General features: G+C 36.4%; 2 protein-coding genes across 4 annotated transcripts in view; one reads left to right on the forward strand and one right to left on the reverse strand.

The window, feature by feature from the left end:
• Nucleotides 1–1693, forward strand: part of Ddx60 (DExD/H-box helicase 60) — a 126604-nt gene extending 124911 nt beyond the window's left edge. For 2 of the 3 annotated variants that reach the window (XM_027394067.2, XM_027394068.2), the window contains one exon: nucleotides 160–1693. In XM_027394067.2, coding sequence (XP_027249868.1) covers nucleotides 160–259 — 100 coding nt within the window. In that variant the 3' untranslated portion in view covers nucleotides 260–1693. The remainder of the gene's footprint in view (nucleotides 1–159) is intronic. The other variant, XM_035451032.1, reaches the window with a different exon arrangement.
• Nucleotides 1694–9488: 7795 nt separating this feature from the next.
• On the reverse strand, nucleotides 9489–54350 carry Anxa10 (annexin A10). Its single transcript, XM_027394107.2, has 12 exons — nucleotides 54336–54350; nucleotides 50419–50500; nucleotides 45958–46052; nucleotides 33758–33871; nucleotides 32223–32313; nucleotides 30475–30554; nucleotides 18074–18127; nucleotides 17888–17981; nucleotides 16618–16713; nucleotides 14660–14718; nucleotides 12255–12377; nucleotides 9489–9736 (listed from the first exon to the last, which is right to left on the reverse strand). The coding sequence occupies exons 1-12, from the start codon at nucleotides 54348–54350 to the stop codon at nucleotides 9668–9670; spliced, it is 972 nt and encodes a 323-aa protein (XP_027249908.1). The 3' UTR covers nucleotides 9489–9667.
• Nucleotides 54351–72089: the final 17739 nt, after the last annotated feature.

Below are 72089 nucleotides of genomic sequence, written 5' to 3' on the forward strand. Positions count from 1 at the left end.
TTTTTGTATATACATAATTTGGTTAATAAACTTGTTTCTTATTAATATTTCTTATAATTTGATAGTACTATTTCATCTTTTCAGGACAGTATTTTTAAACAATACTCAATGCCATTTAGTTGACTAATAATATATATATGTGTATACTTCTATTTGTAGTGTCTCCTTGCGTGAACTGTGCGAAAATGAAGAGGACAACGTTGTTTTAGCATTTGAACAATTGGTTGAGTCCTTCAAAGAAAAGTTTGAAAAAGTGTGAAAAGAAAAACCATGCAAACCACTTGAAGTATCAAAGACGCTTTGCAAGTTACATATTTTTTATTCTTATATCTTGTTCAGAAAATCCTACACAATGGAATGGAATGAGCAAGCAGTTTGGAGTTAAAGAATTGACATAGAATTTGCTGTGATTGACTCTGAGCACCCTTGACCACACTCCTTGGTGTGGCTAAGTCTTGGTTTCTTTAAATGATCAACTAAAATGTCTATGTCTCTAAATTATTGAGTATTGAATGAGAAAATGCAGGATTTTGCATATACATGTTTGCAGACATTTTACACTCTGTGAGACCCAAACAAATATTGCATTTAAATGTTTTCACTGTTAATATATGTAAAAAGTTTATTGAAACTAGGAAACAAATGATTGCAGCATTTTGAAAGTATAATATATTCTTCCCAATCAACATAAAGGGATTGTGCTGCTTAGATGATAGCTACTGAAATAGTACAACTTAGTAAATAAGCTACTTGTAAAAAATTGAATGTTTTTATTTAATTTGTGTGGTGCTTTAAAAGAAAACATGTAGTTAGTGTTCTGCTTCATTTTAATTGTATATACATGACTGTTGAAATAATGACTTCATTGGCTTCATTTCCGTGAAATATATTCATGTATCACTTGCACACTACCATTCATTCTGTATAATTATTTACATAGAATCATTCTATAATTGATGCCTTAGTCTCACTTCTCAACTCCAGTATCTGTTTAAAATACTCAACTTGAACTACAACACTGAATCCGCAAAACAAAGATGAGTCCAATGCTCTTTTTGGTGTCACGATAAGCAGATTGTAGTGGCTCTAAATAACAAACAAACAAAAAATAAACCAGTTATGGTTCATTTATTCCTGAAGCAGAAACATTCTGATTATTGGAAGTTATGTACCATTTCATGAGTGTTGTTAGAAATCTCTTCCTTGGTGGTAGTAGTGGGGGGGGGATGCAATTTAAACTGTTTTCATTCTTTAAATGCTACAACAGTACAGTAAAGCAAGGCACTTAGTAAAGCAGGGTCCTGCCTAGCACCTCCCAATTGCCACCCACTGGAATGTTACACAATGTGAAATTTATTGTCATGTTAATTTTATCTTAATGCTGTACTTAGGAATCCAGATTAGAAGTGAAGATACCTTGCTCCCCTGTGTGTATAAACTAATTTGGCTTCTAGATTTTTAGAAGAGTGAGGTCATTTTTGCTGTCTGGAATCTTCTTAAAAGTGCAAAATTATATGTAACATCTTTGAGGTGAGTCCCCCGAAAGTGGGAGAGGGCTGCTTCTTTAGTCTTTAGCTAAATCTAAAGAGTAAGTAGGAACAATTTCTCAAGAGTGGGTTTAAGAGAATTACATCAGCAAATGTTGGAGCCCAGAAAATGTAAAAAAAAAAAAAAAAAAAAAAAAAAAAAAAAACCTACAAACCTGTATGATACTTTTCTAGAATACTTCAGAACTAGGTAGAGGTTATGATGATTCCCTGGACCCCAGAGAGGAGAAAAACAGAAGATAAGAGAAATGATATATTGGACCATGATGCTCTTCGCTCCAAGTTGACAGGTTTCATACATGGAAAATGCCCCAGACTTAAGCAGGTTCTACACTGGAGAAAGTGAGTTCAAGGTAGACAAGCTTTAGCATGTCTCCTAGGTCTCTATACATGGAGTTCACTCCCATGACTGTCTACAGAAGAAGAACAGCATTGTTCTAGGCAAATAAAGTTCAGGATATGACTCTAATAGCAACAAGACCTGAAGTCGACAAGATTGTATCAAGCTTTAAATTTCTGCATAGCAAACAACCAACAGAAACAGAGAAAACACCTATAAACTATTTATCTGAAAGGGGGGTTAAATAAAGAATATACAAGGAACTTGAAAAACCTCAATCATAAAATACCCCAGTCACAGAAAGTGAAAAAATGACATAAAAAAACATCTATCAAATGTGCATGGATACATGAAAAATACTCGTGTAATAACTAAGGAAATGCAAATTAGAACTACATTGAAATATATAAACCCAATTGACTGTGTCAAAAAAGGCAGAAATAAGATGAAATTCTGCAGACATTTTGGAGAAAAAGGAACTCATGCACTTTTTTGGATGGGAATATAAATTAGTACAACTATTTTGAAAAACAATGTGGATGTTCCTCAAATATATAACACACACACACACACACACACACACACACACACACACACACACACACACACAGGTTTATATAAAGAGACTCATTATGTCATCTCCAGATCCACTGCTAGAAAGTCAGATATTTGTATATGTAGGCTACTTGTTGCATTCCTCACAATAAGACAGATGTATAGCATAATAAATATGTGAAGTTACATCAACAACAAAAATATGATTGGAACTGGAGGATAGTATGTTAAATGAAATAAGCCATGCATGGAAAGACAATGCACACAGAAGTTGAGAGAGTTGGGGAAGCAAAGTAAAATATTGGTTATTAGAGGCTGGCAAGGGTCTGGAAAGTAGAGTAGAAAAAGATGGGACAAGTAGAAGGGAGCATTCGTTTGGAGAAATACCTTCTAATTCTCTATTGCACAATAGGAGTCAACTAATTACATGTTTCAAAATAGAAAATAGAATGTTTATTTCCGACCACAAAGCAATGATAAATATTTGATGATAGACATGCCAATTCCCCCAATCTGATTGTGATACATTGCAGTGAAATGTCACTTTGTATTCCTTATATAACTTCATTCTGTTAAAATAAAAAATATACTGAAAACATCAGTGGCCTTCCTTTTTTCCCCCCGAGACAGGGTTTCTCTGTGGCTTTTGAGGCTGTCCTGGAACTAGCTCTTGTAGACCAGGCTGGTCTCAAACTCACAGAGATCCACCTGCCTCTGCCTCCTGAGTGATGGCGTGTGCCACCATTGCCCATCTCAGTGGCCCTTCTTTTTGTTTGGTACAAGAGACCGCTTCCTGAACATTACACCAGTAGCACAGACATTGAGGTCAACAATTGATAAATGGGACCTCCTGAAACTGAGAAGCTTCTGTAAGGCAAAGGAGACAGTCAGCAAGACAAAACGGCAGCCCACAGACTGGGAAAAGATATCCACCAACCCCACATATGACAGAGGGCTGATCTCCAAAATATACAAAGAACTCAAGAAGCTAGTCTCCAAAACACCAAAAAATCCAATTAAAAAGTGGGGTACAGAACTAAACAGACAATTCTCAATAGAGGAATCTAAAATGGCTGAAAGGCACATAAGAACATGTTCAACATCCTCAGCCATCAGGGAAATGCAAATCAAAACAACTCTGAGATACCATCTTACTCCTGTCAGAATGGCCAAAATCAAAAACACCAATGACAGTTTATGTTGGAGAGGATGTGGAGAATGGGGAACACTCCTCCACTGCTGGTGGGAGTGTCAACTTGTACAGCCACTTTAGAAATCAGTATGGCGACTCCTCAGGAAAATGGGAATCAGTCTACCCCAAGATCCAGCAATTCCACCCTTAGGCATATACCCAAAAGAAGCACATTCATATAACAAGGACATCTATATTTTATATATATGATTGTTTGTCTGCCTGAATGTTTGTATGTGCACCACACCCATGCCTAGTGCCTGTAGAGCCAGGAACAGGTGATCTCCTGTGATTGGAGTTATAGTTGTGAACCACCATGAAGATTTTGGGATCCAGTTCCAGCTTTTCTGCTAGGGCAGCAAGTACTTTTAACCACTGAGCTATTGCTCCAGCCCTATTCAAGGGCATTTCTTCATGTTAAGGATACACTAGAAAAATCTGCAAAATTCTATTCACATTAACTTCAAAAACTAAAATAATTAGCAGTAAATTCAATGAAGGAAGGGATAAATCTCTATGATGAGAAACATAAACTATAAAAGAGACTGAAACAGAGATAAATGAATAGAAAGGTATCCCACACTGATAGATTAGAATAAATATTTCTAGACGTTAAAGATATGCAAGTTGATCTACAGAGTACAGTAATACTTATCAATCAAAACTCTAAAAATTATTCTTAAAATTTATATGGAACTTCAAATTATTAATTAGCCAAGTCAATTTTAAGCTTAAGGAGAAAAGCCTGGACTTTGGGAAATTGTTCAGTTGGTAAAGTGCTTACAGTTCAATCATGAGAACCTGAGGTTATCTTCCAGAACCAACATCAAAAAGTCCAACATGGAGGCCCTCACTTGTACACACAGTGCTGAGGAGGTGGAGGCAAGAAGATGGCTGGTGTTTGCAAGTCAGACAGCTTAGCTAGGTTAGAGTTTCTGCATCAGTGACTGATCTTGTTGTCAAATAATGTGGAAAGCAACTGAGAAAGAAACAACTGGTATTGGCTTCTGGCTTTCATATGCATGCATGCTTCCATGCATCTGTAAACACAAATTCATGCACATACACATACACACATAAGAAGAAACCAGAGGCATCTTATCTCTTGATCTTAATATATTCTACAAAGCTGTAGCAAGGAGAACAGAATGGCACAGACCTAGGTGAATCTACTAAAGGAACAGAACAGAAATTCCAGAAAATAAACCCACATATAGTTAACTGATTCTCAACAAAGAGCTAAAAATATGCTTCGTGCAAAAGACAGTGGCTTCATTAGAACATATTGGTGAAACAGGACTCATGCACAAAAGCTGGAAATTGTACCAGCGTATCTCACAAAGTCAAAAATTAACTCAGTGTGGATTAAAACACGAACCTAGGAGGTCACTAATCACCATGGAAATTTCATTCAAACCACAAGGGCTTAGTTCACCTCACAAATCAAGAGATAGTAGGGATCTGGTAGGGAAAAGACCTTCTGTAAATATGTTTTTCATATTAGTTGATGAATAAAACACTGTTGGCCAATAAGGAAGGGACTAGGAGAGAGGAGGATTCTGGGAAAGACAGAGAAAGCCAGGCAGCAGAGTCGCCATGCTGCTGAAGGAGTTAACAACCTGCTAGGGCATTACTGGGTAAGCCACAGCCTCATGGCAATACATAGATTGATAGAAATAGGTTAATAAGACAGAGCTAGCCAATAAGAAGCCCTAGCCACTTGCCAACAATTATATAACTAATATAGAATCCTGTGTTTATTTTGGGCTCTCAAGGGTGACGGGACTCAGTGACCTATGTCTATGTATCTATGAAGATGCTGTGATGAAAACCTTCACTTTGCATCCTAAGTTAAAATTTTAATTTAAAAAGTGGGAAATAGGGATATTCTATTATTGATTTTAAAAATGAATTTTTTCTTTTCCTTGTTGAACTCCAACTTTTTCTCATTCTAGAACTTGTTTTCCATTCTTAAAGGATAGAGCTAGAAAAAAGATCCTTTTTTTTCCTGCATTGGATGACATTTTTTTGGCTTTATCTTCACCGTTGAAGAGTACTTACCAACCAGTAAGTTGCCATAGCACTGAGAGATCTTGTGTCAAGGTGATGAGACAGACAATGATTGACATCCTAAAGATATCCTGTGACCTCTGCATGTGCTAGTATTCTTGAATACATGCAACATATATGCACACACTCTCTTACATTCACACATTCACTCACACTCTCCCCACTCTCACATACATATGCTCTCACATACACACACTCATTCTCTCTCACACACACTCTCACACACACACACTCATTCTCTCTCTCACACACACTCTCTCTCTCATACACTCTTTCTCCTACACATAGTCTCCCACACACTTTCTCCCACATTCTCTCACTGTTTGTCCTACACACACACACACACACACACACACACACACACACACACACACACACACACACACACACACATTCAGAAAAAGAAACTGAGAAAACTTTGAAGTCTTTGCTGCTGATCTTAAAGCATGAAGATAAACATCAATGAGAAATCCCTGTGCCAGTCACTGAAGTTCCCCTTTCCTCAAATATTCTCCAAAATTTGTTGTTTTTTGCTTTGTTGATCTTTTCCATTCTGTGGGATAAAAGAGAATCTCAAAATTGTTTTCATTTGTATTTCACTAATTGCTATTGATGATGAAGACAAATTAATTTACTTCTAGACTATATTTATTTCTTCTTTTGAGAATTCTCTGTTTAGAACCCAAGCCCAGTTTTTGACTACATTGCTTACTTTTTGTTTTGACTGTTTTTTGAAATTATTTCTATATTCTATGTATTAATCCTTTGTAAGAAGGACAGCTATCAAAGATTCTCTCTCCTTCTGTGACTTTTTCATGCAATGATTGTTCATTTAGCTATATAGAAGCTTTATAGTTTTATGGCCTCAATTCCTGGGTAAATGGGGTCCTATTCAGAAAGTCCATTCCTACACCTACATTATGTAGAGTACTGCCTATATTTTCTTCCAGGTTCAGGTTTCACATTTGAGTCTTTGATCCACTTGAAATTAGGTTTTGTGCAAGGTGATGAATACAGGTTTAATTTCGTTCTTCCACACGTGGACATCCACTTTCCCAGAACCATTTGTTGAAGATGCTATCTTGTGTTCAGTGTATGTTTTCGGAGTCTTTGTTGAATGTTAGATGGCTACAGTTATGTGTACTCATGTTTGGGTCTTTCATTTTATTCCATTGAACTTCATGTCTGTTTCTGTGTCTGCACCATATTTGCTTTTATTACTATGGTTCTACAATGTCTCAAAGTCTAGAATGTTAGTTCTTCCAACCTTATACTTTTTCTTAAGGTATGCTTGTAAATAATGAGCTTGAGATTTCCACTGGATTTGCATTGGATCTGCAAAGGGCTTTTGGTAGAATGGTCATTTCCATATTATTAAATCTGCTGATCAATAAGCATGGAATATCTTTTCATTTTCTAGTGTACTTTCCATATTCCTTAGAAATTTACAGTGTTTAATGTAGAAATCTTTCACCTATTTGGTTAGGTTTGTTACTAGACTTTTCTTTTTTGAGGCTATTTCAAATGGAGGGGTATCCATGATCCCTTTCTCTGTATGTCTGTTGTATGTATATAAAAAATCTATGTATAAGCATAAAAACTGCTAGAATAAAATAGGAAGTACCATATAGAATATGGGTGTAGGAAAGAATTTTCTGAATAGGACTCCATATGTCCAGCAATTGAGGCCAACAATCAACAGGTAGAACTTCATAGACTAAAAGGCTTCTGCACTGCCAAAGAACACAATGGATTGAGTGAAGAGGAAGGCCAAGTTGATGGCAAACTGGTCCGGCCACCCTAGAAATCAGTATGAGGAACTCCAAGAGCTAAAAACAAATCTTCCATATGGCCTAATTTTACTACCTCTCAGTATATGCCCAAAGGACTAGGCAGCATGCTGCACAGTTACTTGCATGGCCATGTTTTTGCTGCACTCTTCATAATAGTTAGGAAATGGACACAACTGGAGTGCCTCTCAACTGATATATGGACAATGAAAATCTGGATGTATTTATTATGACATATTATTCAGCCTCACAAAATTGAAATTATGAAATCCAGACATTAAATAGAAGGAATCAGAAAAGATATTGAGTGAGATAACCCAGGCACAGATAGACAACAGTCTTCTGTTTGTTAGTACCTTCAAATCTTCATATGCAAGTGTGGGCCTCACCCTTACCAAGGAAATGTCTCTTTGCAACAGAGACAATTACTGAAAACTACAACCTATCAAAATGTAGGTAATAAGTGGTGCACAGCCCCAATGGCTGCATCTACAACATAACTACTGCATCTGAGGCTCTGGGATCATTACAGATGATGGGGAAACATCTTGTAAAAGCCAGAGGATCAGGAAGTTTTCTCTGAGATTGTGCCTTCTAGAAATGTCAGAAGCTATGCTCATGAAGTCCCATCAACATTCCTGCCTAACGAGATCTGAATGGACATACTAACATGTAAGGGGAAAACAATCTCATGAGGCCAAAGCCCTAGAAAAAAACTCTAAGCAATCAGTCAAAGAGAGTAGCAAAAATAGGTTTTCCCTGGAAAGGGTCCCCACAACTAACTATCCAATGCAAAGTGGTTAGCCTGCAACTCATATATCTACAAGTAGCATTATATGGACTGAGAAGATTTTATTCATATGTTTAGGAATACACACACACGCACACACACACACACACACACACACACACACACACACACACACACACACACCCTAAAAGTTAAAGAAAAAGAGGCCATGGGTTTGAGACAGAGCCAAGGTGAGCACATATGCCATGGTACATATGTGTCCATACTTTCTCCAAAATTTAAAACACTTCTAAAAAAAGTATCCTAACTATATATACTGGAATGACATTTACACAACCAAGGTATACATACAGATGCATGTGAACCCTTACTTTTCTATTGGGGCCCACATAATAATCCAGAAATATGCTCTAGCCAGCCACGAATTCTAAGAGTTCAGAACGTCTATTGTCTTTTAGATCCAGGCTAATTACCTCAGGATACCTGGCCTCTATTTTGTATAACTAAAGACCTGGACCAGGGTGAGTCCACACCCACCCTGAAGGCTAGTGAGAAGTGCTGATATAGAGTGTCCCAGGGCTTGAGTATGTGCTGCTTAGGAGTGTCTCTAGGGTTAAAGAAAATATTTCCAATCAGCCCTATATACATGATAACAGATGTCTTCTGCCATTGCCCCCACTTTTGGGTGGTTACTTAAGAGGATGCTTGAATAAACCGTAGTCTCCAGCATTGATTGGGAGCCCTCCTATTATGACCAGATGTCTCTGTCTCGTCATTAAAGTCATTGGCTAGCTAGACCTTCCCTCATCCACACTCCCCCACTCAGGGTCAGACCTAGGACTGTTCAGCTGGTTCTGATCACAGCCCCAAAGATAGCAGTCTAGAATAGGTGGCCCCTGAAGGGTGGGACTAATGCAGGCCAGACCCCAGCACTTTTCCACCCAACTAAATAATCCACTAAGTATAACTCTTGCTACACTTTACTTTTGACTATTTTAATTTAAAGACTATTCTAGTCTCACTTCAACTTTATTGCATTTGTTCAAGAGTCCAGGCAATTCCCATGAGGGTGGGCACACACTTCATTTTTATGGATTTCACACTGATACTGAAGACAGTCATGAGCAAACTTTCTTGTTGTAGGAACTTACAGTTCACATTTAAATAAAATATACTCCAATGCAATGCTTTTCTTACTCCATCATTATTTAATTCATTATTAATTGAGGAAGGGGTTCAAATCCAGGATTATATATTTGCAAAAGTAGATATTTTTGTCTCAGAATAATTTTAGAGATAGAAGAGTAATATGATTCTAGAGTTTTGTTTCAGTGTTGATAACAGCACAGATTCCACTGTCTATATCTGAGGTGTCTGTAAAGAGGGTTGCCAGACTTTTAAAGCTTCCCTCCTTCGCTAATTTTAATAGTCTTCCACATCACCAGCACAGATAGCAAGCAATGCTTTCTCATAGTGTCCGGAAGCAAAATTCTGAAAAGAAAAAAAAAATGCAGGCAATAGAAATCAACTCTCTCCATGTTTCAAAGAATCAACTGTAATTCTAATTGCAGTATGAGAGGTATGCGGACAGTAGTCTTCCCAAAATGATTAATGCTTTTGTCTAAAGATTTTCTGAGAATTGTTCAAAGTGAAACTTATTCAAAATAGTGTTGTGGTTATAGTCAATACAATATATTTTATATAAAGCTGATGGAGCTGTAATGTGTACTTGTGAACACAATAAGTAATGGTAAGATGAATCTTCTTTTCATCTTTAGGAGTTGGTACCCTAGCATTAATATAGTAATCTATGTAGTCTGGGCATTGTCAATGTGTTTCAAAAGTTCTGAAAATATTTACTGTTTAAGTCAGGCATCCAATAACAAGAACTGAATTTTAAAATTATTATCAATTATGAATGAGCACAGAGATTTATTCTAAGCACATATGCACCCTTATTGTTACATATCATTAAAATCTTACACATATCAATGAAACATATTATATATCAATGAAAAGTTGAAAAGCAGTGGATAATCATGTAAGAGTTTGTCTACTTCACAGTGTACTTCATACAAGAGAATTCCTGATTTAATAAAATCCTTCTTTTTGACAGCAAAATGTTATTATTTATGTGCTTTTGAAAAAGATCAACAGTGACTATCTTAGTTCCCTACAGCTTCCATAAATGAGGTGGCTTAAAATGTCAGAAATTTATGTCTGTTAGGCAGGATGGAAAATCAAGGTGACAACAGATTATTTTTGCTCACTGAGAGCATTCTTCTTCATAGACTCCAGCCTGACAGGGCAGAAGGGACAAAGTAGTATCCTGGAGATTTTTTTTTTAATTTATTTTATTTTATTTGTTTATTTTTTTGTGGTAATGAAACAACCTCATTGGCTCCACCTGCATGGCTGGTAGTCTCCTAACACTGTCTCCATAGGATTAGTGTTTCAGTGTAGGGATCTGGGGAAGCTTTTCTAGCCATAACAGGGCCTAGAAAAAAATCTCATTACCGGGTATCTACCCTAGAGAATTAGAACAATTTTGTTCTCTTTTTGTGTTCTTCCATCATTTCTAAATATTCCAGAACAGATGGCTTAATGAATGTCATTATAGAATCCATCTTCATAAAATCATTTAACATATTAATGATTTGTGTAATCAGTAAAATCAATTAACATATTGTTAATTATAATGCTGTGTAATTAAGACATGAATTTAAAAGTACTTGAATCATTCCAACTTGTCTTTGAGGCAGCTGGGAACAATGACAGGTAGTGTATGTGGGTTTGCTCATTCACTTAGAAACTGAGTTCTGACTATTTCTCAATGGTACATGTTGATCATCATTCAAAGTTCTGGGTTTTCAAGGTAGACATAATAAATATCTTATCAAATATTAAAAAACACGATTGATTTTAACTGATCTATCAATTTCTTAGAACACTTTGACTCCTACAAAGGGCTGGGAAACCTTCTGGATTTAATGTTTGAGATGTTGAGTCATATCTTGAATAACTCAAGAATCTAAAATGTTCTTTCTTGTGACTGGACATTTCATTTGAAAGCAATGTGGATGTACAAAGTATAAATTAATACAGTCTCAGGTACTATGTATGTTCTGATGCCCTATTCTCTCCATCCTGGAAACCTTTTTGATTTTATTTTGGAGGAATACTAAGTATTTTAATTTTACTTTCATATGGAGCCCTCAAATTATGTTGATGACCTATATATTTCAATTTTTGTCAAGTTTTAGAAAAACATTTAACTAAAGTTTAGAAAGATCAGAATAACACCCTGGCTTGCTTAGTTTTGAACTATTGTTTTCCAGGCTTTGCTTACTGAGGTGATTGGCCATGTAAAGTTTCCTACATTAATGACTTTCTCCAGATTAGCAGCTGATGGTGTTCTGCTGGTTGTATTGCCTTTTATGGTGCTATGAGGCATTCCCCAGTGAGCTAGGAATCCTTCCCACAGTTAATGCATCCTCACAGCTAAAGACAGTTTCCCGGATCCTCAGTGTTTTGTTTGTTTGCTTGTGTTCAGGGACAAGGTTTCAAGGAGTCTGCCCTAGTCTCTAGTTGCTTTTTAGCAGAGGGCTGACATTGTAGTCTTGATCTCTTGTGTCAGCCTCAATAGTTCTAGTGTGAAGGTTGCAGGTATAAGCACAGGTAACTGCCACACCCAGTTGGTTAGTCCTGTGTTTCTCATGTGAGAACTGAACCCTTGAAGTACAGTTATAGGGAGTGACAATTTTCTAGGATTATATCAAAGTGTTTTCTCAAAAGAAAAGAACAAAACATTTTATTTTCAGGGTGCACTGATTTCCCAGGATAACATTTGTTAATGCATCGAAAGCTGTCTGAATTCTTAAAGCTAATCGTCTTGGTCAGATATGTAGCTTTCGAGGTCCCAACATCAAGTTGCTTAAGTTAATGCTTTTTTTCATGGTCCAGAAAGAATAAAAAGTGAGTTAAATTAAATCATGACGAGAAGACTTACTTTGATATCATGAAACAGGGATTTTCCAAATCTCTCCTTGTAACGTTTCCTTATGGTCATCAGGTCGATTTCACTTCTGGCTATTAGAATCCTGATGACAGTTTTGTTATGAAAGCCAAAGTCCTAAATTGTGGAAAGGTGGGTAGAGAAAACAGTACTGTAAAGGGCTCTCCAACTTAGACTGATGTCCCTTTCAGAAACAATTTGATACCACTGCTGTGGGATGCCTGAAGCCTACCCCCAGGGATGTTCAAATATCCTTGAAATAGAGTAATGGTGACATCTGGTGGCCAGTCAGCATAACCTAACTTTTATTTCAGAACGTTTTGAGTGTCAATCTACTAACACACTGTATGATTTGGGGTGATTAAAACAAACCACCTAACGAAGTTCTTTTATTTTTAAAATGTAGGTCATTTGGAGTTTCTTTATGACAAACGAAGTTTTGGGGGGTAAAAACAGTTTTGTTCACAATACTTTGATATTCCAGCTCTTTATATATGAACTTTTGGATTACTTATATGTAATCTGCTTCAACTGCAAACCACTTGTCAATATAAGACCATTTTGCTTCCTAGAATACATAGAGTTATGATTTAATTTATGTGCTGTTAGAATGAGCTTTACTGAATCAGGGTATAGCTGGAATCAGAATAACTGGGATTATTTGCCCAGGGTAATTCACAGGGGATGCTTTAGTCTGCTGTTACAGTCATGGCTCATTGGGGAGAAATTGCTGAATTATCTTGCAGCATTGTTCAAGATGTTATTTTGCACAAAGCAAAGAGCTATGAACAATAGTATTTCTCTTGGGTGTTGAGACTGTGTACATGCTTATGTGTAAGTTAAGAAAACATCTATTTATAAGACTCATAATAAAAATGTTATTATTAGTAGTACACTTCCCCAACATGGTGGCAAATATCAAGAAGTTGGCCTGTAAAATGTCTTTGTTAATATTTTACTTACATATATGAAAATGTCATAATGATGCCTGTTATTCTGCATGAAATGTATGTATGTATGTATGTATGTATGTATGTATGTATGTATGTATATTGCATTAAGAATAGATGGCACTGGACATTGGTGGCACACACCTTTAATCCCAGCACTCAGGAGACAGAGGCAGGCAGATCTCTGTGAGTTTGAGGCCAGCCTGGTCTACAGATAGAGTTCCAGGACAGCCTCCAAAACAATACAGAGAAACTCTGTCTCAATAAAAAAAGAAAAAAGAATAACACATTCTGATCATTAAAATTTTATACTCTGCTCAAATCACTACACTATTGCATTTGGTAAAATTTTCCTTATTTTAAGGTTATGATATTTGTATAGTAACTTAATAAAAATTTCTTTAAATTTTTATTACATTTATTGTGTGTGTGTGTGTGTGTGTGTGCATGTGTTTCTGTATGTGTGTATGCATGTGTGTCCGCATTGTATCTGTGTATGTCTCTATGTGCATATTTGTGTGTGAGTGTGTGTGTTTGTGTGTGTATATGTGTGTATTTTTTGTGCATGTGTGAGTGTGTGTCTGTATGTGTTGTATGTGTTGGTTTGTTGATTTGTGTGTATATGTGTGTGTATGTATATGTGTATATGTATGTGTGTGTTTATGTGTGTTGTATGTGGATATGTGTTGGTTTGTGTGGATATGTGTATGTGTGTGCATGTATATGTGTATACACAGGGGTGTGTATATGTGTGTTGTGTGTACATGTTTTATGTGTGTATTTGCATGTGTGCATACATGAGTGTGTGTGCATGTGTGTGCGTTCTCTCTCTCTCTCTCTCTCTCTCTCTCTCTCTCTCTCTCTCTCTCTCTCTCTGTGTGTGTGTGTGTGTGTGTGTGTGTGTGTACCTGTGGAGGTCAGAGGGCAATTTGTTGCATTTGTTCTTTTAACCATATAGGTGCCAGTGATTGAAATCAGGTTGTGAGGCTTGGAGACAAGAGCCATTTCACTTGGAAACACTGAGCCATCTCACTAGTCCTATTTCTTCTTTAAGACAATTTCATAACATGATGGAGAAAGTGTGCATTATCTGATGAGCTTAAGTGTTCATGTTCTTAAAATGGACTGCTACAGGATGTGCAATAACACGTATCGAACTTTGCTATCAAACTTCAAAAAAACTTTGTTTTGCTAAGAGTTTACAATGTTTTGGCATTTCCTGTCATGTATCTTGTGCTTGCATATATGTGATGTAGAGTCTTTGAATATGTACAAACACATTTGGATTATGAGTTTATATAAATGGTCAGACTCTAATCTGTGTGAAGTCCCATATGCAGTATTGATAAATTTGCTTTGGCATTCATCTTGTTTCTTTTTACTTGAACATGATTTCTTTTAAATAAAAACAATTAATTTAGATGAATTCTAAACATGTGCTGTACTTACATGGATTGCTCTGTATAATTTATAAGCAAAATAGCTTGCTTTGTCTTGGACACAGCGAACTAGAGAGGCAGGAAGCAAGGAAGATATTTGAATGAAAAGATGTATTTCTTCATAAGTTAAGAAACAAATAGAACACTTTTACAGTCTGCCAGAATCATCACATTGCAGTGAAATTTCAATACTTAGAATAATGGTAGTATGAGCCATACTCTCTTGAAAAATATATTCTCTCAGCATTATATTTTAAAATGACAAATTATCATAACTGAACATGTGGCAATCATTATTTTTTAAATATGGTGCGAAATATAAAAGCTAACAGGTACAATCCATTCATTTTCCCAAGTGCCACCTATTCATATAGTCTTTAAAACTGGTCTAGACCAGTTGCTCTTTGGGAGCATCAGAACCCTTATAGATTTGTACCCAGACCAGAGGTCCTTTAAGGAGTAGCTGTAACCAATGTAAAGTGTTTTCCTCCAGTTTTAGATGTCATTTGGCTAAACTTGCCATGGCTTTAAACAGCCTGGAGCCTTCCCAGCAGGTGTCCTTGTTAATATAAGTTGAGACTATAGACCATCAAATAGTCACATTTGAAAAAGTAAATAGATTCATCACATGAATGGGTAACAATTGGGAAGCTATACCATTTCTTCTAAATAAAATCATTAGTTTCTCTTCAGTTCAAGTAATTATTTTCGGTCATGAGACCATATTTTCATCTTTATCTTATCTACATTGCAGAGAGAATTAAAGCTAATAACCTATCCCAAGTCACTTCTGGAAGGTCAACTCCCAGAGGGTGGCGCTTCTGTTGTTATTTTTGGTTTTGTTGCTTTGGTATTCGACCTGCAGTACCCAAATTAGAGACACAGTAGGTGCTCTATGACAGCATGAAGCAGATAAGTCTTTCCTGGTGTTCCTGATGTCCACTCTGTTCCCCCAGACCCACTGCTTGTTGGCAACAGTTGGGCTGTCTTGAGAATTCAGATGAGTTCTATTCTAACTCTGCTGCTAATCAGCTGACATGTGATGTATGCCCAGTAAATCTATTGGGACTTTGATGGAATGTATATGTATTTATTTTCTCAGAAGCATTCATCGACAAAAGCCACTTTATCACTTATCTTTAGGGGTTTCATAAAACCCACCATTTTTGTAGAATGCTTGCTTAATAGATATCTCATAAAAATGCTCTGACCCCTCAGCTTGATGTTAAGACATTCTTGGAATGGAAAAGAAGATTGTTTATTCAATGCATATCTGAGTTTTCATCTGATGAACCTATTATGGGACATTTCACAATGACTTTTCATGTCCCCTTCCTGAAGTATGTGCTACCAAGCCACAGAGCACACGGTAAACCATGGACACTGGGATAGTCTCAATTAATAAGAGCAATGGTCTTTTCTACTATTGGCATATTTCGGAGAATATTCAGGGGGCATGCCTGTAGAACTCACTACTAATTAACAATTTATGTTTTTGTTGATGATACAATTTAGCCATGAAAGCAAATTTATTAAAGACAGTAAAATTAAACATCAAAAGCAAAAATTTGAAAGCCCCTTTCTTCTTGGAGACAAAAACATAGCCACACTATTAGCATTTATCTGCTCCTGAAAAGGGGAGTTGACGTCAATGATCTCAACAGATTTAAAACTGTGCCAGGCTGATTCCTGCAGCAGGGCATTTGAGGCTTCTCTTTTCTCATATAAAACTTGAGCCTGTTCTTCAAAAATTATGTCACTTTATTAATGTCTCCAGTTTGCCAGTTAATTGCATCAAACCGCTAGCTGATGGGCTTTCCTGTAGTTTATGAATCATTCAAATAATTGCATTGAGAAAAAATTTTCAATTAAATCTTACTCATGCACATTTAATATACTCAGAATCAGTCAGTATTGACTGCAGAATGCAAGGAAGGTCTGTTGTTCATCACACAAAATGCAGCTTACCAATTGCAACCAGCAGCTCCTGAAAGTAGCCTTCATAACAGTCATTGATGGCATCTACCATGTCTTGGCCAGAGATGTTTTGAAATTCCTGAAAAACTTCAAGAAATTTATGCAATTCAAAGGAGATTTTTATAAATATCCATCATAAACTTAAAGTACAAACCCTGGCTATTTTACTATATATAGAGAGGTAATTCTCTTTTCTGAAGCATTTCCTAGTGATACTACCCATTTTGATGAAGGATCTACTCTTTGCAACAAGTATCGATCCTATGAGATGCTAAAACCTGCATGAATCCTAGATTCTAAGGGCCTGCTCTTGCTGCTCTGGGGAAAAAATGGTTACCCCAAATAGGACTCATTGACTCAAATGCTGATTTAGATGGAGGGAAGACACTGGGTAAGCTATTGTCTATGAAACATTTCCAGAGAACATACATAATAGTCTAAATTTATTTGTCAACAGGAAACTTTCTGCTAGGGCTTACATATAAAAGCTAAATACAAAAATTCTCTGAGTGATGGATAAGAATAGGGTTTGGAAGAGCAATTTTGAGAAATAGGAGATTCTTATTAGCAGTTTAACTTACTAACATAAAATAATGTTCCAGTAAGCTTCCACTTTAAAAACTTACCCCACTGGCTTTATCCTTGGTAATGCTTAGTTCTCAGCCCTTTCAACTTAGATGTGAAGAAGTATTGTGATGGTTAGGACTAATCTTAAACTGACATAAAGTAAAAGAGACATAGTTGAGTAAGAGTAAGCTGTTGTTTAAAAGACTGATAGGACTATGTTTCATTTGATTCATTTAATTTGCTTCTCTACTAAGGGAAATGAAAGGTGCAGAGTTTGGAGAAAGTCAAGTGTAGGTTAATGTGAACACATCTCAAAGACCAATAGGTAGTATGGATATCTCATAAATTGAAATGTCTATAACAAAGACCTTAACTTATTGGCTGGTCACACTAAGCTTATTGGAGATAATTCAAGACACAAGATAATGTATCTGGTAAGAGATAGATAATGTATCTAAATATGTAAATTTTAAGAGTTGGTATTTGAAAGCTATAGGATAACTGTTGGAAAAATTAAATAATGACAGAGTTTTATTCTTTAGCAGAGCTATTAAATGAGCCATAATGTGTAAAGACATAATTCAGGGCACTAACTGATTTTTCTCTATTTCTGGGTGACAGTCCCTCTTTTATCCTAGTTACTTGTACGTCACTCAATCAGTTCAAGAGCTGTAAAGTGCCAGTTTCTAGTTACCCAGCCAGAGCTGTGGGTAGCTCTTGTTGCACAGTATCATCTGCAACATGGTTTTATGCTCCCCTGTCTTCTGCTGGCAGGCTTCCCACAGGACCTGCAACATCATAGTGTAAGAAAGGCATATCAGAAGCAGCCCACTCACTCTGTCAAAGACTGGGTTAGTACAGGGAGAGGGAGCTTAGTTACCATCGCATCCTGAGCAGCCATCGCAGGATCTGCATATCCTTCCTCTCTGGTTCCCTGTAAAGTAAGCCGGGTTTCCTTTTAGATGGTCCCAATACACAGAACATATAGTGAATCATTTATCTAATTATTCTTTATCAATAAAAATCAGAAGTCAGATATCTGGGTAAGAATTTGAATGAGCAGAGAAACAGCAGAGAAGCCACCAGTGCCCTCCTATCTTTTTTGTTCCTCCATCTAAAAGGGACAAGATCCTCTCTAAGCCCCGCCCTACAACTTCCTGTCTCTATCTGTCCTCAGTCCTCTAAAACCTCTGCGATTAATTTTGGTCAAGGTAGTAGCTCACGCTGCCTTCTGATGGAAAAATAACTTTATTGCCAGTCTTGGGAGCATTGGAATACAATTAAAATATCACAGAACAATATAGGATTATTGGGACAAAAATCCCTGGTCCCCCAAACACTGGTGATTCCTTAGCAATCTGTTACTAATTTATCTACTTTGACACATGAGGAATTGATGTGTAATTTTATAAGGAGTTTCATTCTTAGCTTTGCTTTGCAATAGAGGAACTTTGTGAAAAATGTTGAGATGCTTTTTGCTTTTCATTTTTCTGTGAGGTGTTTTCTTCCATCAGGATGACCATCCTTCATCTTGTGCCAGAGGTGGTAGTGATGGAGCTTAACAGTTAGTTCCAGGGCATCCACATAGTAGTGTCTGGCTTGCGGAACACAATTTATGCAACAACCAAATAATGATAAAGTATAGGCTTTACAAATGAGAATTTTCTGTAAAATCTTTTAACCCCTGCTCCTTATCATATAGACAGTGGAGAGTTCATTTGAGCTTCCAAACAGAAGGAAGGAGGACTAAACAATGCAAGACCCAGTAGTCTCCAGGGTCAAGCAAGAGAGGGGAGAGATGGGAGAGATTTGTGACTAGAGTTTCTTTCTTTTTTTTTTAAGCTAAAATATGGTGAGGGAGATTAATAATTATGAGAGAACACAAAGGATACAGTGACTTTCCCTGTCATGAAATGGCTCATGCCAGTGAAGTCAGTGAGATTGGAAGATGGACAAGGGTGTAGGTGTGTGTGTGTGTGTGTGTGTGTGTGTGTGTGTGTGTGTGTGTCACACACATGTGCAATGGGGGATAATATTGGATTTAGTTTGAATTAGTTTCAAACTTCTAAATAACATGACTGGTACCTCAATTTTCTTATGTGCTTCTTGGTAGAGGAACTTACACTTTGGCTGAGGAGCTGGTGGCAAAGCTTGAATGATGGTTCTTATGATCATTACAAGGACCATAGCTCAAAGATTATACTGAGATAAGATTGACTAGAACTGGACAGGAGATAAGGCTAGACCTTAGAGGGACTCCACAGATGCTATGAAGGTAAAGGGGAAGTTTATTAATTTACCTTAGCTTTGACCAAGCAGAAACAACAACAACAAAAAAGCACCGTTTATTAACTATCTGTTCATTTGGAGAGTTAGTATTGAGAAACCTCCAATAATACATGGACATTAAAATCTTACATTATCTATTCAGGGCTACCCAGACCTGTTATTTCATAGTAACAATCAAAAAGGATGCAGAAAACATCTTTGTTATTTGAGGATACCATCCTTTGCCAATGCATCCTAAAAGCCATATACATAACTTTCTACCTACTAGCATCTTGGAAAGAAGTTATGGAGAGAACTTTGAGAGTTGAGTAGTCAACTCAATAAAATTATCAAAGAAATTAAATATTTACTGATACACTTTGACTGCTCAAAGTATTGAATGGATTACATTTACCATATTATATTAAACATTAAGCATTTTCCCATTTTTTGCTAACACAAATCTAGACACATCTAGGAAAGTTTAATTATTCATAGAGAAATAAATTTACATTTTAATGACTAAATTTGTAGTCCTAAATATTTAGGAAAAGCAGACAGCATCTAAATAATGAAAGTGATTTTACTAGCCAATGGGAAAAAGGGTGTTATTTTATCTTTAAGCTATGGATGTGTGGCAGTGCAAGATCCATAGAGGTCTTACATTTCTTCCTTATTTTGGAGATAAAAACTGAGTGGACTTGGAATTATTAAATCAATCACCTCAGGTCTGAGAGTTAGAGAAGGACAATTATTAGATAACAATGGCTTTTGCTTGCTCTGATTTAGTTATCTTATGGGAACTCATTCTTTTCAAACAATGTTTTTGGGTCAATTATGAATTTTTGCTAAAAATTTCAATTTACAAAAAGTGAAAAAAAGCATTGTATCTTCTGTGAATCTGTACTATTTATTTACAAGTTTGTCACAGTGATTGCTAGTTTTTATCTTATTTGATTTTTTGGCAGGCTTTGGTGTAATTTGTCTTTTTCTCTCTCTCAGTGCTTTCATGACTGGTCTTTTTGTAGTCTTTGTTTCCCTGCTTTGGTTTTCACTGAAACCTACTCTGATCAATCTATACAATTCACCTTATCCATTCCGCCCAGCCTTACAATTCTTGTCTCACACTTCCTGATTGAATAGAATTTTTCCATCACTTTTAAAAGTTTTTTTTATAATGTCTTTATTCATTATTGCATAACAGTTTAATTTGCTTTGATAGAGGTGAATTTCATAAGACCCAAAAGCTTTGTCTCCTTTGTTTACTGATAATTCCCAATTGTCAGAAATTGTATTTGACACATTGTAAGTAGCCAAAGGGAAGATAAAGAATACTTTTTGGATGGCAGACTTTTACATTTGCTTTCTGGATCTCTGAAGTATGATATTTAGTTATGCAGCTAAGTAATCTCCGTCACTTGGAAAGATTGGGACAACTACTTGGAGATTTTCTGCAGTTCTATGTGTCTGGGCTTTTATTTTACTTGTAGTTGTGTTCATCTGTATGTGAGTATATGATTTGAGAAAGGAGAAAGATAGAAAAGAAAGTAATTAAAGGCATGAAAATACATGAGCAGGAAAACTGACTACAGTGATGGGAGCAATGCCCTGGATGCCTTGCTGTACAGATTTCAGAGGGCCCTCAAGAGAATCCTGAGAGCCAAGAGGAAGAGTGAGGCGGCATATTTAATCAGGTTGCTTCCCTTTTCTTTGAGAAAGTACTTACCCACAATGTAATTTGCACATGTTGATTAATTAATCTCCAAGAGACTAATCCTTCTTTACTTGACAGATAATTAGACCCTCCATAAATCCTATGCAATAAAGAATGTCGGAAGTAGAAGTGTTGTGGGCCAGTTTAATTACTGGCATCAGTTTTTTTCAAGAGGAGCATGTTCCCCTTCAGTTGTTTCTTGACAGAAAATTCCGTGTAGACAGACTAAGTCCAAGATTTCCATCCCAGCAATCATAGCAGTGATTTCCAACCTTTGCAAGTCTCGAATACCTTCAAGTTCTGATGTTCTAATTCCATGACTTCATCATATGCTAAAAGGGGTGCACTGTATTGAATATGTAAGGTCTTTAAAAAAAAAGAAGGGATTTTGAGAGCCCATCCCATGTGAAGGGATGCTCTCTTGACCTGGACACATGGGGAAGGGCCTAGGCCTGGCCCAGGATGATGTGGTAAACTTTGGGGAGCCCCTTTTGAGGGCCTTACCCTGCCTGAGGAGTGGAGGGGGGATGGCTAGGGGCACATGGGATGTTGGGGGGTGCGGGGAGGGAGAGGGAGAAGGGATTGACATCTGAAGCAAGCTTGTTCCTAATTTGAAATAATAAAATAAAATAAAAAGGGGTGTATCTGGTTTTAATGTTTGAAGAATGAAATCTATGAATTAACTTTTCTTTGATTCTGAAAGTGAGGGTGCACATGGGATGAGATGCTGTGATTGCTACAAGTGAAGAATGATAGGTTATTTATTTGTATTGTGCAAGAATTGAAAGAATGAGCTCATAGTCATGAGTTTGGTGAGCAGTAGTCTGAATCTCAAAAATAAATCAAAGCGATAAACCCAAGGATATATAACTGAACTATAATAGAGCAAGAGGAAAAAATAACCTATCTGTCTGTCTGTCTGCCTGCCTGTCTATCTATCTATCTATCTATCTATCTATCTATCTATCTATCTATCTATCTTTTTCCTTTAGTGTGTGTGTGTGTGTGTGTGTGTGTGTGTGTGTGTGTGTGAAAAACAAAATTAATAGAAGTTTTCAAAATATTTAAAAGCCTAAGGAAAATCATATAGTAAACATTCTGAATCATCATAGAACTTCTATGATTCAAAAGCATAGAATAAATGATACTATTTAAAAGCATAGATAAATGAGACTATTTAAATTCTATATTAGTTTAATTTTATCTCAATTTTCTGAGTTCACTAATCCCCATGAAATATGTATTATTTTATTCTTATGTTTTACATTTTGAGAATAATGTACTATGTAACTATAAGAGCATATAATATTAAATAAACATTGTTTATATGTATAGACTGCTAAGGTAAAGACACAAGTAAAATGAAAAATAGAAAAAAGCAAGAACATTTTAGTAAAGGGGTAAATTAAGTAAAAATTTTCTTGCTGCCTGCAAAATCTAAGTTTCAATTCACCCCTATCATTTTCTTCTCTTGAAAGTTTTACTATACTTTATGCTGTCACAAGGGCATACAAACACACACACACACACACACACACACACACACACACATACACACACGCACAGAATATGTTTATGTCACAGTTATATCACAGTTAAAGGCCAGTGTTTTATCTTATCAATTTATAATCATATTAGGTGGAATCCAGTGACAAAGCAATCTTACACCTTACACATATACAAAACAAAGATTAGATAGATAGATAAGTGGATAGATCTTAGATAGATAGATGAAAGATAGATGATAAGATAAACTAGACAGACAGACCTATAGATTATCTTTTCCTCTTGCTCAACTATAATTCAGTTGTATAGACAAGTCTCTGATTGGAAACTGTTGGTTTGATTTACATTACATAGCATCATTAAAGTAAAAAAAAATGACCCTTCTTCTAAATTTAGAGAATGTTTTAATTAAAATTCTCCTATGAGGGTCAACAAGACAGTTCAAGAAGCTAAAGGTGTTTGCTCCTATGACTGATGACCCAACTTTGATCTCTTGAAACTACATGATAGAAGGAGAAAACCCACAATTAGCTCTCCTATTTCCCACATGTGTCTTCTGGCATGCAGGAATGAAATACATAAACAAAAAAATGTAGTAAACATTTACTTATGAAATGTAAAGTTTGAAAATAAGCTATTGACATAGTAGGGAGGAAACATCTTAAAGCACCAAATTATTTTCCAATGAAAGAGAAACTTCCATTTCAAATTAAAGTAATATTATTACCATATTGCTTTACTCAGAAATCTGAATTTTGAGGATGATAAACAGAGGTCCATGTTTTATTTTGTATGTTACTAGAACTTAAAATTCCCACTGCAGATGTTGTTTAATTAAGGTTGGTGATAGGGACAATACTAAGTACTCACACCAAAAACTCCAAACCAAATCTAGCCAAACAAATACTAAGCTTGATAAAATCAGTTTTGATTTTGGCTACAATGATTTCATGTAAAATCAAAAAAAATTAGTTTATATATGGCTCAATAGATTTGCTTGGCATTATGCCTCACGTTGTAAAACATTATTTTTTTTTAAATTTGAAAATAGATTCTTCTCCCATACAATAAATACATCCTGGCTACAGTTTCCCCTCCCTCCATTCCTCCCACCCCTTTTCCCCCAGATCCATTCCTCTTCCATTTCCTCTTTAGAAAAGAATAGGCCTCTAAGAGAAGACAGCCATACTGAATAAAACTAGATACAGTAAGACAAGGTAAAACTGTCATATTGAGGCTGGGCAACATGCCACACTTTTCTGAACTGAGAAATTTAAAAGAATCTGTTTGGAATTGCATTGAGTTTCTCAGGGAAATGCAAATCAAAACAACTCTGAGATACCATCTTACTCCTGTCAGAATGGCTAAAAGCAAAAACACCAATGATAGTTTATGCTGGAGAGGATGTGGAGAACACTCCTCCACTGCTGGTGGGAGTGCCAAGTAGTACAGCCACTTTGGAAATCAGTATGGCTACTCCTCAAGAAAATGGGAATCAGTCTACCACAAGATTCAGCAATTCCACTCGTAGGCATATACCCAAAAGAAGCACATTCATACAACAAGAACATCTGTTCAACGATGTTCATAGCAGCAATATTTGTAATAGCTAGAACCTGGAAGCAACCTAGATGACCCTCAACTAAAGAATGGATAGAGAAAATGTGGTACATTTACACAATGGTGTACTACTCAGTGGGAAAAAAAACCCAATGGAATCTTGAAATTTGCAAGAAAACGGATGGAACTAGAAGAAACCATTCTGAGCGAGGTAACCCAATTAAAAAAATACAAACATGGTTTGTACTCACTCATATGTGGATTTTAGACATAGTGTAAAGGATTACCAGCCTACAATACACACTGCCAGAGAAGCTGGTAAACAAGGAGGACCCTAAGAGAGACATATATGGTCCCCTGGAGAAGGGGAAAGGGACAAGATCTCCTGAGCAAATTGGGAGCAAGGGAAGAGGGGGGAGGGAGCTAGAAGAATGAGAAGGGGAGAAGAGGAGTGGTGAGGAGGACATGAGAGAGCAGAAAGATTGAGTCGGTGAAGAATAGAAGAAAACAAGAAAGGAGACATAATAGAGGGAGACATTTTGGTTTTACAGAGAACTCAGGCACTAGAGAAAGGTCTGGAGATCTACAAAGATGACACCAACTAACAATCTAAGCAACAGAGGAGATGTCCTCCCTGATAATGAGATTGATGACTATCTTATATGCTATCCTATAGCCTTCATCCAGCAGCTGGTGGAAGTAGAAGCAGACACCCACAATTAATCACTGAACTGAACTGGAATCCAGTTGCAGAGAAGAATGAGTGATGGTCAAAGGGGTCAAGACCAGGCTGGTGAAACCCACAGAAATAACTGACCTGAACAAGGGGGAGTTCTTGGCCCCAAGACTGATAGCTGAGATACCAGCATGGGACTGATCCAGAACCCAGGAATGTGGGTTTCAGTGAAGAGACCTCAGAAATCTACAGGACCTCCTGTAGTAGTTTAGTACTTATCCCTAGCCTAGGTATGGACTTTGGGAGCCCAATCCATACACAGGGATACTCCCTGACCCAAGACACGTGGGGTGGGCCTAGGCCCTATCTCAAAGGATATGATAGGCTCTGATGACCCCCTACTGAAGGCCTCACCTTCCCTGGGGAGCAGAAAGGATATGTGATAGGTAGGGTATTATTTGCTGGGGTAGGGGAGGAGGGGAGGGAGTGGGAACTGGGATTGACATGTAAAACAATCTTGTTTCTAATTCAAATAAAAAAAGAATCTGTTTGGTCACTAACAGTCTTCCTTAGTGTGAAGTCACTAACATTTAGGAGTCTACAAAAAATGTTTCTCTATTTTTATGCCTTTTTAAGTAGAAAATTTTATGATAGTATATGAAGTAATGAAATTATCAGGGCTTTGTTTTCATTAACTTCTTCTTTCATTAACTTCTTCTGTTGTCTGTTCTCAAACTCCCTTTATTTTTAACTGGAAATTGACAATAACTTAGAAGAAAATGTGTAAACAAAAAGGAGTATCAAAATCAAGATCTTTGACTGTAAATAAATGGAAATACTGATTTGTTCTTATATATGTATTCTATATTTATTCTTCCTTTAATTGAAAAATATAAAATCTGTAGGAAGTATACTATGAAATTTTAATTAAAATAAACACTCACTAAAGAAAACCACATCTGCTGTCTCGGGGCATTCTAGTTCATCCAAAATGAGTTGTATAGCTGAATAACAATGGAAGAGAAAGGAGAAGATGAACTTGTAGTTTACATACAGATCAGGTCATACATATATACATACACACTTATACATGTAACAACAACTAATGAAAAATAAGGTCACAAATTTAAAAGAGAGCAAGAAGTATATGGAAGGCTTTGGAGGGAGGAAAGGGAAGGCAAAAATGATGTAGTTATAATTTCAAAAGTAAAAGAAATAAAAAACAAAAAATATCATCAATAAAAACTTGCACATTGTCTTTGTTTCAAAGGAACAACAAAAAACCATTTTTTTTTCCATTTGGGCTATTTGTGACACATAGATCATTCTAGAAATAAATTTTTTCTTTTATTTTCAACCTTTTTTTATTTGAATTAGAAACAGGATTGTTTTACATGACAATCCCAGTTCCCTTCTCCCTCCTGTCCTCCCCTACCCCCCCCAACTAAAACCCTATCTATCACATATCCTTTCTGCTCCTCGTGGATGGTAAGGCCTTCCATAGAGTGTCACCAGAGTCTATTGTATCCTTTGGGATAGGGCCTAAGCCCACCCCTGTGTGTCTTGGCTCAGGGAGTATTCCTCTATGTGGAATGGGCTCCCAAAGTCCACACCCATGCTAGGAATAAGTACTGAACTACTATAGGAGGTCCTGTAGATTTCTGAGGTTTCCTCACAGAAACCCATGTTCCTGGGGTCTGAATCAGTCCCATGCTGGTATTCCAGCTATCAGTCTGGGGAGCAAGAGTTCCCCCGATGTTCAGGTCAGCTGTTTCTGTGGGTTTCACCAGCCTGGTCTGGACCCCTTTGCTTTTCACTCGTCCTCTGTGACTGGATTCCAATTCAATTCAGTGATTAGTTGTGGGTGTCTGCTTTGAATATTAACATTTTTGCTTGTAAAACAAAATAACCAGCAAAATTAATAAAGTCAGATGTGTGTTTGTGCATGTGCATATGTGTTGTGTGACAGAGAGAGAGAGAGAGAGAGAGAGAGAGAGAGAGAGAGAGAGAGAGAGAGAATGATGTGTGATATGAAGCCAGAAAGAAAAACATGAGCATAAAACCTGTTCCACAGGAATAGAGGGTGTGAAATCAAATAATGGAATACATTTGCCATGAAAGTGGTCAAGAGAGCTCCTGGGATTGCTCAGTGGGTAAAAGCACTTGTTCAGCAAGCCTGATGCCCTGAATTTAATCCTTAGAACACAAGTAAAGACGGAAAGAGGGAAATAACACAAAGTTGTTCTCTGACTTCCATATATGTGCCATGGTGCCTGTGCCGTACATCTCACATACAATAATAATAATAATAAACAGTAGTAGTAGTAATGGAAAATTAGATTTTTTTTTCAATTTTTATGCTTACTGTAAATGATCACCAAGACAGAACTAGGGTTGGTTTGACTTAGATTTAACTAATGCAATTTGAAAGAGAAAAGTATACCCAGTATAAGAGAGCTCCAAATTTCCCATGAACAACCCTCCACTGTGCTCTTGATTCTGGAGGTTGAAGTGGCTTAATGAATGTGTAGATAATAAGATGGAAGGAGACTGAGCCTGTAGGGGAGAAGCTCTCTCATCAGAAGCAGCTGATCTGGACTTTACTTCACATCCAAAAATGGATTTTGTTCTATGCTTTTAAGCATGCATTAGAAACAGGAATCAGACTCAGTAAGGACTTAGTTGTTTTGCAAACAGAAGTTAAAGAGGATAGACAAAGTTTAGAAATCTGATTCTTTTAAGTAATAGGAGGGCAGAGTCCTTGTAGGTGCCAAACTATGTGACTTGAGAGTAAAGGGTTCTTGAAAGGGAAAGACAGTGTAACTTTCTTTGTCTTGCAATAACAGGGCCATTTAATTGTTTGAGAGCCTTGCGGTTATGAAACAAAGAGACATAATGAGGATGCAAGGATACAAAAATAATTCATTTAAAACATACATCTCAAAATGTTTGGAGTGTGGGTTATTGTGCATGAATCTAACTCTGATCGGGTAGGAAGGTCACCCTTCTCCCAAGTTTTCAGGGTTGTTAATTTTAAAAGACTCCCAAAACCTATACTCAAGAAGAGCTGGCTTTGCAGTCTTTGAGTAAGCTATTGGCCCTTTTAATTATGCCAAAATAGAGCTCTTGATGAGGGTAGAGTCTATGCCAACTGTCGTGGCCAGGCATGTCTTAGCTTTAACCCATGACAACCATGAGGTTCTACTTGAGTGGGGGTGTGTGGACCTGGAAGCTCCTAGCAACCCAACGGCGATGAAATCCAAACACAGGCATCTTGTCATCTTCAGAGAGTTCTCAGTTCCATGTTGTAGAACTAGAGTCATTTCTTTATTTTTCTGGTGTTTCTTAACTGTCCTGCCATGACCTCCAGGGAACCATCTCTCTTTGTTCTCCTCTCTCCTCTGGTCATTTGCCCCTAACTCTTAACCTTCTGTCCTCATAAGTTACTCACATACCTCTGCTCTTCATGCCCAGGTGAGGGCCTATTTAGATGTTTAGATCCACAGAGATGCAAATAAGAGGCATATTACCCTGAGGCCAAGGTAAACAATAGTAGCCTTACTGGTATTAACAATACAATAGTGGGCTGGAGCTTTCCAGTGCTCCATGTTTAATGAGACCAAAGGCTGGATCTCAAAAATATTTCATAGCGGAAATATTTTGGTTCCCCACAGCCAACCCACAGGAAGACAAGAGTGATAAAGGACAAGGGGAAACAGCCACAGAAATGTACAGGTTAAAACAACTAAGGGAACTGGTGAAATGTCTCCAAGGGTATAGACAATTGTTGCTAAACCCGATGATCTGATTTTTATCCCTGGACCCATATGATGGAAGGAGATAACCAAATCCCACAAATTATACTATGATATTCACACTGGTAATATGGTATGTATGTGCTACCTTATAAATAAATTTCAATTAAAAAATCCAGGAAGGCACAGTAATCAGAAAAAGAGCTTTACAGAGAAGAGAAAGAATACATGAAGTATATCATACTGTATTTTCATCTGGCTATTCTACAGAAAGAATGTAGGTCTGGGTAGTCAACTGGTATGTTCCTCTCTATTTCTCCAGCTCCAGTCTGAGCTGGTATATTTTTACACACACACACACACACACACACACACACACACACACACACACACACACACACACACATGAGCATACACAGCATAGCATACATACCAAAGCATTCATACCATAACACACACTTCATAAAATGAAAGAAAAGCCCATGATTTCAAGCTGCTTCCTGAACCTCTGAAGTTTTGTACTTTCTTTTACTATTTAAGTGCTGAACACTGACCTGCTTGAGTTCCTGAATGTTTTTCCTCATTAGGATGACATGAACATTCAAAAGCAGACATAAACTAAAAGGTAATTATACTTTAAAATATCACTGTTATTACAATTAATATGTGGAGTGTTGTTGAGAAATGTTAATTGGGTAGAAGTAATTACATACCATTTAGTCATTATAGAAAATAAGATAAATGACAAAATATGCTTTTAATTAGAAGTGAGGTTCCTCTTTTGGTAATGTATAGCACAATGTAACTTATACAAGTTGCACTGAGATCATTTACTGGCAGAAAACTACAATAGGAGCAAATTCAAGTAAGCATTTCAATGTACTGCTTTCTTGTACAATCAGTGCACAGGCACACATGCACACGCATTGACATTCACATTTTTGTGGTGCTGGACATCAGGCCTAGGTGTTCACGAAGATAGGAAAGCACTTTGTTTATATCTATCTATCTATCTATCTATCTATCTATCTATCTATCTATCTATCTATCTATCTATCATCTCAACACCCGTACCAAATTCTTTGCTTTTTTCTTTTAGAATTACTCTAAGAATATCTGTATTATACTGTTTGGTTGCATTAGATGAGAAATCAATTTATTTACCACATAACACTAAGTACAGAGTATCAGTGCAGGAAATTTATATGTCTCCAACCCATCTACTAGTGTAAAACAATGGAACGCAGGGTTGTAGAGACAGTTCAGAAGTTAAGAGTACCAAATGTTCTTCTTGAGAACCTGGGTTCAATTCCCAGCATCCATATGGTGGCTGGAAACCACTGGAACCCCAGTGGAATCTTATGACTTTTTCTGCTAGCACCAAGCATGCATGTAGTGCACAGATACACAAGTAGACAAAGCACCCATATACATAATTTGTTTTAGTTACAAAAAAGATGGAGTAGATTTCTAATTTAAGTTATAAATTTAAAAGTAAAGTTATAAGTTCTCTAAATAATCATAAATTTATGCATGCATATGTGCTTATAATAATTTGGAATATAGTAGATTTACATTGTTTTGAGACAGAACTGGTGCACATTTGTATGCACCAGTGTGAATATATATCCGTATATATAACATGTGTAAGTCAAGTGACTCTAACTTGGCTAATAGTAAATGTTATTATGTAAAATGTATGCATTAGCTGTACTATACTGGACTTTATGCTATATTTAGTGAGCATGAAATGTGTTTGTTCTTTAAATAGTATAAGATGTTTTGATTTCACAATGTCATACCTGAACCAAGTTCATGAGAGTATCTCTGAAGTGTCCCGAGGTCTCTGAATAAATGTCCTCTTGAAGGTTATTGCTGTATTCTGGGCAATAAAACATCCACATTAAAAGTGTAACTGATTACAGAACCTCCTATCAATGGGCTTTACATAGCTAATACTGCTGAACTTTAATGATAAGGAAGCCATTAGTCAGTTTGCTGGGTTTTTTGTGTATCATAAAGTATGTCAAAGATATCTGTAACATAATTGTAGTATCAGCCTAGGTCTGTTTTACTGAAAAGATCATTTTGAGCCAACAGTGAAAAAGAACACTTTGCAGTCTCTCATTCTGTAGATCAGGGTTGTTTATGCCATGCTGTAAACTGTTGGCTGGACTACCCATTCTCCCAAGTGCTCCACCTCATTTTAATGTTTTAAGTGACAGTTCTTATTTCATTCCACTTGGGAAAAGTCTTGATTTATTTTTGGGAAGCATGAGGGTTGACTGTGAGGAATGCTTGATGTTCATAATACACAAAGGGGTGGAAATCAAGGTATTGCACAATTTTTCATATGAAAATTATCTTTTTATTTTAAATGTGAAAAGCTTTAATTTTGAGGTAACTTGTTGGGATGGGGACATTTATGTAAAGTTAAAAGATGTATTTGTTGAGCAATGGTAGCCGTTTGTTGTATGTTTTTACACTCAAGGTATCTCTTGGGTAAAGGACAACACACCTCTGAATTGAGGTGCTGGGCACTTCCTGTCATACTAATGCATCTACTCATAGATACTTGTAATCATATTAAAGGAAAATTTGCTTGATTCCCTAGGGATTTATTTCATTTTCAGTGTGAGAATCATCATTATTACGTAATGAGCAAATTGGTTTTCAGTGAGTCATGATCTTATATTTATTGGCTTCCATAATTAGTCCTTTGATTGATACCTAATTTTTGTATGTATTTATATGGTGCAATATAATGTTTCAACCCATGAGTACATTGTGTAATGCTATCCACAACTTACCATTTTTATATGATACAACTGCTCTCTGTTGGCTACACTAAGGTATAAAGTACATTATTATTATTGCTCTTTATTGTCCTCTTCAGGAAGTATCAGAACTTATTCCTCCAATATATGACAGTGTACCAGTTGCTCAACCTCCCCATTGTCCCTCCCACCTATTCCAAGCTCCCCACCCCCAAAACCCCATTCTACTCCAGTGATTTATATTTCAAACATCAGAGTGCCTGTTGTAACTAATATTGGTGGTCATATTGACACATCTGGGAAGAGGGACCCTCCTTTAAAAAATTGATTCCTTCAGACCCTTGTGTGGGCATGTCTGTAGTGGAATTTTTCTTGACTGTTGATTGAGGTAGGAAGGCACAGTGTAGTATGAATGGTGCCATCTCTGCAAAGATGAGCCTGGACTGGACCAGCTAGGTAACTGAGCAAGGCAGGGGAAGCAAGCCAGTTAGTAAGCTGTGTTCCCCCACAATCTCTGCTTCAGTTCCTTCCTCAAGGTTCTTGTTTGAGTTATTGTACTAAACCCCCATCAGAGATGGACTGTGACCTGTAGGGCAAATAAACTACCCCTTTCTACTTGCTTTTGGTCAGTGTTTTAATCACAGTGACAGCAAAATAAAACAGAAGTGTGCCTCACAAGGATTTAAAATATATAAAATAGAGTACTTTCATAGGTTACTTGAAAAGCATGGTTGTATATGTACATAATATATACGTATTTTTAATTTCCTTACGTAAACAATAGGCTTCTCGCATCTGGAAAATCTCTGCATTTGTTCTCGAAGCTAATATTTCAATGAGGCAATTCTCATCAGTGCCTGCACCCTAAAAGTCACAGAGAAATATGAAGACACTTTTATTTGGAACAATAGACTACTTTCTGTACAAAAAAAGAACAAAGCTTTCACAGTATTCTTAGAGGTGGCAGAGGAGAAAGAAAGTGCATTCAGGATAAAAAGTCAGCTCCCTCTCAGGTTTGTGCCAACTGTCCACTGATTAATGTCCTTGGAAAAATGATGCTATCTGTAACAATTTTGTCTCTTTACTTAGAACTACAGTATGTGCACTGCTAATCAACCTGGGAAAACCCACTAAGTGCTTCCCTTTCCTCTGGAGTGGAATTTGAAACCCCATGTGTTGCTGGAATATTGGCTACTAAGCAGTTTGAAAGTAGAACATAGGTCTCATAATTTATCAAATACGTTTTGGTGACCTGTGCTTCATCTCACTGGCTGTAGAACTGTCCTCAGATTGTCTCAACATTGGACAATCTGGCTGTGTTCTGCAGGATCTTTGAGCATACACTCTGTGAGTCTTAAAGGTAGCACATCTCTTTCAGAAGGTCCCTGGGACATGTTACCATTTTGTGAAGTGTGGAGAAAGCTTGCTGGTTCCCTCGTAACAGTCACATATGACCTCATCTTACAGTTTTCTTTCACATAGTTTCACAAGAAATAGGGGATTGGCATGTAAAATTTGAAAAAAATGTGACTGGTTGGAATTCCTCTGAAGTTTATAGAATCACTGTTCTGATCAGTTAATATTATGGCTAAATTCCATGTATCTTTAGTTTGTTGTCTCTTGCCTCAGGTCTGTCAAATACTGTGGTGATCTGGTCTTTGATAAGCAAATTATGGGAGGATTTTTCACAGTATATAGGAGTTTAATGCAGCATTTGAAAGAAGTCCTTTCTCCCATAATCTCAAAAAAATAAAATCTGTAACAAACCTGTAATTTATTTCATAAACATGTCTTTTCTTTAAGATCTTACTTACTTCAAAGTAAAATTTTAATGCACTGATTAATACTTCCCATATGTATTTAATTTAAGGACATAAAAATAACATCATTGATATTTTGCCTCTGATTCAGTATTTTATTTTGATCCTGAGCTAAATGTTTCCAAGTAAACTTTTAAAGATTTTCATGATTTTCAGCACATCTTCCTCAATTTGAAAATGCATATGGAAGAAACACAAACTTGAGAAGCATGGAAGGCTAACTCACTCAGTGCTGTTGGAACTGAGCTTGGAGATGACTGAGTCTGTCCGATTCTCTACAACCAAAGAAAAGGCTGGCCCCAGCCTCTTGCCTCAAAGACTCCCTTTTCCCAGAATTTCTCTTCTTAACACAGTATTGCCATGGTTACATATTAGATATTCTTGTTTGTCTCCCCAAACATAATCTGCAGGAGCATGCTGATGAAGTCGCTCCTTTGTTGAAATCTGAGCCTGCCCCGTCTTAGGTATATTATAGGGTCAGTCACTACCTTCATGGCATGCCAGAGTTCATGAGCATCATAAGATGGTGGGGGGTACATCAGGCCCACCATCACTTCTTTGAAGTGAGATGAAAGTTGCTCCTTCAGATCTGCAATCAGGTCCTAGGGAGGAAGAAGCAAACATAAAAATATAGGACTCATCAAATTTACAAGAGTGGTATGATTGTAAGGTGTCTTCTATGAAAATTTCCTTTCTCTATCACCAGATGGTAAGTGTGGTTTTGACACACACATACCTTTGGGTTACACCAGACAATGAGCTCAAGGGTTTGGAATGAAATGACTGTTTTAATTACGTCTATGAATGACATAGATGGAAATTTTAGTCACATCAGCACGGTAGCCATTTCTTTTTGTACTCTCTCACCAACTCTCATGCTTCTTTTGGTTTCCTTGTAAAAATAAACATTGGACCTGAAAACATTTCAGCTTGGAGTCTTTGGTTTTCCTGGAAAGAACTAATCAATCCTTAAATAAAATACATGTTCTACTTTATTTCCTCTTTATGTTTTAGCAGGGTGTACTTGGTTATTTAGTGGACTAAAAGCTTATATAAATTGGTTAATCATATAAATTATTCAAATAACATCCATATTATTTAAGGTATTGAATGTTAAATCCTTAAAGAGAAAAACATACATGCTAGATTTTAGTTCTGTGAATGACAGTATAATATATTAAACTGATGCTTTAGTTTTTGCTTTCTATTTTTTGGTATATGAAGGAATTAAAAACTTCTAAATTAAGTTTCTGAGTATTTATCAGGACAACTGAGAGATGTCTAAAATTTATTGTGTTTTGATAAAACCTATAAAATGTATCCAAGTCTACTTAAAAGTGTGCAGTAGTATTCAGTATTTTGCACTATTACTAAGGCATAAGAAACTCTACTCTACATTTTGAATAAATTCAAAATGGTCTGACTCTATTTACAAGGAAAGTAATATGTGTATATGAAATTGTCAAACTAACTCTATCTCAATATCAGGTACGTTTGAAATCAAAATGTGGAGACTCAGACATTACTTACTCCAACCTGCTTTCAAGTGTACAGAGGAATGTTTCTGAAAAAACAGGGACATGAACAAATTATAGGGGAGAGGATGAGGGCTTAAATAACCACCATTTATTTCTGCTGCCTCCAAGAATGGACTTTGAAGTGAGGATGTGAAAAGAATTTGGATTTTCTATATCTAACCTATGATTAGCTGTAAGTAGTGCTGGATGTGATATCTTTGCAGTTTTTTTTAATAGTCTTATTGTATAGCCTAGGTTGGTTTTGAATTCTCCATCCTCCTGCCTCAGTCTCCTGTATGCTGTGATTATGGCTATATGCCTAGGCAGTCTGTTTTGTAATGGTTTATAGGGTATTGGGAGCCTAGACAGTGAAGGCAACATGTATTTTGTGAACAAGGAATTTGTGGTCACTGAAATATGATATAGTGCATTGAAAATGTGAGTGTATTTGGACGGATTCAATATGCCATTAAGAAGAGAAGGACACTCAGGCAGCTGATGTAAAGGTGTAACAATTGAATTGATTCCTGGCCCAACAGCATTCCTCTAATATTGTTTATTCCTTATTTGATGTCCCAATAATTTTGAATTTATTATGTTATAATGATCTAGATATGTGATTAAGTTTCATATGCATATATTTTTTCAGTATCTATTAACACATGAGTGGCTTCAAAAAAATTTTAAACTCAACATGTAGCTAAATGATAGTGTTGTATACACAACACATAGGTAGAATATATGTAATATGATGGGAGACATCTTTCTGAGTATATGTCTCTCTTATTGGTTGATAAATAAAGTACTGTTTGGCCAATGAGGAAGCAAGATAGGTGGGACCAGGAGTAAAGGAGGATTCTGGGAAATGTAGTAAAAGATCCAGGCAGGAAGTGACATGGTAGACAGACTCAGTATATAAGCAAGGGCAAGAAGGACGTTGTTCCTTTTGCTGTTCCTCCTTCTCTCTAGAGCCACCATGTGAGCCCGGGAAGAGGACGCCATCGGAAGGCATCCTCCATAAGATAAGTCTTAGGATTATGGTTGATAATTAAGACAGAGATAGCATATAAGAAATCTTAGTCAATTGGCCAGCAGCATTGTAAAATAATATAAATCTCCGTGTGTTACTTGGGCCCCTAACTTGGCGGGTGGAACTCAGGCAGCTTCAGCAGAAAGACTTATCGTTACAGTAATATGTAAATGAATTCATAATAATAAAAGAATAAACACGCATGTAAGTAAATAGATGTGGAAAAAGAAATAGCTTTTGATTATATGCAGAGAATAGACTTACTATTTAAGTTGAAGATAATGTGAGCTTCCAAGTCTTTGATTTAGTCTTTAAGCACAGCACATTTGTTTGATCACTCTTCTCATCCCCAAATGTATGTAACAGCATCTTTAGTTTCTTTACATGGTACACCAATTGTAGACAAATAACATGTATTTCACTGCCACAGAGATTAGAATTGCCACTAGATGGCGATATATATCTACATTTTGGTGTGTGTGAGTGTGTGTGTGTGTGTGTGTGTGTGTGTGAGAGAGAGAGAGAGAGAGAGAGAGAGAGAGAGAGAGAGAGAGAGAGAGAGAGAGACAGACAGAGAGACAGAGAGACAGAGAGACAGAGAGACAGAGACAGAGACAGAGACACAGAGAGACAGAGACACAGAGAGAGAAAGTTAATTTTTAAAATTTCAAATTACAATTTAGTGAAAGAAGCCATATTAGACATCCTTTACTGGCACCATGTTATAGTTTCTAATCATGTTTAAATTATTGGCATGAGAGTAAAAGAGTATTATTAAATTTCTTTGAAATTGCATCTATGAGTAAAGAAAAGAACAGTCCTCCTCACAGGATTAGCATAAGCATTACGCTGCTCTGCTACCTGACTTTGACCTTTGTTCCACCTTTCACGTTGTTCCACCATGTATCTTCACTCCTCACCATTCTCTGAAAAACTCATATAACCAATTAGTCCTGAGCGCCACCCTCAGCACTCCCTGCATTTCTCACCTGGCTTTGTCTTTGTTCCACAGTACATACTGTCTTCAAACTGACATATTTTTACAAAGTAATGGTCCTTTTCACCAAGGCACAGTATGGCTCCATCATGGCTCAGGTTTGACCTGCTTTGTTCATGGCTCTTTCATGAGCCCATGGAGTTGTGCCTGCTAACTACTAAGTATTTATAAAATAAGAACAAAGTGTGCAAATGAATGGATAGGGGGCAACATGCAATTCAACAATTACTTGTTTGTAGTCATTCTTGGCAGTTTGAAAACAAACCAGGAGAGCAATCTCTGCTCCCAGCAGCCTCCCTTGAGTGGAGGGTAAAGAAATCAGGGTACTAACCAGAGCACAGTGCACACAGTTGGGCGAGGCCTGCTGAGGTGGGAATAGCATGCTATTATTAGGGCACCAGGAAGGAGACTGTGCCTTCAGCTGGGAAGATAAATATTGAATTGTATGTTTAAATAAGGATACTTGGAAAGTTCAAAGAGGAGCATTCAAATCTGCTTCCTAATTAGAGCCTTAAACTCTCCCTTGGAGTCATATAAATAACTTCTCAGGTGCAGCCTTTAGAGTGACTTTCCCCAGCCTCATTGCCTCTGATTTCCTTTTCTGCCCGTGAAACAGGCTCCCCTGGAATCACAACTTGCCCTTCCATTAAGCTAATGAGTACTTCCTCTTCAAATTGAGCTGTTCTGTGCTACCTCCGAACTCATTCTCACCACTCAGATTAAATTAAAAATAAAACAATAGTTTCTCATCTGTGATTTCTCTTAGTTGCATCTTCTAACGGTGGAATGGGGTCAAAGGTGGGAGTATGACATTTTCTTTGTTTGAGTAGACTCAGGGGAACCCTTTCATGTGCTTTTTAACTTAAATTCCTTTTCCTAATTAATCACAAAATAAGGCCTTTTGAGTCTTATTGAATACTCAAAAGGCAAGCACATAGAGTGGAGGGTAGAATCTGTCTTAATTCTACTCACGGTGTGAGCCCTGTACAAACACACAGTTGTGTTTCATTGCAAAGACTTTTGGTTGTGAGAATTGTGATACTTTGCTGCAGCAAGAGAATATTCTTTCACATAGCTGCACCCCACATATACTGTCACAATTTATTTACCTCTTTAGTTTCTATGGAGACATGGGTTGTTGATTTTTGTCTGATGAGAATGATGACCGTTTGGTCTTCTAGAGAAACACAGCATGTTGAATTTGGGACAGTTTGGATCTTGAATGTTCCTTGGAGGCTCCCACATTAAATGCTTGGTTCCCAGTGTACCTCTATGTAAAGGTGATGGAACCCATGAGTGGTGGGACCTTGGAAGTTTCTTAAGTCATCCATCCAGGGCACGGAGATGGTAAAATAGTAGCCCCAGCCCTCCCTTTCTCTGCTCTGCCCTCCCCTCCCTTCCCCTGCCCTCCCCTTCCCTCTCCTTCTGTCCCCTGCCCTTCCCTCCCTACATCTACCCTTCTTTCCTCCCACCCTCTCCCTTTCCTTCCCAGCTATGAGATGAGCAGTTCTGCTCTGCCACATTCTTTCATTATGATGATGTGGCACTCACCAAATGTCCAAAATAAGCAGGGTCACTTGCCAATGCATTCGAACTTCCAAAAGTGTGAGTCTATAAATATTTTTCTGTTTATAAGTTGATTGTCTCGGATACTTTGCTGTAAGTGACAGAAACCTGACCAATCCAAGAGTTGTCTGTCCCTCTCAGTACAAATCTAAACTATACCAAACAGTCTTTAGAAAGCATTGGCCAGCAATGGAGAGAGGAACAGTTGAAGAAAAAAACAAAACAAAACAAAACAGGAGAAAACTGCAAATCCGGAGATAAGGAAATAGGCTGACCTTGATCGTGCTGAGGAAAGCAGGGACAAGTTATAAAAATTCTTTGTTTTGGATTTTAAAGTGAAATGTTGGGCAGTAATGCAGATAGGAAACTATTTATTAGTTCATGTGACACAGGTAGTTAAGTCATGTAGAACTGGACCATCACTACCCAGGGCCATAACCAATGCTGTTGTCACAGCTCTGGTGACTGTGTACCCACTCCCTCCTTGATGAATTTAACATTGTCACTCACATTTGGGCTGTTAGACTGATTGATTTAGATTAATGCTTGAAAATTATAAATTGCATATTTCATCAGGTTTGTAACTGTTGAAATTATTGTGACTTCTCCTAATAACCTTTGATGTCATTCTTGCAGCCATGGGAAGATATATTCTCCTTGATGAATATATTTGATGAATATCTGGAGTCTAGTCAGTAATTTAGACTCAATTCCCCACATTACACCATGACCCCTGAAGTCTGTCAGCAATCTTGGTATCATGAAACATACCTCACCATCAACTAGGTATCTAATGAGGTCTTCCGTGTCTTAAATGCCAAGGTTTCCATTGCTTGCCAATCTAGGTGATTTCTGTTAAATTTAATAAGTTTTTTTTTTCTGCAGAAATAAAGTCAGCTCACAGGGCTTTGCCCCACACTCCTGGCAGAGTAGATCCTTTTTGGGGCTACCCGTAGTTAAAAATTTTCAACTCACAGCTGCTATTTCAGGTCTGTTTCTAGTCACAGATGATCGTGGTCCTTGAAACTAATCCATGCTACATTTTAGCTTTTCTTGATTTACCATAGTATGTGTTTGTTTGCAGGGTTTTTTTTTTACAAGAGCATATCAAAAATGGAGTAGAATCCAGACATTTCATACACCTCCAGTGTTCTCCACCAGGTGTATGCTCTTAATTGATAAAGCTAAAAAGAGTTCTGACTGTTTCCTTTCCTTCCTTTTGGTGGACTCAGCCCAGGAGGACATTTGGTCCACAACTACAGCAGTGCAAGGGAAAAGTGTCACCTCCTTTTAGCCTCCTCCTTGACAATGCTCATAATGAGGGGGAGCAAAATTATGTAGATTCATGTTTAATTTTGATAATCTAACAGTACCATTCCTAAGCCTAATGCTCATTTTTTTTTCCTCCTGGCTAACCTGTAGTACAATAAATAAAAGACCTCCTTATATTCTTTTCTCCTCCCAGCCATATCCTCCTGTTTCCACCTCCCTAGTCCTGGGATTGAAGTTGTGTGATTCCCAAGTGCTGACATCAACTTTGTGTGAGCGGTTTCTTTTAGGACTTGATCAATTTCGTATAGACAGTGTGGGCTTGAACTAACAGAGATCCATCTACCTCTTAATCCTGAGTCCTGGGAGTAAAGGTGTGTGTAGCACCACTGCCTGATCTGTATAGCTTGAGGTTGGCTTTTCTCTCTGAATCCCCAGGCAAGCTTTAATAAATCATAAATAATAAATCACCACACTAATGTCTGGGCCTAACCAAAATTGAGCATAGGGATTCTAATGAAATTCTGCTTTACCTACTTGTACACTTTCAGGATACTTGTAGTCCTGGAATATATAAGAATAATTTCTACTCTGTTTTACTATCTCTTTGTAGGACATATTTGTTTTATAAAATTTCCTAAAATGACCTTGTCCCTCCCACACCTAACAGTTCCAAGCAATAGTCCTCATTATATGTTGGAGACAATATAAACAGAAGGTAAAGGTAGAGCTACCAAATTGAAGGTGACATGTTTCTGTTGGTAAAGTAAGAACAATAGCTTTGTCACCTTGAGCAGGGCTGGGATGCTTGATCACATTATCTTGACCTCAGAAAAATTCACAGTGTCAACAGCTAAGATTATTACAGATTTTAGGCCCACCTTAGACTTTCTTCTTATGGCCAAGGTGAAAAGAATTTCATATCTAATACACCACACTGAATGAGCCAGATTAAAATTTCAAGCCAAATAGCAAGTTGGTGGGTGCTGAATTTGAAAAGAAGGACACTTGGAGTTTTCAGACTTGTCCCTGATGACATGTAGAATTGTTTAGTTCATTGGGTCTAGGACTCAGTGAAGCTACTGTTAGGTATAATATGCCATCCTACTTTCCTGTGTTATGCAGAGTCCTGCTTATAGGAGCTTCAATGAAGACTAAGACAGATTGCTTATCTGGGAAATTTTGTTTTTTGGAGTAGTTAGAGTGGATTACACTTAGAACAGTAGTAATATGTCAGCTGTTGTCAGAGTTGCATAGAAATTGGGATTAATTCAGGCAGGGAGCAGTCCTCTCCCCCTCTTATATTTATAAATATTATATACAGTGAGACACTGACTTCCTCTTTCATTCTAATTCTCTAAGGATGTTCTCATAATTCTGTGAAGACAGAGGTAAGGTCTCCCTAAAGAGTAAAGACAGCCAAGCATTCTGCCCATTTAAAAGACTTCCGTTTTCCAAATCTCTTGGTTTCCTGGCTACAATGCCGTCCTCCACATGAGAGCATCTTCACATAGTTCAGGGAACTACCACAAGCACCTGAGAGGTGTTTGATCATTGCTAATGAGAGTCTTGAAATTTCTTTTGTCTTTTAGTCAAGAGTCTTTTGTACCAACATCCATGTCATCTTGCTATGGATGGATTCACTTGCTATCTTGTAAACAAATTAAAATCGTATAACCTTTGTAGTTCTCAATGAATGTCTATACAATATAGAGGTATGCAATTTTAACATATATCTACATATATTACAAGTATAAAAATAATCATCTTATATAAAATATGTGTATTTAAATAAAACATTTTAAATCTACTAGCATAATCTCAAGAAATAACTAGGATAATTATATAAATGCCTACATATCAACATAAAAATGCAACATGTTGAAAGAAAAGATCATAAAGGATTCAGAGTACTAACTGCAAAGAAGTAGCATCTTGTCTATAAAAGAAACAAGGAAAGAGAGCACCATTGCATTTGATCAGGGAAAAAGGGTAAACTAGAACTGAAGTGAGATTTCAGTTGTGCCTGTATTATAGGATGGTTAACACTGCAGTGAGATTTCAGTTGCACCTGTATTATGGTGAACTGATTATACTGAATAGGCTTCATATCTTCCAGTGTTGCTGGTAACTTGAGAAGAACAGGAATCATAATGCTTGTGGGTGTAAGTGTGCATTTGCTGAATGCCTTACATACAGAACAACTTGAAGCTAAGTGTGGCCACTACTAATGCCGAAATGATTGAACAGTCAGTTTTACTTTCTTCCCTCCCCTCTCCTCTTGTTCTTCCTTTCTGCCTTAGTGGATTCTATATAAGTCATTCCAAAGATAAATCATTTCAATAAGAAAACTGCAGTGGTGATTTTCTGAATTTTTGGAACTTTGCTTCTTTAGAAAACTTTCAGAAATTATTTTTGCTGTCAACTTTCCAGTTTTATAGGAGGTTTATTTAACACATTTTAATTACCATTAGTTATTTATAAACTATTTATTTGTGATAAACTATGCAATTAAGCTCATTTAGCCTTTGAGCTAAAAGTACATCTACTGCCCCAAACTAGAGATGAGGTATGAAGGAGAAATAACTCTTCTCATAATAGGGAGGGCTAGTTATAAAGTAGATCAGATAAATTCTAGAAAACCACTTTTTACCTATCCTACTCTTCAGGTATTGATATTTTTAACCATGAATCTTAGGGACAAAAAGTGAACACCTATCTGAGAACAAGATGAATTTGAAGAATGAGTTCTTCATAACTCACATCTATGTATATAGTGCCAGTGGGACTAGATAGCTTGGGCTGCCATAGCAGGATATCACAGGCAGAAATATCAGAGTTTCTGTCTGGGGATGTGGAGGGCGAAAAGTCCACAGTCTTGGAAAATAGTTTTGGTGTCTCCTGAAGTCCATTTCCCTGGCATATACACAGCTGCCTCCTTTACATCACACACATTCCCTTGGTCTCTCTCTTTCTTCATAATGAAAGAAGTCCTGCTGTACTGAGGATCTACCTTTTTATCTCACTGGATTATCTCCTCAGATATAATCACACTGGGAGGTAGGGCTCTGACATATACATTTTAGGGGCCATGATTCCATGACAGTATAGTGGGTGCTCTAGACAGACTGGTGAATAAAACACATATTCCTTCTTTTCTGGAGCTTGTATTTCAGAGGGAGGTGCACATCATGAATAAGAATAGGTTGATCTAGTAAGATGAGTGTTGTGGACATGCTTACACAAGAACAGGAAGGGGAGTTATGAGTGCTGGTATATGCCTTGAAATAGGTAACAGTGTCTAATATATAAACTCCCTGGTATAGCTGAAATTTAGCAAAATCTTGAAGAATGTGGGTGGGTTCACTGTCTTTGACAACCATCGTAATTCTCAGTTGAGAACAAAGGGCATTAAGGAGAGGCTGTGGAAGGAACAAATTCATGGAGATTATGTGATTTTGTTGCGGCCATGCACAAAATTATACAATCAATTCTGTGGTTAAATAATTGACAGAAATCAACATATTTCAGCTGGGCAGTGGTGGTGCTTGCCTTTAATTCCAGCACTTGGGAGGCAGAGGCAGACAGATCTCTGTGAGTTCGAGACCAGCCTGGTCTGCAAGAGCTAGTTCCAAGACAGCCTCCAAAGCCACAGAGAAACCCTGCCTCAAAAACTCAAAAAAAAAAAAAATCAAAATATTTCAGAGCTGACTATTTCTGTTACAGGTGAAAACTAGGAACATGAATTGCTTTAATGCTCCAGTTGAACTCCTTGAGGGACTATTGTCTGGTTGTCAAGCTTGTCATGGATGGGTAGCCTTCTCCTGATATCTTGGTCCTTTTGCATTGTCAACAGCCCATCACTTGCTGTGGTGGGAAAGACTAGTGTGCAATCTCATTATTTATACTGACATCTATGCCAAACACATAATTCACTAGGCTGGCTTGTATTCTAAATGAAGAATTTCCTCCATGTTAGACCTTGGCCTGAGTTCTAGAGTGAAGGCACAAAATAAGCCAGTCCCTATTCTTTTTTTTTACATGTTACTGTCAACTTGGTAAGCCATAAACACAAACCAATAGCCAGTATCCTGGTGTTATGTACAGAGATCACTGGGCCCCAAGCAGGAAGCACTTAGTTCAGAGCAGAGAGCACATGACAAGCTGGGCAGCTTTTCAGGAGTACCCAACCACTGACTGCATCTTACTGGAGGAGCTTCAATTGGCTATGAGGTCACAGTCATCCAACAGACATCAATCAATGAGTCCTAGTATTAAGAAAACATTATACTAAGCTATGGCAGAATAAAAGTTATTCCAAGTTAGGACACTGGTAATGAGGAACAGACACAAGCAAGCTCATGGGATAGATTCTACTGGATTCGAGGAGTGGGTGTTCAGTTTGCAGAAGTTTTATGGGTATAGTTATGGGTACAGCCAAGGCAATGAAAATGGAGGCTCCTGAAGACAGATGAAACAGTATGACAAAAGATAGGGAAGCAGGCAGGAGTGCTGTGGGAAACTATAGCTGTTTCCTGGAGGATACATCAATCATGTGTAAGACAGACCAAGAGTGAGCAAAGGAGAGGTAGAGGGGAAGGAATACGGAGGGAGAGAACAATGAAGACGCAAAATGAAAATGAGATAAGTGCTTCCCATATCGCAAGAAGGGATTCAGGTTTGTGCCATGCACACACTGATATTATGCCATGGACACACAGATATTTATGATGGAGTAGTAGAATAAATGTTAGAGATAGTTTAGGCTTTGCTTCATTTTGGATTTAGGTTGAATAGTGGACTGGTCTAGGCAAAGAGGAAGGTGGGGAGAGGCTAGAGGTTTGGTCGAAGGAGCCAATTAGGATTAGTCTGAGCCAAAACCATCGTGATCTAAATCTGTAGTGGAGGGAAAGAGAAGAATGTGAAGGACAGATAAATGGCAGGGCTTGACAGCTGACTGAATGACAACATTTCTGAGATGATGGACAAGCCTGGTTATGTGTTGTCCCACTTCTTCAGTAATTCAGTGACAAGCCATGACATGCCGATTGTCCAGTTGTCCAGCAAATACACAGCATAAACAACTCTAAGACCTTAGTGAAAAGGATTTCACTTCAGTGCAGGGTATTTTTTAATGGTTTTTAAATTCCTTGAGTCTAAGGAAGTCTTGTCTTATTTTAATCTGCTTTGTCATGATGTTGCAGTGTTTGATGCACACAGTATTTTTTTTTGCCTAAATTAACTTGTCATATGAAAACCTAAAATGTAAGTACACCTTTGAATTAAAAAAAAATGTTCCCAGGAAGTGGCATCACCTAGAGGACTGTACATATTTAGATCTTAATAGATTAACAGCTGTATTATTTTGATTATGTTTATATTTTGTTTGCAAGAAAGTCAGTTCTGGGAGTGTAAGCTGAGGTAACAATTTTATCTGGACAACGAGTATACTGTCTTCTCATTTGGCTTAATTCAACCCATCTCTCTACTTGCAGAGCTTTATGGATCATTAACCATTCTAAAACTCAGGACTACCTTTTGCTATGTGTGTTATGGTTGTTCAAAGGCTGAGCTTTAGAGACAGAGTCAATTTATACTGACTAACTCTGCAGAGAAAGTTTTATGAGAGTGTTTCATCGATAATGTTCAGTTGACAAAGTAATTGCTATTCCAGACCCTTTTGGCCTGAAGAGTTTTTGTTCTGAATCTGTGGTTTAAATGCATAACAAAAGCAAAGACTCCTTAATGGTACTTTCTTTGAAATTAGAATGTGATTACTTTAAAACATGGATAGTTTTATTGCCTTAAACTATTTTTAAACTGCCATTCGTTTTTTAATGGTCTCCATCACTGCATGCTGTGGAGAAGAAAAGGTAGGAGAAAATTCATACTGGTTCAGAGCTGGGCAAGGACCTGCAGAGAGGAGGAAAATATATTATTTTTTGACCTTAGTGATCATTAGTTCTTTCTATGCCTCCCCTAAAGCTCCATATAGGCCTTCCCAGCTCAACACTTATAGCCTAATTGGACCAAGTGGCATAAAAGGTTACCCAGCCTTTCATTTGTGGAAAGGTGTATGAATTGGAAAAGTGCAAGTAGACACCATGAGTACAGATATACCTTATACATATATGTGTTTCATGATATGCTCTTATTCCTTGAAATATTTAAGAACAAGACAGTTTTTAACTAGTGCGGAGTTCTAAAAAGTTTGTGCTCAGTGAGGAAAATAATAGGTCCATTTCTCTGAGAAGGGGGTTGATACTCAGGCACTTGCTATAGAAATAGGTCAAGGTAAAGAAGTCTTACCCTGCCATACATGCTCTGGTAGGCTCCAGCTATCATCTGCCTCTGTGCATTGCTGCGTTTTGTTAGGATGTCGATCAGCATGTCTTTGTTGCACTCTAGGAATGAATAATAACAGAATATCAAGGAAGTTCTTACTCAGTAGCTAGGAAGACTCTCCATTATGGACTAATCATAACTAACCAATGGACAGGTGTTATCCCTGTTAGTATTTTACTTTTAAATACAATTGGATATCATTAGCAATGATTGAAGAATCCTATTTGCTCTTCTCTCTCTCCCCCTCCCCCCTCTACCATTAATGCTAGTAATATACATTTCATTCCTTCCATCTAAAATCCCATAAGAAACATAAGAAGGTAAGAAAAATACAGCTTTTCTTCAGCTATCTAGTCTACCCTCCTGAAAAAGCGCCTCCTTGACTTTCAAGCTCCTGAGTAATAACTGAGTACCATGTCTTTCCAATAGCACAGTTACATACGTGGCTCATAATGAACACGTGTCCTGAAAAGAGGGCTGTTTTTGTAGGACCCACAAAAGAAAGGGAATAACCCAGAAGGAAATAATGAAATTACAAGGTGTTTACATACTTTAGTTGGGTGAAACTTTGGGAGGAACATGGTCCTTCACCCATTACCTAGGCAGTCTTTCTGTGTTGTGTATCCTCACTTATTCATATCACAGTATTACATTATCACATTACACCAAAACATTCATTGAAACCATGTATCAAAATTGCTTTTCATTATGTTGTATTTCAGAGTGGAGTGACCAAGATAACTTTAACCTTTGTATCAGCTTGGCTAATGCAGATTAATTTCTATCTAAAGCCTTATGACCTCCTTTATCTTAGGGTATTTATCTTAGAAAACTCAGAAATGTAAATTCTGTCTTTGTTATCTATCATCTATCTATGCATCTATGTATCAATTTATGTATCTATATATCTATCTATATATCTATCTATGTATGTATCTATCATCTATCTATACATCATCATCTATTTATTTACCTCTCATCTGTCTATTATCCATCTATCCTTTTCATAAGAGAACAGAAAGATGGATGAATTAAAAAGAAAAAGGAGACTGTAAAGTTATTCATGAATAATGAATAGAAGATTTATTCAATGATTTCCATTTTGTTATTCTTATAATCATAGAAATTATTGAATTACTATATTCATCTGGTTTTGTTATTCTGCTGAGATTACATACAAATTTTCTCTCAGATTTACTTTGCATTTATTAGCTATTATAGTGGTTTTTGTTCACTTATGCTTTATGAGCTATTGCATAATAATTTTAAATGGATCTCAAAAATGTTATTAAAGTGTGTTAATTAAAATATAAGAAACAAAATACTGATAAAAAACTGAAAGAGAGTCTATTACTCATTGACTTCATAAAGTGATAATAAAGGGACATTATAAATAACTCTATGCTACATGTTTTAATTGTCTGGATAAATGGATCCATTCCTTCAAAGATATTATGTAGTCAAACTTATACAAGGAAAATCCACAATCTGAATGTATATGTATATATATATATATATATTATATATATATATATATATATATGAAATTGGATTAATAATTAATAGTCTGGCAGAATAAGTATTAATATTAGATATTTTAATAATTAATCTGACAAATTTTTAAAAGAAGAAATACCAGTTGTCTGTAATTTCTTCTGCATACTTGAAATGTTCTGATGCCAACCAGTATTACTCTAATGTCCAAACCAGAGGCAGACATTATAAGTGAACTCCTGACAAAAATCTTTCATGAACAAAGATGCAACTCCCTCTCCAAAAAAAAATACATAGGAAATTGAATACAACAGTATGTATGAAGAATTATATGTAGGTCTAACATTAGACAACCAGTGTAGGCTATGTCATTGACAGTTTAAAGAAGCAAATTCATGTGACTATAAGGAAAGATGTAGAAAAAGCATTTGACAAAATACAATGTTGTGGGATAATTTGAGTGTACTCTGACACTCCCCAGAATGACAATAAAGTTTATTTTGAATCATAGGATGGAGCTAGCTACTAGCTGACCAAAATTAGCCATAGAGGTTTTGGAGGACCAAGGACATATAAAAAGACCACTGAAATAGTAGGAATGGACTTAGGAGATTCTCTGACCTTTTGGATTGAGGAAGGAAAGAGGTTACTAGTCACTACTCTGCCATTTCTCTGATCAGTGAACTATTTACCCCAATACCTGACTCCCAAGATTTATTGATAAAATAATAATTAGGTAAATACTTCAAAGTTCAAAGACAAATGTTCATGCCAAAAATTCTAACCAAAGTAGTAATCAAAAGAAACTTTTTCAGTTTGGTGAAGGATTTCTGCAAAGTCTGGTGATTATTAGCATGGTGAATAAGATCCTTCACAAGGGAAAAGTGGCCACATTTAGCTGAGTGTGAGTATTTCAAAACAGATTACTTTTGACTTGTGTACTCCTTTGTTAAGATTTATGGATATAGGTTAAGAATGGTTTCAATTTTCCAATGTCACATGGAGATTCGGAAAACATACATGCTTACAGATTATAAATACAAAAAACAAAGAAACCAACAAACAATAATGATATCAACAAAAACAGCTTTTCAGAGCATGAATAAATAAGCAGCTGGTGGTGAATTGAGAATCTGGTGGTATTATTAGGAGATGCATGCCTAAGAAGTTCTGTTTTAGGTTGAATAAATACATTTTAAGCATCTTCCTGCAATTTTTGCTAAAATTCCTCATTTTCATATACCTTAAAGTCCATTTTTGTTTAAGAATTATATAATTAAGACTATCTGGGCAAAACATTGATTTATCTTTTCCATTTGCACTTGACCAAAATCATCAAAAATTGCAGGCCTTTGATACATGTGAAACTATTTTTGTTCTGGAATGCTCCCCAGATATTGTGCCATCAAACTCCAAACACTCTGAAAAATGTCAGCCTAAACCACACAAGCAAACTTCATGAGAGTCAGACTTTCACTCTGATGGTAATGACAGGATAGTTGAAACTGGAGAAAAGAATGTATTTATTCATTATTATTATTTTTTTCTGTGTGTGACCAAATTGCTCAGTGCTCTAGTTGTAAAGGATATATCATAGTCAGAATCCTGAAGAAAAACTTAATTTGTATCTGTGGTTTTTCTAGTGACTGTTGATGTTTTAAAAGAAATGAAATGATTGCCAACTCCTAAAGCCAAATTCAGAAATAATATACTCCATTATTTTCCTATGTGTGGTATGCTATTTGTGATTGAAACACAAAGGTGTGTGGGTGTGTAGTGTGCATTCATAGAGGAAAGAGAAAAAGCAGACAGAGAGAGACACAGAGAGAGGTGAGACAGTTGTAGAGACACACAGAGAGACAGAGAGGAGAATGATTTTGTAAAGTAATCATGCCATGATGTTAAGAGTTTGCTCTCTTATGCACAGATTGAATGTTTTTCTTTAACTATTTATTTTTGTCTTTTTTATTTGAATTACAAACAAGATTGAATTGCATGACAATCCCAGTTCTTTTAAGTGTAGTTGTTTAGTCCTGAAAAACCATTCTGGGTCTTACAGTGTAGGTCAGTAGTACTATTTCTTTTATATCTTCTTTATATCTTTTGTGTTTATCTTCCTGCTCACTTAGAAGTCTTTTAAGAGTGAGTTTTGTTCATGAATATTTAATAGTTTTACATTGAATCTTAAAGGTTAAAAGCAAGCTATTTTCCTTTTCCTTTCCTTTTGTAAATTCCCTTCCTTACAGGTTAAAGAATTAAAAGCAAGCTATTTTTCTCTTCTTTTTGTAAATTCCTTTTCTAAACCCTGAACTCATCTGATGAACATGAATTTGTTAAGCCAAATACCACATGCTAGGAACTCACAGATCACTCTCTAATTACAATGGACTGGCATGAGACAAATGATGGTCAAGGAGGAAGTGGCTAGGAAGAAAGATGCCCAGGGTGGCACAGTTGGTAGAGCCTGGGGGCTCAAAGAAGGATGCAGAAAGGATTTCATTTGGAGAATTTAGGTTAAAAACAGAGCAGAGACAGAATAGCATCCCAGGCAATTATATTAGGACAATTTGTGAGGTGTGAACAAACAGAACCATCTGGGAGTGTAGGATGCTAGATTTGGCGACAAGAGTAAGTAGCAACAGACATAGGCTAGAAAGAAAACAAGTGCAGAGGTCATGAGGATGCATTTGCTTTTGACTTTGTTTACTGCTTTTGGAATTTTACGTGAGAGTACACAGACTGACATTTGAGGACATGAGGACTTTATTTCAGGACACAAACTGCAATTTCCCTACAGCATCATGGTCTATTATTTTCCTCTACTTCTATGTTCTTGTGTCTGTCCTCTAGTTATTTTACATGCATGCTATCATGTTACCACACGGTAAAGAAGGACAGCACAATAACCAGTGCACAGATTCCCAGGCTTACCAAATCCTTGTAGTGCTCCCCCTAGCAGTTGGGCATCCATCACCGGGTTGAAATTTGGAGCTGGGAAGATGGTTCCTTGGACCTGGTGCAAAAAGTTAACACATAAGAGATTGTACTAATTTAATGAAAAGTTCCAATAGAATTTTCTGTATAAATGCATGCAGTAGACTATACCAAACTGACATTTATTAGATATCATTATTTGCATGTTAAACACAGAAAGCTAATTTGGTTGAGATTATTTGATTCAGTAGCTTCCACTGTATTGGCATCCATAATCCAAATAAGAAGTTGAAATTTTAGATCCCATAGTAAAAAGATGGAACAACCAAATTAAAATACGGATTTTCTTAGGTAATAATGACCACATTAACTGATGACCACTTTATAGAAGCTGAAAAAAAAAACATACTGAAAGAGTCATGTCATTCATCTAAATTATAAGAATTAGCTTTTTTTGGCACAAAAGAGAATTTAAAATCATATGAGAAAAAAATTAAAATACTGGAATGTAGATTATGGAATTTCTAAAAGTTTGAAGAATGTACACAAGATTGGTATTATTTACTTGAAGCACCTGGGTGCAGAGAAAAACATTAAAAAAATTGACCCCCACATCTCTTGTCAGTAATAAAATAGCAGAACTTTTAGGGAAGGTTTCTGATTCCAGATACAGTCAGCAAGAACTCTGCGCCCTATGCCCACCCTCCTCCCAACTAAAACTCTACCTATCACATATCCTTTCTGCTTCCCAGGGAGGGTGAGGCATTCCATAGGGGGTCATCAGAGTCTATCGTAATTTTTGGGATAGGGCCTAGCCCCACCCCTGTGTGTCTTGGCTCAGGGAGTATCCCTCTATGTGGATTGGGCTCCCAAAGTCCATAACTATGCTAGGGATAAGTATTGAAATACTACAGGAGGTCCTGTATATTCCCGAGGTCTCCTCACTGAAACCCACGTTCCTGGGGATATATTTATATATTTCTTTCACTCAGAAAATAATTTTTAACAATCTATTGTTTCAGAACAATATTAAGTTCACAAAAATATTTAGCAGAATGGATATTAATTTCCCATAATTTTCCTATTTGTCCATCCTCTCTCATTATCAGCATCTGTGAGAGTAGTATGCTTGCTATATGTACCTACTTGATATAAATATATATATATTATGATATATATGATATATATTAATGTGATATATATTAATCTTCAGTCCATATTTTATATTATGGGTCACCTGTGGTGGTATACATTATTTAACTTCAGACAAATTTATAGGGGCATGTGCTTATCATTATAACCACTGTTATAATATCTCACAGATACTTCAATGTCTTAAGCATCCTCTACATTTTCATCTCTGCCTATTAAAAGATTTTTTTGAGGAATAAATAAGATGTGCCTAATTTTCTGCTATAACAGGAATTGGAAGTGAACTCACCACTTGAACATTACTAGTTACTACCTTAATGATTTTAATCTTGCTAAGTGTTATCAGCCAAATGAAAATTTATTTTAAAATTTAAAAAGATAAAAACTCAAAGCACTAAAAAATCAGAAACAATGCAAGAATTTCCAGTGTATCCATTTATATTCAGTATAGTAAATTCTTAGCTAGAATAATATGACAAGTGAATGCTACAAAGGAGATATAAATAAGAAAGCAAGAAGTAAAAGTATTCTTATTTGCCAGTAACATGATTCTATAAATCAAACATCCCTAATATTATACCATGAAAATTCTACAATTTATAAACACTCTCAATAAAGGAACAAGATGCAAAATTAATATACATAATTCTGTAGCCTTCAATGCACTAACAATATATAAAGAAACAAATCAGAAAAACAATACTGTCTTATTTATTTTTTCTATTGTTGTGGACACATCTTTACCAAAGCAACTTATAGGAAAAAGTGTTTACTGAGGGCTTACAATTTCAGAGGAGGAGCTTAGGACTTATCATGGTGGGGAGGAGCATGACATCAGGAAGACAGGCATGACATTGGAACAGTATTGGAGAGCTCACACATTCAGATAACAACTGCTACCAGAGAGAGAATGTTAATTGTGAATAACATAGACTTTTGAAGTCCCAAAGCCTACCGGTAGTTACATACCTTTTCCAACAAGCCCACACTTCCTAATCCTTCCAAATAGCCTCACCCTGCAGGGACCAAATATTCAAATATATATGAGCCTATGGGGACTATTCTGATTCAAACTACCACAAATAACAGGCCTAATAGATTTTTAAAAAGTGTCTTAGGAAAAGAAAGACCTGCACAATGGAAATTTTGAGACAAAGAGGAAGGAAACTAAAGAAAATACCAAAAGATGGAAGGCCCTTCCATGACCACGGATTAGAGGATTTATATGTGAATATGTCTATCATATTAAAACCAATCTTCAGATTCAATGCAATTCCCATCAAACTCTCAATACAATTATTCACAGAAATTTAAAAACATAGTCTTAAATTTCATATGGAATCACAAAGACCCATTAGAGCCAAAACAATCTTGAACAATATCAGCAACAACAACGATGATAATAATAAGACTGCTAGAGGTGTACCTCTCCAGATTTCAAGTCATATTACAGATTTATTTTGATCCTTATTTCTATTTATGATGAGAAAATATGACTGGAAAGTATATCATGTAGGGGAGAAAGAGTTTACAATGTGAGCCCCAACTTAGAAAATAAGGTGGACTTCCATCAGAAACAGGAGAAAGAAGATTTTAAAAACATGTACCACATGTTTACATAATTGTGAGCTGGCCATGATAGTGAACCAAGAAACCTGTATGTATGTGAAGTTACTGTTAGCACTATTTTCCATGTAGCATATTCTGACATAAAGCTGTTGTGAAGTAGTTGTCATGGAATTGCAGAATTACAGATTTTTCTCGAGATTTAATAGTTCTAAAAGGTAACTACTCACATTTGTATTGCATTGAGTACAACATCTGTAGGTATCTAGATTCTCAATACTTTGTACTGAGATGTATGTATCTCAGTGAGTAATAGATATGTCTTCACCTGAAGGACTAGTAGCACTTGGCTAAATCTTGAAAACATTACAAATTTCAAATAATTCCTTGTGGTATATAAAACATGATTCCTAGTAAGGAAAGCATAATGCTTGCTGTGGCCGATAACATATTTCTTACATTGTAAAATGTGGCCACAGTAAAGTTTATTCTTATCAAAATAATTATTGCAAGATATTAGGAAATGTGTAAATGTTTTGTCTTGGACCCCATAAAGATTTGAATTCAAGTTTCTTCTGTGCCAGTAAATAATTGTGCGGGCATAGGAGTTCCTTCAATTCAGTGTCTCATTTTTCTTACAATGTATGAATAATATGACCTTGATATCATGTGTGTCATAAGCATGAGAAAGTTTTAAATATGATGATCAGAAAATACATACAAAAGATCAGGTTTGGTTGGGACACTTAACTGTAAATTTTAATATCCAATGTTCACAGGGAAATCAAGATATGAAGATCTAAGAACAAATTAAATTAAGTTGGAGAACATGTAATACTTCTACTAATTCTCTGTGAATTTCTTACTATGTATGTCTTAGTTTGACTTACATTGCTATAATAAAGCAGTGATTAAATCTAATGTGGGGCAGGAAGGTTTTATTTGGCTTACAAGTTATAGTTCATCATTGAAGAAGTAAGGCAAAAACTTATGGAGGGGGTTTGATGGAGAAAACCTAGAAGAACATTGGTTATTGACTTGATTTCCTTAGCCTGTTAAGTTATCTTTTTCTGCAGCTCAAACCCACTTGCTTGGGAAAATATTATCCAAAGAGGTCTGGGTCCTTTCACATCAATATCTACACAGCCAGTGCAGTAGGACAATGGGCCCATGATCATGGAATCTACTGACCTTACCATGTTCCCCACCATTCTGACACAGCTGGCCTGATAGAATTATAGAAGTACCCTTTGAAGACACAGTTTGTGGTAGTTTGGGGGGAAATAGCTCCCCAAAGTGAGTGGCACTATTAGGAAGCATGGCTTTCTTGCAGTAGCTATGGCCTTGTTGGAGGAAGTGATCACTGTGGCAGCAGGATTTGAGATATCATATATCCTCAAGCCACACCCAATGACACAAATCACTTTTTGTTATTTGTAAGATGTAGAACTCTCAGCTACCACTCCAGCACCATGTCTGCCTACAAGTTGCCATTTCCCACCATGATGATAATGGACTGAACCTCTGAACTATAAGCCATCACAATTAAATGTTTTCCTTTATAAGAAAATAAAAAGAAAGAAAACACCTCATTGATGTACCTACAGACCAATTTAATGAGACAGTGCCTCAAATGAGGTTCTCTTTTCTCAAGTAATCAAGTTGACAAAAACTAACCTTCACAACACATCTTGGTAATATTCATTATTCATTCCTCCATCTAATTCCTCTCAGACCCCCTCTATTTTCCCAAATCCCAACTTTTTGATGTTTTTTTTTGATGGTCATATACTCATGGGTGTGGGCCTATACACTAGGTCATCATTCATTAGATACCACATCCTTAAAGAAAATGGACTTTTTGTCTCCCAGAAGTTATGATGTGGTACCTGAGTTATGAAGCATGCTTCTCTCTTAGTGGTGGGTATTTGGAACCTCTTTCTACTTTTACTTGTTTGATCTTGTACAGGCAATTATGGATGGCATGGACTCATAAGTATGTTAGCCCTGCCATATCCATAAGAGACTGTACCAGTCTTCCCTGATTTCTGGTCTTTACTATCTTTCTGAACCCTGATCCCTGGACCTTGGGAAACAAATGAGATGTAGATGTCCAGGTTGTGCCTGAGTATCCACAGATACTTATTTGCTGAACTTTGTCAGTTGTAACTTCCTGTACTAATTACTGGCCACAAAGAACTCCTCTGATAAGTCTGAAAGTTACACTAATCTATAGGTACAGAGTTACAAATTTAGAAGTCATTTTGATAACATGCCTTTTTTTTTTTGCAGAATAACAGTAATAAGTTCACACCCAGGAACTAAGAGCTCCTCAACCATAGATTCTTAGTCATATTTGCATATTTTTGTAATGTGGAATGGGCCTTGAATCCAATAAGAAAGTACTTGGTTACTCCCAGAACATCCTTGCCACTATTATCCCCAGCAGTGGACATACCCTGGGTATGTTCATAGGGTTCACAGGTGAGTGAGAGTGTTAATGATTCCCCCATTCACCAGCCTCCTAAATACCACCTTATGGTACTATACAATCTATCCAGCTAACAGGAAGCTTTCTAGTCAGTAACAGTTTGATTTCTTCAAGCCCTGTGACAAATATGTGAGCATCTTCAGCTCTTGAGTCTTATCCTCAGTTTTGATAGGCAACCAAAAGTGACAACAATAACCTGTTTTGTTTTGGGAATATAAATTTTTTTGAAATATCATCAAAGAAATGATAAAGATATTCTTTCATACTTTAACATATCCAGCAAACATATATTTTCCATTCAACAATATATGCAGAAACACATTCTTTAAAATCTCTAATATAATTAAATGGCTAGCAAGGAGAAATCTTCCCTAGGACTAAGCATATTCTGCAAGGTTTCAAAGCTCTCCTTTGGGTGAAATACAAGCTAGGTTTTTAGTAATGTATGAATGGTTGGAAAAATGTCCTTAGTATGACTTATTAGAGCAGACAGGACACTAGTCAAATTATAGAGTCTCCCTCTTCCTGGAGAGCAATCACATTACAATCATGTCTCCTGCAGATTAGCCCTAAGGGGGTTTTCAAGAGCTAAAATCTCAACACAAATCAAGGTGATGGAGAACATGCAGAGTTACACTAACTTCTGCCCTAGTGTGGAAAATAATTCACTCTGAGTATGAACATAAGACATTCTACACACTCATTTCAGCTGAAAGGGGGGGGAATGTTTATGCATTTATTTAATCTACATGAAGTCTTGCTGTGCAGTATCTGTACTCTCTAGTTTTCTGTTGCTGTGATTAAAATTCCACAGCCAAATGAATTTAAAGAAGGAAGAATTTATTTTACCTTGTAGTTCTAAAGAGATAGAGTCCAACTTGATGGGAAAAACAAGAAAACAGATTGCAGTACCAGGAAACTGGCTAGTTGCCTTTTCATCCACAAATAGAAAGCAGAGGGAACAGGAAGTAAGAATAGACTTACTCAGAAGATCCTGTCCCAGTCTGCTTCTCCAGGGTACCATGCATGTCTTTCTTAGGTCCTCCCTGTTTCCCAGAGAAAATTGGGAGCATGGGGGAGGGGAGAGGGAAAAAGAGAGTGGGGAGAAAAGGAGGGGAGAGAAGGACATGGGGGAACAGGAAGGTTGAGTCTGGGTAAAAATGGAGGAGACCAGGATAAGAGATATCATAATAGAGGGAGTCATTATAGTTTTAAAGAGAAATCTGGCACTAGGGAGATTTCCAGAGATCTACAAGGGTGATACCAACTGACAATCTAAGCAATTGTGGAGAGGCTACCTTTCAATGCCCTTCTCCCATAATGAGATTGATAGAGCCCTTATCCAGTGGATAATGGAAGCAGAGGCAGACACCCACAGCTAAACACTAAACTGAACTCTTGGAACCCAGTTGCAGAGAGAGAGGAGTGATGAGCAAAGGGCTCAAGACCAGGCTGGTGAAACCCACAGAAATAGCTGACCTGAATAAGGGGGAGCTCATGGTCCCCAGACTGATGGCTGAGAGGCCAGCATGGGACTGATCCAGACCCCCTGAATGTGGGTGTCAGTTAGGAGGCCTCGGCAATCTATGGGGCCTTGGATAGTAGATCAGTATTTATCCATGGTGCACGAATAGACTTTGGGAGCCTATTCCACATGAAGGAATGCTCTCAGCCTGGACAACGGGGGCAGACCTAGGCCCTGCCTGGGATAACATGACAGAGTTTGGAGATCCCCCATGGAGGTCCTCAGCTTCCCTGGGGAGTGGAGGGGGGTTGGAGTGGGGGCTTGGGGAGGGGTAGGTGGGGAGCAGGGGAGGAGGGGAAGGAGAGGGAGCTGGGATTGACATGTGAAGCAAGCATGTTACTAATTTAAATAAAATAAAATAAAAAAGAATAGACACACCCTTAAAACCTGTTCCCAGTGATGTTTATATATCCTTCAATAAGCCACTACCTCCTGAAGATTCTGTAATTTTCCCAAATATCTCCATCAACCTGGGACTAACTGTTCAAATGCATGAGCATATGGGGGCAACTTTCATTAAAATCACAAGAGTGTTCCATGAAGTAAGGCTAAGAATGTTGGTCTCCTTTTCATCATAGCTTCACCATAGCCCCTGATCTTTTTTTTTACCATGGGATAGCTACATAGATTCACTGGAACTTTGATATGTATTTGGATAGTAGCAAGTGAGTAATATAAAGCCAAGGAATTACATGATTTTTTCTGCTAAAATTAAAGGAGACTAACACATATTTATGTATTTAATTATAAATGAATTTTTAAATGTAGGCATTTTGGAAGACACAGGATTCCAATTGGTAAATATTCTGGGATATATATTTCAGATTGACTCTAGAGACACTTGAATATATGTTAACAATGGATTGGATGTTTACAATTAGCCAAAGCTTTAATTCTATCTATCTATCTATCTATCTATCTATCTATCTATCTATCTATATATTAAGAAGTCTGTTAACACAAATTAATGTGTGTGTACAGAGTACATCATGATGTACTTTGAAAAATTTGGTAATAAATTGCATATTGCTTTTTAATCCTGTGGACACAAACACCCATAGTTTATGAAGAATATGGGATTATAAAGGTAGATGGATTTGTCTTCATCTCCTCCTATAGTTGGAAAATAATTTGCTTGTTTGAGCTCTGACTCGGTTATTTTATATTTCCACTATCAAGTGATAGTGGAAATTTATTTGTTATCTTTTTAGAACATCTGATAGTTACATATTCCTAGAATTTCCTCTAGAGTATAAGTTAAATATAGGCTAAAGTAGAACCTTTTAACACAGTTAGGAAAAAGTCTTAGACATGAAATTTTTTACTAGCTTGGGTACTTTGGAAAGTCTGGGGATTGGTAAAAGAAAGATCAAGACATACAAATTGTTTTTTTTTCTGTTATTGTGGTGATGAGGAAGACGTAACCAATGTCAACTATCTAGTGTTTCAACCACTTCATAGCATAATTAGTTAGGGGAGAAGCTGAAAATTGGTTTCTCTGTGCAAGACGCATAGATGTCAAACTATGTTTCAGTCTTAAACTTAATTCAGACTTGTCAAGAGGCCACAAAACAGTGATTCCTCAAGTATAGTTTTGAAAAGCAGTTTTTGGCACTGTCCCATCCATGACAATTATATTGTCCCCAAATTCAAAACTCAGTTCAAGCCCCACCAATGACATGGAATCTTTTTAGATTTTACCAAACAATGCTTTCCACCTGCACCTCTATTATGGGTGGCCCTCTTTGCTACATTTCATTATCTTCAAATTTTAAACTTCCAGTGGGCAAACGCCTTTCTGTTTTGCCTTTGAAGCTGCTAATATGGCACTTGAAATATAATGTGGACTTTAAGAATTTTTATGCATCATGAGGATCCCCAAGTTAGAGAAGGACATTAAGTTTCTATTGTGTTAAACACATGACCAAAAGCAATTTGGGGAGGAAAGGGTTTATGTTACAGCTCAAAGTCCATGAAGGGAAATCAGGGTAGTACCCTCAGGCAGGAACTGGCAGAAACTGAAGCACAGTGCACAGAGGAAAGCTACTTACTGGTTTGTTCCTCAGGACTTCCTGAGCCTGTTTTTCCTAGGAACACCAACTCACATGTGATACTACCCACATTGGTCATTAATCCAGAAAATATCCCACAGGCTTGTCTGTGGGCCAATATAATAGAGGCCTTTTTCTCAATTGAAGTTCTTTATTATCAGATGACTCAAGCATGTGTCACATTGACAGGAAAATCTAACAAGGCCAGAGTTCTTCAATTTATCCAACAGTCTTTTCGAAAATCAATTACCCACGTAAACAGGCTACATTTTAAGTGTTTTCAGGTGCATTTCATTGAGCAATCTTGAGGGACTGAATCTATTCATCATCTTCATATGCAAGGAGTCTATGATGCTAAGTTTCTTAAGAGCACACTGATCGTGAGTCATGAAGAAAATAACCAAATTCAAATTAAACGCCACAGTTAGTGCTAATTCCATTATAGCAGCAATCATTGTATAAGGAAATAAATTATGTGTCCTATTGAGGAGACTTTCTCATTTATGTAAGAGAAAATATATTTCTATTTCTAAAAGTCCCACAGGAAAAAAAAGCCAAATTACATAAACAAATTGTTGTGTTTATGTTATCGTATATTGTTACATCAGTTTAAATTGAACGAAGACAACAACACATGTACAAATGTGCATGTGTGAGCATGCATGTGTGTGTTAAAGAGAAGACTGAAAAAAGGAAAGGTAAATAAAAGTACATTTCCAACAATTGGGTTCTCAACATTGTAAAATTCCTAATATTTAATTTTAAGTTATCTGTAGAATCCCAGCGTGAACTCATCTGTCATCATGAGTCCCCAGTAGATTGATTTCAGACACTTTTTGGTGATGGCATTGGAATGAATGACTCCATAGCAGGATTGGATGACATTACAAAGGCAAGGCATGGTCTTTTCTTTGAGATGGTCATGCCAGCATTTTTGGCTGAGTCTTATTTTTTCCTGACTACTTTTCTTTCTCTCAACCCTTGAGGTTAAAATCTATATTAAATTCTCTTAATAAACTCCAATTTTACTTCAAGGGCAAAACAAAAAGGAAAGCATGCCTATGCTGGCTGAATATTCCCTAAACTAATTAATCTCAGGAAACAGAAACACAGCTTCAAGTTAGAGAACAATTAACCTTATTTTCTGCATTCTTCAAACTTATGAAGATTTTTAGCAAAGCAGTTACTGAGATGTGATTCTTCTGAATCTAAGTTCTGGCTAAAAAGGCAATATGACTTCAGTTTATTTCTATCTATCTATCTATCTATCTATCTATCTATCTATCTATCTATCTATATTTTGGTTTTTCAGACAGGGTTTCTCTGTGGCTTTGGCGGCTGTCCTGGAACTAGCTCTTGTAGACCAGGCTGGTCTCAAACTCACAGAGATCTACCTCTGTGAGTGCTGAGATTAAACACGTGCACCACCAATGTCTGGCCTATAAAATTTAATAAAAATAAAATTTAATCAACAGATGCCTAGTTCCTTGGTACCAACACAGCTAGTGGTATTAAGATGGGACATTCATATTTTCTTTTTCAAATTGATAGAAAAGTATTCACAGACAAGATATGTCTACTAAATTAGTGGATATAAAATCTTTGTCAGCAGTTAGATGTGCAGGAATCTAATCTACAGAGATCTTAATAGGTAAGATACAAAATACCCTAGCTAATTTATAGTAAACTATTTTCAGGAAGATGTAATTGCAAATAACATTAACTTAATAGAAGACTACTAAACTTAAGCTAATTACAATGAAATAGAAAATTTCAAATATTGCTTACTTTATCTTTATGTGGAACAATTGCCTTTGTGTTATCTAAATAAGTCATAAATATTACTGGCTTCATAAGGTGGAGACAAGGGGAAATTTTTAAAAAAGCAGCAGGATAATGGAAATAAGAGCTTGTGCTACCACAGGAGAGGGCCTAGGCCCTGCCCCAAATGATGTGACAGACATTGATGATCCCCCATGGAAGGCCTCACCCTCCCTGGGGAGCAGGAGGGGGATGGGGTGGAGGGTCTGTGGGGGGCATGGGAGGATGGGAGAGAGAGGAAAGTGGGATTTTTATGTAAAATAAGATTGTTTTGTTTTTAAATAAAAAATGTGAGGAAAAAAAGAAAAAAAGAAACACATTTTGTAACAGAATAAACAAAACAAAACTTGGAGCATGAATGGAAGAACCTGACCCAGGAATATAGGGGCCCTTTAGAAGCTGGGAAAGGCAGGGAGCTATTTTCTTCCCTAGTCTCCATCAGGAACTAGTCTTGCTGATACCTTAAGTTCAGGCTACTTGAATTGACTGTACAGTTTTGGATCACAAGGAACATTAAATGATGTGGGTCTAAGCTATGGAGTTTATTTTCTATCATTTCTTACACGAACTCAGAAAATGAAATGATTTGCTTGAATCCTGTTTCTGTGTCCACCAATCCTAAACTCTCACTTCATAAATTTACCCAGTCCCAAGTACATTCCTTGCATCCATAACAAATGATATTTACATACTGGAAATGACAGAACTACGAAAAGAAAGCAAGAATATAGAAATATTCAGATAATGAAAAAAATCACATTGTAAGATATGAGTAAATCATTTCATATTAGTATTAATGAAAAAACCTAAAAGTTAACATTTACAACATTGCATTTAGACACATTTATGTCACAAAGGAAACAAATTATCATCAAAATTCCATTCCTTAATATTAAATGTGAGAATGCACCTGATCCCTTATAGAATCTAGAGGAAAAGATTTAGGACTCAAAAGTTTGGAACCCAGAACAATGAAAGGGAAGGAAAATATCAATTATGTATTATTTCATAAATAATAATCCAGGGTTATTTCAAATGAAAATATAATCAGTGTACAGAAGTAAATGGAAGAAATACTTCAATACTCTTAATATTGATGTTCAAAATTAATCCAATGTAATAGCCAACAATAACTGAATTTTTACCACATAACAAAATTTGTGCTAAAGAATGGGAACAGTTTTTAAAACAGGTAATGAATGCATACTTAATATAATCACCTTGGTAACTGAGGAAATCTCTTTAAAACAATTAAAACAATTTCTCTTTTCATTATGTACAAAGAATTGTTAAATATGTTAATTGAAGACTCTAGAGGAAATAGTTTATTAGGTACTCTTCTCTACTTTTCACATTTTGGATTTAGTAATATAGAATTTGTTCCCTAGTTGAATAACTTTGACATCTTAATTTATAATATACCTGTTCTTTCACTTTATAAAATGATTTTTAATGTTGCTATTTTCTTATCTCTGTTGACAAATAACAGATTAGCTCTAAATATGCTCCTCAAACATTTTATGAGTGGTCTAATAAATTATATGAACAAGGCAGTATAAAGTAGGGCATGTGTTCTCATTCAAAAGTATTATATATGTAAAAATGATGTTTCAGTATTTATACATAGCCACTGGTTAAATAGTTGGTAACTCCAAGCACGAGAGTGATGACTTCATGCCCAGTGTTATTGTATTTGTTTCCCTTGGTTGATGATGATTCTCACATTAAAAAGAAGTAGTATGAGTTCCTAAAGAGGATATTTTTGCTTTCATTCCAGCTGACACAGACTGAAGTACAAGGTATAGTTGCATGAATACTTTGATATTCCACCATTAGGCATGTTGGCTGTTAAGCTTGCGTATCTTTTTGTTTGTTTGTTTGTTTGTTTGTTTTCTAACTAAGGTAAGGAAATCAGTGTCTCTAAAGTTTATTGAGAAGTTTGAACATCAATAGTGAGAGAAATTTGTCAAATTCTATTCTTGCATTTTGAAGACCACCAGGCTTTCTTGTTTTGTACACATCATCTGTGTAAAGTTCATTGAATCAGAAAATGTTAAGAAAGTCATGAATTCTATGTCAAATGCCGAAAAAATAAAAGGTTATATTGTTACTTCTTGCACTAGTAACAACAGAATGCTTAGGAAATAAAAATAAAAGGCATCTCAAAAATAAGAGTCAAGGACTACTAAAAAGGCACTTGCTTAGTTAAATCTGTTAAACTGGATTCAGTCTCTAGTATTCAAATTACGGAAGGAGAGAAGCACTTCTGCCACCTGATGCTCACATCCACACTCACACACATGCACATATACACACAACAATGGAAATAAAAAGTAAGAGTTGACTTCATTTGAGGAAACAAGCAAAAGCTTGTAGGAGTATGTCATTACTCAAAGATGGAGAGGGAGGCTTTTCCATCTTTAGTATATTAATATGTCAATAAATAGTGTGCATATCTCTTCTTCAAAAAGATTTCCAATTAATAAATGGAGAAAGATAACATAATTAGAAAATAAACTCCAATTTGGACACCAAAATTGGCAAAAGGAAATTGAGAAAGAAGATCATTGAGTAATCCTTATTACCTAACACATGAGAGACTCATTCTACTTTTGTGAGAAATCTGTACACCATCATCTTACCAAGTTCACCACAACTAAGTGGTCCTGGCCAGGACTGTTGGGCTGACACTTTGATCCCTGGTAGGATGCACTGGAATGCGTACAGTGCATTCATACTATTCTTTTGAACAAATGATGTGTACAACCTAATCAAGAAAAACACCAGGGGTTGTTATGCTCAAGACATTTTCTTCATAAATGAGTACTCTTCTAAAAAGTCAAGGTCAGAAAACTGAGGGCAAAACTGAGAAATTATTAGAGTGTAACATATGGAGAGATAGGACAACAAAATGCAATATGTTAACTAACGGTTAATTAACCGTTAGTACAGAAAAGAATAGTTATGAGGAACTAGATATAATCTAAATCATATTGATGATTTAGTTACTAGTACTCTATTTGCTGTAATGACTAGTTTTGAAGACTTCAGTAAATATAGAGAGCTGGAGACAGGATAGCTGGTACCAAAACATTAGATTTATGTATTTCGTGTTCATGAGGGATTAGCCTGCATGTATGTCTGTGTACTGTGTGCATGTCCAGTGCTCAGATTGGAAAGAAGAGGTTGTCAGGTCCCTTAGAGCTGGAGTTACACAGATGGTTATGTGGTGCCATGTGGGTTGTAGGAATCAAACAGGGGTCCTCTGTAACAGCCACAAGTGCTTTCAACCACGGAGCCATCTCTCCAGCCCTAAGTTATTTGTATGCTTTCTGTATTAATTAAAACATTTATCAAAACAGAAGGTTAAAAATGAGTTGGTTTTGGGTTCAAGTCCATTATCAAGACCGTAAGTGGGAGCCCATTAGTCCAATGTTGGACACTGGTCTGAATTTAGCTTTCAAAAGTAAATGTGTTAATATGATGCTGGAAGGGTAAAACGAGTCTTGAAAGATGGGAACAATAAATAATGAGGTGTAGCAGGAATGAGGCAGCTCATTACTGCTTTAATGGAAAAAAAGTAGTAGAGTATAGATAAAGCAGAGATAACACAAATAGAGAACTTCCAGAGGGAACAAACTTGTGAGTTGAAAGGTGACAATAATACTATAGCCATAACTATTTGAAATATCCTGCCTCACATGTTACCATAGGGAAAGGACAGATAATTTCACAGATGAGTGTACTTGTGTACTGGATCTGTTTTCATCCCACGCAGAGGTGTGAAAATTTTTGTAGCTCTAAATGGGCCGAGGAAGGAACACATTACATTGTCAGTGGAAGTTATCCTGTCTACATGCTTGTATGGGCAGGTGGGAGGGAGATCGGGGGACCACTAAAAAAAAATGTAACAAACTATTGAAGAAGTAAGCCAGATTTCTTTAATTATAAGTATTGTCTGACCTGCCAAGTTTACCAGATCTGCTTAATTAATTCTGATAGCAAATTTGAGATTACATGAGTTTTAAGATATACAATTATTAAGGAAAACCATGAGCAGGAAAATAAATCTCTGATTAAAGTGCTTGCAATTGCAGGCATGGGGACTCAGATTCTTTCCCTGGATCTTATCTGAAAATTAAGGGATGCCCAGTGATTTGAACTTGTAATTCCAACATATAGTCGGGGGTTGGGGGTGTCTAGAGGCAAGGGTTTGACAGTCAGTACAATCTATTAGGTGAACTCCAGGACAATGACAGATGTTGTCTCAAAAAACAAAATAGATGGCATCTGAATAATAGTAACAGAGGTTGTCCTGTGGCCTCCACATATGTGTACATGTATGTACATGTGTGTGCATATGTGCACCTCACTATATATATATATATATATATATATATATATATATATATATATAAAGAATGCATGCATAAAGAAAATAAAATGAGTCTAAATTTGTACTTCTGTATCTGTTATGAGAAATGAATTATGCCTAATAGCTAAGGAGGAACAAACATACCCGTTTCTTTATTAATGACAAACAGGAGATATGTCATCCTGTTCACTAACTTCTGAATTTGGGAACCACTGAAGAAAGAGTAGCCACAAATAATCCTAGCATTTGTAATATCTGGGAGGAAAGAGAATGAACATTGTAGGGGGTAAAATAGTGAGCGGCTCTATTAATGAGCTGAGAGAAGTTCAGTTGTGACTTTTGTTACATGTGCTCAGTATCGAATATCCAAACCCCTAGTTCCTCTGTCACTGACGGTTCATGGATGTGAGTCCTTGTTGCTGTGAAGGGAATACTGTACTCACAGTGAATATTTGCTTTTCTACATTCCAGCTGCATGCCTGATTAAACACCCGGAAGTCAGCACAATAACAGATGAAAGATACACAGAAGGAGCCTGTGCCCCCAGGTAGTAGTGCCTCTGTTTTTAACCACCTTTGTCTCTTTTCTTACCCTTTAAAACACTGACATTTTGATACTGGAAGCTAAATGAATGTCTGGAAGGGTATGTACACATAATTTCAACATCTCCAAGGAGTTGGACAATGATTCGAGAAGATTACTATTGTATTGATGGAAGTAAGAAAATGAATGATTCCAGTTTTAAAATATGATTTGCTTACTTATCCAAAACACTGGCAATACACAGTATGTCACAGATGAGTCTGTCAGGGTTAAAGTGCTTTCATTTTTCATAATCGGCAAAATCTAACCATGGGCTAGCCTCTTTTAAATAAAATAGCACCTATGTTCAATTAAGAAGCAGGATGATAAACACACTGAGACACCCTGTTACTTTTACGGATTGCCATAAAATGAAGATGAAATGACATTCAGAAGCAGCTTGTGAGTGAACCTTATTCATACTTTATTCCTAACAGCAGTACAATAAACACACAATCATGTATACAAATTACCTTTATATTTTGTACATGATATTTGTCATGATCTAATAATTTTTTACTTCCTTCTAGCATAATTAACTAGGATGTGTGAAGGACTTGAGTGAAACCACTAATTAGAAAGAATGTATGGGTGGTGATACATGTGACACTGGACTAAGAAAATGGACCCATGAATTTTCTAAATTTTATTCCTGTTTAGATAGGAAATGCATATTTGCAAACTGTAAACAAATGTTTTCAAATTATTGAAGAGACTAGAGTTTAGATTGACAGTATGGACTCAAGGATAGTATTTTTTAAAAAATATTTCTGTAATCTCTTTTTGGTGAGTCAGCTTGAGCTACTGCTGATCATAAGGGACTTCTGCTGACAGAAATCTACAGTACATAAAGGGTTGGTTGTTCCTGTGTGAGATTACACTACAAATGGAAAAAAAAATCAATGAACAATGTCCGGTAATAGACTCTTTCTGATTTTACCTCTTGACCTAAATACAGAAATGCATGACTCATTAAAGAAACTGTGACTCTTATTGGCCAAACACAATTTCTCAAGACTTTTATCTTACATTTTAATAGCTTTTAAACATTCATGATTTGTGACAACTGAGTTACTTTTTTCCTGTACTGTTTGCTAACTGGGTTGATTAATTAGGAGGAAAGAAATAGCAATGTGCTCATACTTTCTGCATTCAAATTGAGAACTAAAAGTGACATTTGATATATTAATTAATGGTAATAGTGGAGGTATACATTCAAAATAAATTTCTGGTCCAGTATGGTGGCACACTATACTGGGAGTCAGAGGTAGGTAGATTTCTGAGTTTGAGGTCTGTCTGAGCTACATAGTGATTTCCAAGACAGCAAGGGCTGTCTAGTAAGACTCTACCTTAAAAACCAAACCAAACCAAACCAACCAAACAAACAAACATAAAAGCCAAAACCCAAATGGTTTTACTTGGAAACCTCAACGTTCTTAAACAAAAGAATGGTGTATCTATCTTATTTGCAAATATTCGAATTTCAGGAGAAAAAAATGAATTTAGAGATGTGGGCACCATTTTTTTTTCTACAGAGATCTGGAGACCCCAAGTAAACAGCACCTGGGAAAAATTAGTCTGCAAATTTAATTCTTACTCTTTTGTTATTAGTATAGATGCTTTATATAATTGCATCCCTGAACAATGTTTGCAGAAGGAAGACTTGGACAATCTTACTCACTAGAAATACTTATGAGTAATGGCTTGCAAGTAGGTCATAAAAAAGGCAAAAGCTATCCCTGATTTCAAGTTATTTATTTTTATATTCATTTATTCTTGCTTGCCATAATAAAAGGGTGGAGCTAACTCACCAAGTAGACACCTGGTTATATGTTTGCGGCTCAAGCATAGATGCTAGGTTGATGTATAGACTGAAAAGGGACCTTTTGAATAGACAGAGAACCATCTATGACTTGAATGATATACCTAATGAGTAAAAATGGGGAGAGTTATTTTAAGAGTTTAGCTTTGGCATACTTCCAACAAGCTAGCACCTTACATCAGTTAAGATAGGGAGTGAGAACTGGACACAGACACATGGAGGTCACTACTTTTCTTGAGAAGAGTATCTGAGGTACCTTTTGAAAAAACCACTGAGAGTTGTTTTAGCAATAATTGGAGGAACAAAAGTGGATATAAGTGCACATTTCAAATATTTTCTAGAAAAGATGTTGGTAGTACTTGGGAAAATGGCTATATGCATTTTTTATGTGTGTGGTAGGATCTTCATACAAATAAACACTATGCTTAATTTAAGAGAAAATATATTTCCACACATGGGGATTTTAATATTACTTGGATTTACTTATAAAATTTGGGTAAAAATAATCACACATGTGTATACTCAATAGTAATAGATGCAGGCTTAACCCCTTCTTTGAATGTAATATTCTGTGATTTTGAAAACCAGAGTAGTTGATTTAGGAGAGTTCAATACTTATACTTAATAAAAATCAAAGTAACTCACTTTGTGAGATGGTTTCTATACTCCTCTTACTCTTCTTAGACTTTACTTATTAACTACTTCTTAAGAGAGAGTGGCAGGTGCCATTTGAGACAGTGTCTCAGGTAGCCCAGACTGGCTGAAACTCATTGTGTAGTCTAAGATTATCTTGTAATCTTGATTATACAAGGCCTGCAATTGCAGGTATGCCACACCACTGCAGGATCATATCCTCTAAATAGTTAGAGAAATTGAGACTACTTTCAAATCACAAAACCAAATTGCCCTGCACTACTTGGAACCTGCATGATAAGACTGTTTCTGACTGCATATGTACTTACCATTATCATGCTTGTTCAGCCTTTTAATGAAATGCAGCTAACAGTGGATAAAGCGAAGTTTCTATTTTTTTCATAAATATAGCAGAGTTCCTACATTTTACTCTAAGGAAAATGTTATTGCACTTAATTCTTTCATCCCAACACTCATTAATTTCACCAAAGCTTCAGCAAAGGTTGAAATCATAACCAACACAAAGTCCCAGCTTTTGTTGAATCATATGTGTAAAGTTCACCCTACATAGTCTTGTGATAGTGAAAAGCAATCTAAAGTATGAATAACCTTTTAATATTATTTGCTCAGTAAGTCATACTGCAGATAAACAATCCAAGTTAGATATCTTGGAGGGAAGTTTCTCTCAAAAATAACCCTTATACTTCTGCTTTGAAAACAATCTTGCCATTTCAGCAACCTCTACTCCCATCTGACTTAACCTCTGTCTGAAGTTACCTCTGGATAATACACCTTGAATTTTTTTCTGGTTTATGGAGTTCCTTGCCAGTTTTTCATTTATTCCATCTTCATTGAGCCAAATATTAAGCGTCTCATCATCCTTATAGACATTGACTCAGTTATTTTGAGGCTTATTTAGAAGTAGGAACAATGTTGTAAAAATGTTACTGTTATTTTTTCTATCTGTGAATTACATTCACAAGAAATCTTTTCATTAGCTGATATGCATACATAAGTAATTTTGCTATTCAGGAGGCTGAGCCTACTCAATAGTCTGGGACTATTCAAGAAGTCACACGTTTTGAGGCTGGGCTGGGAAATTTAGTGAGATGCTGTCTTAGAATAAAATATAGTAGGGGCAAGGAATGTGGCTTAGTGATCAAGGGTTTACTTTCCAGTACCACAGAAAATCTGTAGATACCTCAACCAATCTATAGAACAGTTGGCCTACTTTCCAGTTTTCCTACATAAAACTGGAAATTATGTATGATAATCATATTGACTTTTCTCGGTTTTTCCTATTTCTTCTTCTTTCTCTCCCTCCAACTTCCCCTTCTACTCTTCCTCCCCTATTTTCTTTCTCATATAAATTATTTTGGAGTTAGACATGATCCTGTGTCTGTTACTTCCTGGCTTTTAAGTAGTAAATGTCTCTGAGGTTCTGTATATTGATCTTTGATATAAAGGGAGTTGAGCAGTTTCAGTGAAGATAGGGAAGTCTGAAACCTCATAGTTGAAATCACTGAGAAGAACTTCAAAAACCCATAATATAACTATGTCATAACTAATAAAACTGATGACAGCTTCCAACTGTATACGAGATCTTAAAGTTACAGATGTAAATTGCTAAAACAACAGTAATAGAAAGTAGTCACATTTGAAGGGTTCATTAAAATTTCTACGAATTACTACTGTGCAAATGAGTAAAGAAAAGTATTCTATTCTACTGAGATCATGAATTTCCTGCATAAAACTTTTCTAGAAAGTACATTTGTAGCATAAGTTTAAGACAAGCATTGTCAGTATACATATTTACTTACATAAAATTATCATATGAAATGGATACTTTTTTCATATATGCACATGACTCTGTTGGTTCATCCAAAGACAGTGGACTATCAGAGGGTTTGGATTGAAATAATTCATACAAAGAAAAATCGAAAGAACTAAGTTAAATTTACACTGACTAAATTTAACAGATATTAATTGAATTAAAATTATTTTAATTTCCTATATTAAGAACTAAACATGAAGATGAACTTTTAGTATAAGCAGTCATTATTCTGAGTTAGACTACTTATTAAAATGTAGGCAATTAAATTATAATGGAATAATATATTAGCATGGATTTAAGACTTAATATTAACTCCATTTTAATAGTTATGTTGGACTATAACTAATTGTAATTTTAATGAAGACGAATTAAAACCTGTATTTCCTCTTCAAAATGTCAAGAAACTCAAATCTTAAAAGACTAAAAATTTTATAGAAATAATTGGTGTACTCACGGATTCCCCACAAAACATTTTGAAGAGAGTGAACAACTAGTGTAGATCACGAGAATTTCAGTTAATCCCCCAATTCACAGGTTGTTCACTGTGTGGCTGGAATGGCTGACGCTGACTGTACTGCCAATTTTAAATATGTGCACCTGATCAACCCAGTATCTCAGGCAAGAAAATCTGGAAAAGTATGACTCAAGGTACAGTATTTATACTTGGCTATCAATCATAGTAAATAGATAAAATTATTACACAAAATAAATAGAACCAGTAGTCCAACCCTTCCTTATGTGTTGATTTATGGAATGCACATTAGTCAAATAATGAAAAAGTGTAACCTTTTGTAAAAGCGAATGACTCATGGAAAGATAAGCCAATTAGGTACAGAGTTAATGGTTTATTTTCTGATTAATTATTATTAACACCCAGATTCTTTGCTCTAGCTCCATTATTTTTCAGTTTCTAGGTTTTGATTTTATTAAGACTTTCACAAAAAATATTTAGCAATATTTTTTACTGATTATTTGAAAATTTTATACTATGCACTTTGAACATTTTCACTGGTATTATATAATCCTTCCATCATCATTATTCTTCCCTTCCTTCTGACCAGATTTTGGGACTTCTTCTTTCTCTTTTTGGTTTTCCTTCTTTATTCATTGAGTCCAGTTTGTGTTGCCTAACTACTGGAAAGTAGAGCATGTCCTGGTGTGTACTTTACCTACCTGGAGCCGTAATAAGGAAGAGAGGCATCAGAGGTGAATAATTCCTCAGCTAATTGTCAGATTTCATGTCTACCTTCCCCTCTCTATGATGGGAATTTTGTCTGTCTGGAACTTCTCAGGTCTTGTTCAAGTTGTCACAAGGGTTGTAAGTTCATATGTGCCTTGGGTTTGGAAAACACTGCCTTCTTGAAGTTATCTACCACATTTGGCTTTCTGCACCCTCTTCCATGAAGACCCCCTGAGGCATGGGTTTGCAATGTCATAAAGATGTCCCATTCATGGTTGAGAATGGTAGTTTATTCTCTGCATGTTGACCCAATTGGGGTCTCTTTGCTGATTGCCATCTAACATAAAACTTCTCTGACATGGGTTGAGGGACGAGGATCTATGTGCATCACAATAGATCATTATGAGTCATTTTAATACTATGTCCATTTATCAGAGTAATAGTTACTATATGTTTGATCATTATCAAAGCATACCATATGAAGTATCTGAGTGACTGTCTGGTAATAGAAATCTTTGAAGAAATACTGTTGCCATTATTTTTCATATTTCTTTATAAGGTGTATTGTTTTCATACATTATTACATCTGAAGGAAATAAGAGTTTAAAATTCTTCAAGACAAAGACTATATTAGGA

The sequence above is a fragment of the Cricetulus griseus genome (assembly GCF_003668045.3).
Source record: "Cricetulus griseus strain 17A/GY chromosome 1 unlocalized genomic scaffold, alternate assembly CriGri-PICRH-1.0 chr1_0, whole genome shotgun sequence".
NCBI classification, from domain to species: Eukaryota; Metazoa; Chordata; class Mammalia; order Rodentia; family Cricetidae; genus Cricetulus; species Cricetulus griseus.

Bases quoted from the DNA above. Each gene is read 5' to 3' on its own strand.
- Anxa10 (XM_027394107.2), bottom strand. The intron at 16,714-17,887 runs GTAACTAGAAAC...AATTTCTTGAAG, and splicing joins CTACCCACAGCTCTGGCTGG to TTTTTCAGGAATTTCAAAAC. The intron at 14,719-16,617 runs GTAAGCTGCATT...CTGCCTCTCTAG, and splicing joins GGAGCTGCTGGTTGCAATTG to TTCGCTGTGTCCAAGACAAA.